This window comes from Rattus norvegicus, chromosome 11 (genome assembly GCF_021556685.1).
Source record: "Rattus norvegicus strain SHRSP/BbbUtx chromosome 11, alternate assembly SHRSP_T2T, whole genome shotgun sequence".
Taxonomy (NCBI): Eukaryota; Metazoa; Chordata; class Mammalia; order Rodentia; family Muridae; genus Rattus; species Rattus norvegicus.
The window spans coordinates 71,852,662-71,917,774 of record NC_141544.1 but is presented as its reverse complement, the minus strand read 5'-3'; the positions used below and the strand labels follow the sequence as shown (position 1 = coordinate 71,917,774).

Genomic DNA, 65,113 nt, shown 5'->3' with positions numbered 1-65,113 from the left:
GAGAATTTAAGGATTCCATGCCTAGAGTTCTTTTTAGTATTGTATTCAAAATTTGAAAGGGTTTGGTGGGTAAAATACCTTAAAGATTAAGAAAGGCATCTAGTAAAACAATATAGAAAGCAGATTTTCATGTTGTGCTTTTATGTATAAATCCTCCCACAGGGACTACTAATTTCACCTCTTTAAACATATATTATTTTGTTTAGTGTGTGTTTGTATGCATATATGAACCTGTGTACAGATGGGAGCACAATTTGTGGAAATTGGTTTTCTCATGTTGCCATGTGAGACCCAAGGAGCAAACTGAGGTCATCAGACCTGGTGGAGAGCATCTTTATCTATTGAGCCGTCGAACAGGCCCTATAATTTCACCTCTTGACATCCATCTTCCTTTCCTTCCCCTTTCCACTTGGTGATGTAACCATTGTGGTATCTTTACTGTTAATGTCAGGGCAGATTCTCATTTTAGCGACCCAGGTATTTACTGAGTATCAGGTACTAGTCCACTGGTTCTCAACCTTCCCAACGTGGCAGCAGTTTAATACAGTTCCTTGTGTTGTGGTAATCCCCAAGCATAAATTATTTTCTTTGCCATTCCACAGCTGCAGTTTTTCTACTGTTGTGAATTGTAATGCAAATATCTATGTTTTCTGATGGTTTTAGGCAACCCCGGTGAAAGGGTCCTTTGACCCTAAAAAGTCGCAACCCACAGGTTGAGACTCGCTGTGCTTGTATGTGCTTCTGGGACGTAAAATGGGCAGGGGAAACATTTATGAATGTTTTTATCCTGCAAGATAGATATTTTTTGCCAACTCTGAGCAACTGTCATTCATTTATTGGAACGACAATCAAGCACTATAAAGGGGTTGACTGAAGGCTTTGGTTGAGATAAAACAACTTCCAAACAAATGTCTCTCAGGACTGATGGATGTAACGAACTTACAGAGACTGTGGCGGCAGGCACAGGGTCTGCCCGGGTCCAACTCAGACAGGGTTCGGCACTGAGATGGGGACTGAGATATGAGCTCCCATCCCAACCAAGAACTTCTCTTAATTTTGACAACTATCGGCAAAGGAAATACTAATTTCTCCAAGGGAGTTTCACTGAGATATAAACCACAGTTAAGGGCAGTCCCCCTGGCCAGTGGTAGCTAGCCAACATAGAAAGAGCTCAAAGAGATTTTCAAGATTTTTGTCTCACGTCCCTTTTTCTGAGCACCTTTTTTTTTCACCTTACTTGTTTGCCTATATATTATGGTTTATGATTTTGTGTTTTCATGGGGTTTATGTGTGGTTTGTATGTGTATGTGTGTGTGTGTGTGTGTGTGTGTGTGTGTGTGTGTGTTTCTCACACTCTTTGTTTCTTTTTCTTTCTTTGTTAGTTTGTTTTGCTTTATTCCTGTTTATCTTTTTTATCTGCCTGTTTATTTCCTCAAGAGAGAGAAGAAGAAGGCATGGTGTTGGAAAAGTGAGGAAATGGGGAGGGTCTGGGAGTAGATGAGGGAAGAAAAAACATAATCAGAAAGTATTGTACAAAATAACTTTATTTCCAATCAAACAAAATCCCTTACCACTGTAATACTGTGGAGGATATTATAATTTGCTTTTCTGTACTCTTTAAAAACAGCACTGGTGCTCTCTGTTCTCTATTGGATGAAAAGACCAGATGAACCATCAAGCCCTGGAACTCAGAAGCCTTGATGTGGAATACTAAATAATTTCAGTATTGTTCTCAGGCCAACCAGAAAATTAGTTCAGAGCTGACAACCCCAATATTACTACTATCCTTGAAGAAAATACTCCTAACATGTGTGTGCACATGTGCTGAGAGGGAGTGTGTTAGGTTACCATTTTTTGCTGGTGTCTGGAAAATTGAAGGGTGACCTATTCTGATCCTTGGCTAAGGTCCCACAGAAGAATGAGCCAGGACATTCATTTCAGACTGGACCTTTAAACTCTTTATGTCCCTGAGCTCTGTGAACATTAAACTCATTGCCTCCTGGGAAAAGAAAAGGACACTTGACATATAAGGATAATCTCGTAACAGAGAAGAGGAATCACAGGATTGCCTTTCTGAGATCATTGCTCAGGGACAAGCCCCAGGTGTGGAGAAACATTGATATTACTAGGTTTACCGAGAAGATTATGACAGATGCAGTCTTGGTGACAAAATGATGAGGTGCTGTAGGCCTGCACCTGGGCTCTGAGGTCAGCCTCAGGGTGAAGAAGACAATGTGCTTGCCTCTGTGGAGGAAGTAGAACATTGGCAGTTGCTTTTCCATGAGAGCTAATGAGCTGTCTCCCTCTCCTGGGTCGGAAGAGCCCCTTGTTTCTTGCTCCTTTTCAGCTCATTTTATCTAAACACTGTTCAAAGAATGGCAAGTGGACAAACAGCCCTGGACATCTCAAATATATAATTCATGTTCAAAATGATGCTGCAGCTACGACCCAGATTGGAAGGAGGACATTTACCTGGTACTATGGGGTGGAAGGATGTGCGAAAAAGGCATGAGTTGGCCAAGGGAGAAGGGGAGGAAGAGAGGTGTGACCTCTGCAGCTACCAACTTGAAAGACTGAACTATTTGCTAAGAATGAAGAGTCCACAATAAAAGAAAAACTGGCTGAATTTAAATGTCAGCAAGCTAGAAAACAATCCTTGATACAAAGGAAGTTGCCACACTGCCCCCTCCTCCTATCAGTTTCTTATCCTACTTTACTTGCAATAGATCTGGACAAATCAAGAAATGCTGTTAGTCGAGATTCCCTCCATCTCAAGAGTCAAGCAATACGGTCTTGTATTATAATAATACAATTATAGTAATTATAATAATTAACTGATCTTCTAGATATTATCAAGTGTTCAAATTTTGAGCTCATCTAAAAATACTCTAATCTGATGGATCTGGACCCAAGAGGTGAATTTTTAGCTAAACAACCCATGTCATGCTAATGTGAGGCCAAAGATCGGTCTTTGAGAAACACTACTGAGCCCAGGCCATTCCTCTTATCTTTAACTGAGCCCTTAGGGGAGTGGGACATAGTTAATAGACAGATGTTTGCATGACTGATTTGAATAAGAAAGTAGACGAACTGTAGAGTAAGAGCAAAAAAGGTATTCTCCTCAAGGGGTTTCTCTAACTAGGAAGCCACAAAGGATGGCCAAAAAAGTTACAAGGAAGTGACAAGAGACTATGAAGTTGACTAAGCATCCCACTGGCTGTTCCCTTAAGTATAAATATCAATTACAGATGATACATAAGGGTCAGCCCCAATACAGTTCATGTAGTTGCCACTCGTGATGTACCTAGGAATTCTTGACTCTTTCAATAGAGGCGGCTAGAGTATCATTCTCTCCAGGTCTTTATGGGGAATCATTTTTAATCTCACAAGGCCCATCTCAGACTTTATTGAACTCTGAGGTAATGCAAACAGGGAGCAAAGAATAGGGAGCCAGCCCACCATGATTTTGAAGCCCGCCTTCTCAATTAGACGAATATTTTAGGTTTCTAATGTCCTTGAAAACCCCAGATTCCTCTGAAGATGTTAAAATTTTTGTATGGATAACCTAAAATTGCATGCTTGGCCCAGCCTGGGAGTGGTGAGTAAATGACCAGTGGAGCAGAGCTGAGAGTCCTTCTGCAGGGAGCTGTTGAGGGAACAGTTCCCCAAAGCAGAGTCGTTAGTGTACACTTACACAATGGAAACATCCATTTGTATTGCAAGCATTACTTCTGTTTCTGATCCTCCTTCCTCCTATTACACAAATCTAAACAATATGGGCATCCCAACCGTGGCCTCTTTCCTGTTGGTGTTGAACACCCACTTAGAATCTTAGGACCATCATTCAGTGGGTACAGGGCCAGCACACTGAGAATTTTATCTCCTTTTTCTGTGGTATATTCTGAAAGGGGGTAGTTCGTATTTGCGTAGTAGTAAAATAGCAGGACAGCAAGGTCAAAAACATTTAATGATCAATACAGTGGGCTTCCATTTTATTTCTCTTAAGCATATTGACTAAGAGCAATGATCATCTATCACTACCATACTTACATTAAAGAAAAGAATCATACTAGCATTTAAAAAAGGGAAGAAAGTAAACACACACACCCCACATACAAATACACAGATATACACCCCATTACTGTCGATATATTTCTTCCATGTTGAAGTAAAAGGAATTTAAGCTGAATAAAAAGTATTTTGTAAGTGAGATGCTTCCTTGAATGTGTATTTTGTCACTGTAAAACGTTTTGTTCCGGATTGGTTTTATCCACAGATCTCTCCACCGCAAAGGACATGCCTGTGTTAGTGACTGAATATAGTCTACTGACGAGCCTCTGCTCTGAAGTTTTTACCCGGAGAGCACACTCCCTTTCCCCTGGCTAGATCTCTTCCTATTCATTTCAACAACGCGATATTGAGCGTCTATTACGTGAAAGGAGGCTGCTCCTGCTGACGAAGCAGATACGGAGAACATTAACACTGACGAATAAACCGTTTGTAGGTGAAGAGCAGTGGAAAGAGTGTGGGCTGAAATGGAAGAATGGCAGAAAGCCAGACCTCACCTAGGTTATTATAAAGTGCGCAATAGCACCCTGGCTCCTCCTTATTCCCTACAGCCCGCTTTCCACTCCTCAGCGGATTGTCCCTCTGAAAGGTAAGTCAGGTTACGCCACCTGGTAAAAGCGCCCTCCTCCCTCCATCAGAGAACATCTACCGGAAGCACTTGGTATGCCCGAAGGGACTCCTTACTGTCTGGCCTGTTGCACAAACCTGCCTTTTTCCACGTTTTCAACTCTTTATAATTTTTATCTTTTTTTTATGTGTATGGGTGTTTTTGCGTGCATGTATGTATGTGTATGCACCATGTGTGTATAGTGGCCATAGTGGGCAGAAGAGGGTGCAGGTCCCATGGGACTGGAGTTACAGCTGGCTGGGAGCGGCTCTGCAGATGCTGAGAATCGTACTGAGAAGCCAGTACTCTTAGCTGATGAACCATTTCTCTATCCCACTTCCTTTCAACTCCTTACTATTCCATAAACAGTGTGGTGAGTTAATGTATGTGCTACTTCAAAATTCATAGATTAGAGCTTAGAATTCCACCTCTTTAAAGTCATAAAGAGGTAGAACCTTTAGAAGTTGAGTAAATCATTCGAGTAGAACCCTTATAAATGATGCTAACTTCTTTAAGAATGGACCTAGAAGATAAATTTAAGCCCTGTGGTGGTTTGAATATGCTTGGCCCCAGGGAGTAACACTATTAGGAGGTGCGGCCTAGTTGGAGTTCGTGTGGCCTTGTTAGTGGACGTTTGTCACTGTGGGGGTGGGCTTCGAGACCCTCCTCCTAGCTGCATGAAAACAGTTGGTCCTTGTAGTCTTCAGATGAAGATGTAGAACTCTCAGCTCCTCCTGCACCATGGATGCTTCCATGCCCCTGCCTTGGTAATAATGGACTAAACCTCTGAACCGATAAGCCAGCCCCGATTAAATGTTGTTCTTAGAAGAGGTGCCTTAGTCATGATGATGTCTGTTCACAGAAGTAAAACCCTAATTAAGTCAAGCCCTTGTGTCCACGTTAGGATGTGACATCCATCTCCTCTGGAGGACTCAAAAGGTTGAGAGCAGAAGCAGACTCCTCAGACCCTGATGCTGCCAATTCTTTAACTTAACTTCTGGTCTCAAAATTAAAAGAAATACATTTCTATGTCTTTAAAGTTCTCAGTATATGGTATTTTACTCTACGCACTAACCAAGGCCTAAGTGGCAATGTCCTTATTTAAGGGGCATTGCAATTGTTCTTCTCTGCCTGGAATGTTCTCCATCAGATAGCCACATGGCTGGCTGGCTTGCTTCCTCTACACTTGATCTTAGCCAAAAGACCGAGAAGTGATGTCATGTTTCCTCTAGATCTCTACTTAGAATCACCTTTTAAAGGCTATTTACTCAAGCTCTCTCACCTCATTGTATTCATTCATTCACTCATTCATTCATTCGTTCTTATAGTACTTGGCTTACAGAGCACGGACTCTAAGAAATAGAACTATTCAATAAATTGAATGAATGAACAATCAAGTAAGTAACATGCATATGGTGATGGCAACAAACTCTGCCAATTGTTCATTAGGAGAACTCCACAAACAGTAGCTACTTGGTGTTGTTTTTTAAACAAAAATAACTTCCCTCCACTATCTCCTACCATACTTTTCCTGGAAGCCTTGCAGATAATGGAGAGGCCACACTTGCTACATATATGACTGATATCAGAGACACCTATACCTGGCTCTGGATGTCTCTGCACCACATCTGTGTGACTTGGCCAGTTAACTACCTCCCTAGAATTGCCCTCTCCCTGGCTTATAGTCAAGTGATTCCTTATAAATAGGAGAACACTTTTTCATCTAATTACATATTCTCCTCTCTAAATTCTTACTCCAACTTTAGATTTGCGTTTTCTCTGGGATGACTGTGGGGGTAAGGAGATGCACTCCATTATTTTGGGGGGAAATCATTCTTTTAACTCTAAGGATAGAATCGAACTTCATTATTTCTCAAAACACACAGAATCAACAATCTAACAATATGTTTCTTGTCTGGGGTTTAGTCTTAGATAAAAATCATAGAGGAAGGAAGCTCCAATAGAATAGGCCTTGATTTAAGTGCAAAGCACAATTTATATTTTCCAGTTTTCAGGTAATAAATCCCTCTAGTCCCCCTGTTCTTCCAAGCAACTGTTCAAGGGAAAGTACATGCAATTCTGTGAGGAAATCTAATAATGTATAGGCATGAGGAAGTCTAAAGTTGGATTTAGAAAAGCAACAGAAAGCATTTTTCCAAAGGAAATCACCCAGAGAATCCACTAAGCATGCTCTACAGGATTCTTAACCACTTCTGTCTGAGGCACGTCTCCAGTCCCATCTTCCCCAGACAAATAAAATGCTTACATTCCCCTAAACAACAGCAGCAGGAACAACAAAACAAGTTAAATGATTAAACAAAAATGATATACTACCTTAAAATTAATTCTCATTTCTACTATATGGGGGTAGGGAACTTGCTGATAATGGATAAAATGTTTTAGACTTTTTTAACCTTCAAAAATATTAAAATTAGTCTATACCTTTTACAGGCATTATATTTACTCCTGGATGGAGACCAATGTCATCAGTTCTTTAAAGTACCTGAAGCAGCATATCCCTGAATAGAAAGAAAGGTAAATGACTTCTCTTCTTCCAAAGCAGTGGTGAATGAAAGTAAAATAGCTGAGTAGCTTCAGCAAGGGTGGCTTGTATTTAATCATTCCTGTTTTCTGCCCTGTTTTTCTACTTGTAGGAAGGTTAGAATAAACTTAGTTTTGCTTTGTCAGTTTGGGTTCTGGGTTTTGTTCGGAAACACGCAGGGAACCTTTGCCCTTTCATTATTCACTAAGGCTGGTTCTGCATTAACAGCCTGTTAAAGACAGCTCAACTGAGAGCTGAATTCTCCACAACCCAGTGCTGCAAGGGTTAAGCAGTGACAGACCAAACTCTCACTACTTAGGACCACACTATTGACACTCAGATCTGAGGCCCCGATGGTGTTTGCAGACAGTCTCATTGTCATCAGAAGACTCGGGCTAAGGCATTCCACTTCATATTCAGAATTGGTCTAAACACCTCCAACCCACTGAGCTAAGACCTTTGGTTGAACCCAAACCCTCTTCCAAAAACTCCATCACTTTTTATCTCCTTCCATAGAAAAGCTTCTTGAAAGAACTGCCTTGGCTTGCTTTCCTCTCTGTGTACTCTCCCACTCACTCAGCCCAGCTCTCTATCTAGCCCACCTCTCTGGTAGAACTGCCCTTACCACAGTCATACTACAGTCACGGCATGCTACACATCTAAATGACCACTGAACTGCGCTCAGTACAGTTTATTTCTCTCTTTTCTGACTGATGGCATGCTGGCTTGCTTCCCCAGTCTATGGATTTACTCGTCAATTTCTAATTTGTCTGATTGCCTCCTCTGCTTTAGTTCCTCTAGATGAGATGATTCTTGGGTCCTTTGAACATCCCCATCTACATTCATAGTCATGATCCCATCTATTTCTACCACTAAAGACCATCATATCCTAAAAGTCGTATCTCCTTCTCGGATCCCTTCCCCATATCACAGTTTAATATGTTGAACACCCCACTCATCACATGTTATATGGTTTTAATCTCCCGAGATGTTATGTATCCAGGTCATCCTTTTACTCGACCTCCATTCGTCCAGTTGTTCAGAAGCCAATTGATAACCTTGAGACTTTTTCCTTTTGCCATTGGCCATATCCAGTCTTTACAGCCCCTACAATCCCTCTTCAGTTCAAGACATCAGCAATTCTCAAGTATACTATGGTACTAATTTCCTTGGAGATTTGCCTCATTGTAACCCAGTCTCCTGGACAGGACTTTTAAGTCAGGTAGTGACCTCTCTTGCGCTGTCCTGTTTCAAGCTTCTGCTCAAAATCTTCAAAGCTCTTTACAGTTTTCTTCTCTCCATACTCATGCCCTTTCTTGACTTCAGTGATATTGGTGTTTTCCAGTTTTCTCTGGAATTTGAAAGTATTGAATTTCATCTTATCATTCTTATCAAAGTTTTCTGTTTCACATAACCCCCACCTTGTCTGTTATCAGGATTAGACCCTAGTCATTTAGATTCTGACTCACTTATCAATTCTAAAAGCCTCCCTTAGCCACCTTAGCTCAGTTGGGCTTTGACCATTTCAGAGACCTTGTATCATATCACTCATTTTTGTTTCTGTTTAGTGAATCTCATTGCCTGAAATCTTATCTATGGTTTATCTACTCCCCATCCCAACTAGTTTACTTAAACTTAACACATTCAATTTCCTAGTGTACATGAAGGTACTGCCTAGTGCTTAGGTATATTCCTGATAAAAATTAAAGACAAGAAAATAGTAAGTTATGACTCTTTAGATGACTATACAAAGCAATCAGCACAGCCAAAGCCATAGAATGTTAACAACAAATGATCCCTCATGTACTAGTCACATTTTGTTGCTGTGATAAAATGACCAAAACAGACTTATAGAAGGGAAAGGTTATTGGCTTCTGGTTCTATAATGAGAGTTGATAGTGGGGCTGGGAGCAGGGGAAGGGGGTACAGAAAACCACAGGGATATATGGCAGCAGGTGACCAGAGCAGGAAGCTGAGCGTTCACAGTTCCATCCACATTCAGGAAGCAGATAGCCACCTGGAAGTGGGACAAGACTATGAACTCTCGAAGCTTGGTCCTGTGACGTACTTCCTCCAGTAAGGTTACAACTCTTAAAAAGTCCATTTCCTCTCCCAATAAGCACCCTCACTGTGGACTAAGGATTTAAATAAACATTCATGGGGGATACTATTCATCTAACCATCATGTGTCTCAGTTTCTAGATCCTGGTTGATTCCTACCTAAAGCTCACATACATTTGTATGGCTCTGGTAAATTTAGGTGTGAACAGCTTCTTGTGTTTGTTCTTCATTTTCATTTGTACCAAGAGGTACTGTTTCTTTTTTCCTCTTTGTGTTTGTTTATATAAATGTGGTATGAATTATGTGTATATATATGTACTGACATGTGTGTATGTATGCACTCAGATCTGTGGATGTACACATAAAGGCCTAAGATTGACACCAAGTGTCTTTCTCTATTATTTTCCACCTTATATTGGGGCAGAGTTTCTCACTTGAAATCTAAAACTCAGTGATTCAGACCCTCGATCTAGCCAGTTCACTCCAGTTCTCTGCTGTTTCTGCCCACTGTGTTCTGGGATTGAAGAAAGACCACCAGACCCACTAGGTATTTATTTGGGTGCTTGGAATCTGAATACTTGTCCTCATGCTTACTCTTCAAGCACTTTGCCCAATGTATCATCTCCCCAACCCAATAGAAGAGATTCTAGAACAATTGGATAAAATATCAGGAGCAGATATGTGGTGGGAAGTAATGATAGAGAAGGCAGACTCTCCCTTGACTAAAGTTCTAGTGCTCAGACCAAGTCTATATAGATCGAAGCTACTAGAAGAAGCAAATGTAGATGAGTGTTGGTTGTTTGGTTGTTTGGTTGGTTGTTTGGTTGGTCGGTTGGTGAGTTGGTGAGTTAATTGGTGAGTTAGTTGGTGGGTTAGTTGGTTGGTTAGTTGGTGAGTTGGTTAATTAGTTAGTTAATGAGTTTTTCAAAAATTTGGTAAAGCAGAAACACAAAAGCAATTTCCAGGTATTAAAATACAACATTGCATGGGGAAAGGAGCATCTCCAAATATCTGTGTACCTATGGCTCCAGTGGAGGGCAGGTGATGAAGTTCTTCCTTATCTGTAAGTTTATTTGTCCCAATTTTTGAGGCTTTGAAGGGGCTTGGGCATAGTCATTAGGGAAAATAGTTCTCCTTTCTCTGCTCTACTTCTTTTGAATTAACTCATCCTTAGGCTACGATGCTCAGAAATGGCTACAAAACAGAAGCAATTACTCCTTTACATCCAGTGGTGAGAAAGTGAGGAAATGAGAAGTTCCTAGCTGGAAATTAGTCCCACCACTTTGATTCAGTTGTAGACTTAACCTTGAATCTATTGCTATTGTGAGGAGATAGAGTTCTGATAATGAAAGGAAACTTTAGGACTGTGAGCTAGGTACCTGTTGCACTAATATTGGAAATAGTAAGGTTACTATTGCCCAGTAAGGTAGAGTAGGTTGTTTTATTTTTCTTCCCCACCCCCATTTATCCATCAACACTTACTGAGCACCCACCATGATCTCAGTGTTCTATGTGTTAAAGACACATGTCATCACAAACAAATACACAGAATCCCTTAAGTTGTTGCAAGTTGTCTCCACTTGGGTGACACATTTGTTTTCTGGAAATATGGGGTGTGCTCATACTGATGGATTCTCTCTCATATCCTTGATGAGAGAAACTGGTCCACAGACCTGCCAGTTCTCATGATGTGTTAGTCTCGCATACTGTGACAAAGCTACCATTGTCCAAAGCAATCATAACCTTTCTCCTGAACTCAGAGGATGTCAGCTGCTTAAACTATTCATCTCTACCCAATATCCAGGCATTTGTATTGATGGGGGGAAAGGAGTATGAGAGCTGAAGTGTGGACGACAGGGTCATGACTCTTCCTCGACACCGGGAAACTCTTCCTGTGCCCTCTGACAGAGGAACGGTCACTGAATTCTAATACCGTGCTAGTCTCTGCAGATATATTATTTTCAGGCTACAGTGGAAAAATGAGGCAATAGAAGAAAGCCCTGACAGAGATTTGAGAACTGATTAAAAATAAGGAAAAGAAACCTAATGAGTATTTCCTTTACAAGGCAGTGTAAAGATAACCACACTAAAGGTAAGTAGCTTACTTGAGAAAACTCAAAATCAAAATGAAGTATGAAATATTGATTTTTAGTAAGCTAGAAATTAGCATTCCACTCCTACTCCCACCCCATGCTAATTTTTACAGCAATACAACAGCCCTGTGTCTGCAAGCCTTCCTTCAGACACCACTTACTGTTCCCATGCCATGGACCTTCCTTTTTCTTTCTTTCAGTACTTCTTATTTTTTGTCCCTTCTCTCAACCCCTTCCATTCTCTTTCTCCCAATCACTCGCTCCCTCTCTTTTCCCTATTTTTTTCTTTTTCATTAGACTGTATCCTAGCAACAGCTGTTTCAATTAAAAGAAGGTGGGAAGGGCTAGAGCACTGTTGCCAAGGTTACCAGTATTTCCTGCTGCCACTGGAAGTAACCTGAGGTGATCATGGTATAATCATGTGCTGAGATAGGCCCTTCCCTAGGCCATTCGGCCTTTCTTACCATCTCAAGATACTAAGTCTTCCAAGCGTCTCAAAGTCTGACAGATGTCACCATCATGTGAAGAGCTATTCTCTAGCCCAGATGTCAAGATAAATTTAGAAGAAAACACAAAATGGCAATGACAAGACTTAAAAATTTGAAATCCGTTCAGAAGGCTATGATTGCATTTCTTTTGATAGCTTATAGGTTTCAAATAACAGTGGGTAACAATAAAGTACCTGGTCATCAGAACCCCTGCCCATAGAGATCCAAAGCCAAACCTATTTGCTTTAAAAAAATTATATAGATATAGATATAGTATCCATAGTAATTTGTACATACTATATCCTCAGTTCAGTACTATATCCAATTTAAAATACAAGAATATTTTTTAATATCTTATCATTGTCACTGTACAAAATTTATAATCAGGATGATTATTTTCTCGTCATCTAGAAAACATATCAAATAGTGCCTAGGAATTGGTTCAGTGTCTGTCATTACAATGTGTCAAAACAGACCCCAAGGAACTAACTTCAACCTCCACGTGTGATCTGGGTTCTGAATTCATTTCCTAGACAAGTCAGATTTAAAATATTGTGGTGTCCCTAGTACTCTAACACCTTAGGTTTGCATGTCACAAATCCTTACCCTTTCTTATTTCTGCTATAGCTCTGTAAGCATGTACTTCCTTCTCTCTTTAGATAACAGAAAACCAGGGAGTCTGAGTGACAGGTATCTGAGGGCTGCCACCATGCTCCTGCCTTCTGCTTACTCCTGGCATGTCCCAGAGCAGGTTTCTCCCACCAGGCATGAGGCATATGCCTCGTTCCCTTCCCTTTCTTCTTTCTCTTATTCCTCAGTTTCTCCAGGAAGCATTTCATGAATTAAATCCCTAGAGTTTAGTTGTGAGGCTAGGAAGGCTACAGCTCCGGTCTGTATCCTGTGGTATCTCTCTTCATCCTATCTGTAGCTCCTAGCTGGGTTCTCTCTTCCTCCTTTCATCTTTCATTGTTTCTTCTGAATCCTCCGTGACCAGAATTGCTTCCCGGCTGCGTTATAGCAGCACCCACAAGTCCTTTAACTCCATGTACATTTGCTCTATAAATAGATCCTCGATTAATTTCTCACAAGATAACGGTCAGTTTCCCTTCTGTGTAGACACCATGACTGATAGTCATTTGCCCAATTTCAACCCTGGCTTTTCTTCAGTCTGTTATTCATATAGTGGTTGGGTTGATATTTAAAATAAATCCACATCATCAGGCCACTCCTTCCTTAAAAATCTTAGTGGTTCCTCACCATTCACAAAGAAGTCCCACATGCTCTACAGCGATACAGAATAGCTTGCCACCTCCCACTGATACCGCCCTCCTCAACTTTGCTCACTTCCTGCAGCAAGGCCAAGTGAGGAAATGACTCCCAGCTCACACTGGTTTCATCTATGCACCTTCCTTAGTTCAGCTCATACTGCTTCCCAAGTGCAGCTCATACTGCTTCCCAAGTGCACATGCACTCTGCCCCCCTCAAATATCATCACCTTGGCTTCCAGCTCCAGAGAGTGTCATCTCTGCAGGGAGCCTGTGAATTCCTGGAGGAGGGGAGTTTCATTTCCATAGCCAGTGTTCTCAGTTTAAACCTGACACAATACACAGAACTTGTTGAATAGACAGCTTTGGAAAGAGTGAACATAGCTATAGTATTGCTAAAGCACTTTGACAAACCCTTTATTGGAAATAGTTAACATCATTACCTAATGATAATAATAACTGCTATCTATTTGTGCCATGACCCTTGGGGTGCCGCATTCTTAGCACTTAATATATGTTATTCCTTAATCATAACAAATATTAGATGTTAATATATAGTTTTTAAGGTAAGAGGATAAGATAGGAAAAATAGAAATGCCTCTAAGGTGCGTTAGAAATTTAGATTTGAATTCTCTGCATCCATCTTTTGCCCAAATGGCCGTGCTCTCTCCCTGACAGAGAAGCAGCCAGGCCCCAGTGAAGTCTGATACTTGTCACCTTATGGAAGCCAAAGCCTTACTCAACTCAAATTCCAACTGGTCAATATGAACAAAGGAATAAGCAGTGATTTGTGATCGCATCACAAGAATCCAGCTGCATAATTCATAGGTTAGGCTTACATTTTCAGCTTTCTGTAGTAAAGGGAATTTAGTTTGGGAGAGCCTCATCCAAATAGATGGTAAAACTAAAGACAGCTAGATGTTTACACAGGACAAATGCATTCTTAATATATACTATACACAGTAAAATACCTCACGGAACATTGCTTCCCTGCAAGAGCTGGTACTATAGCCTGCCTTCCTGTGACTGTGTCTCACCATCTCTCTTTAGGACTCAGCGAGACCCTGATCACATGCTGATCTCACAACACATAGAGCCAGATTCAGACAATTAATGTTGTGATTTGTTTTTCCTACTATTGGAACTTGATAACTCAATGAGAGCAGTAGTTAATGTGGCATTTTATAAGCAACAATGAATGACTCAGGGTTAGTGATTAGCAATAAATTAGTATGGTTAGCCTCATCATGAGGAAAAGGTCTACAACTGCGAGGTCCTGTCACAGCAAGGGAATGAGAAAGCTGCAGCCAGGTCACACACAATCAAGGACTAGTTCACTAAGGAATGCACATCTGCCTCCTCATCACTTCTGCACAGATACGGAGATTAGCCCTAGGGTCTCTCAACACTGCATGATGTGACCTCCATCACAATAATGTCACTCTCCTCTATACCCTGCTCTCCAATTAAGGGATGATCTTGTCCTGGTTTTGGTCCAAGACTTTTTTGCTTTTCATACTGAAAGTCTGTACTGGCTGGTTTTGTGTGTCAATTTGATACAAGCTGGAGTTATCACAGAGAAAGGATCCTCCCTTGAGGAAATGTCTCCATGAGACCCAGCTGAAAGGTATTTTCTCAATTAGTATCAAGAGTAGGAGGGCCCAGCCCATTGTGGGTGGTGCCATCCCTGGGCTGGTAGTCTTGGGTTCTATAAGAAAGCAAGCTGAGCAAGCCAGGGGAAGCCAGCCAGTAAGTAACATCCCTCCATGGCCTCTGCATCACTCCTGCTTCCTGACCTGCTTGAGTTCCAGTCCTCACTACCTTTTGTGATGAACAGCAGTGTGGAAGTGTAAGCTGAATAAACCCTTTCCTCCCCAGCTTCTTGGTCCTGATGTGTGTGCAGGAATAGAAACCCCGACTAAGACAAAGCCCTACACCTCAGTCTTCCATTTATGCTAATGGTGGTAGGTAGAGTAAATGCTTTCCAAGATGTCTGCATCTTAAGTCCTAGGTCCTGGGAATATGGCTCCTTAAATGGCAAAAGAGACTTTGAAAATCAACTAAGTTCGGGATCTATGGTCCTAACAATTGGAGAACCTTCTCTGGCTGTGATCAGAGGGAGATGTGAGTACAGAGGAAAGCTCACCGAGATGTACTGTTACTAGCTTTAAGGGTGAAGTAAAGTAGGCTGTGGACATGGGAAAGCCAAGGAAATCGATTCTCCACAAGTCCCTAGAAAGAAACACGACTGCCCCTTACTTAACACTGATTTTTAGCTCAGTGACATCTATATTAGGGGATGACTTACAAAAGCATAGGATCACAAATTAATTGTTTTAAATTTGTGGGATTTTTTTTAATATAAGCAGTACAAATATATTACAATAGCCGATTCATTATGGTTTACTAAAATTGTTCTATATTTTAAAAACTGTGGACTTAACATTCTGGGAATCCCTTTAGTGCTGCAAGTGATGACAAAAACCATTGGTCATTTGATCCCTAATTTCTCTAAACCAGAGGGCTCTAATTCCCCATGGGTATCCAGTTACCTTTCAGCTGAAACCACTTGGCTATGCAAATATCCAAAAGCTGTGGCCCTCAAGGCCAAGTCTCCTGGAGGCATTGTTAAAACACAAATTGCTGGAGTTGGGGATTTAGCTCAGCGGTAGAGCGCTTGCCTAGCGAGCGCAAGGCCCTGGGTTCGGTCCCCAGCTCCGGAAAAAAAAAAAGAAAAAGAAAAAAAAGAAAAAAAAAAAAAACCACAAATTGCTGAGCCTGCTCCAGACTTTCTAACTTGAAAGAACAGAAAAGGACCATTAAAAATGGCCATTTCTAACAGATTCTCAGGAGATGCTGATATGTTGTTCTGAAGCTATTCTTTTTTTTTTTTTTTTTTTTTTTTTTTTTTGGTTCTTTTTTTTCAGAGCTGGGGACCAAACCCAGGGCCTTGTGCTTGCTAGGCAAGCGCTCTACCACTGAGCTAAATCCCCAACCCGAAGCTATTCTTTTTAAAAGTGTTTTGTTTATTCTTTAAGAGTTTCATACAACGTATTTTTTCTTTTTAAAATATTTTATTTATTTTCATAGATTATGTCCTACCTGCTGTTTTGTCTTCCCTCCTTTCCTCCTAGTTCTCCCTACCAACATCTACTATTCTCTGTTTCTCTTCAGCAAAGGGAAGGCCTCTCAGAGATGTCAGGCAAACATGGTATGTCAAGTTGCAACGAGACTAGGCACCTCCCCTCATATGGGGCAACCCAATAGGAGGAAAGGGTCCCAAAGGCAGGCAAAAGCATCAGAGACAGCCCATTCTCCCACTGTTAGGAATCCAATGAGAAGACCAAGGCACACAACCATAACATATACACAGAGGGCCTAAAGCAGACCCATACAGGCTCCCTGATTGTTGATTCAGTCTCTATGAAGCCCTGTGAGGCCAGGTTAGTTGATTCTGTGTTTTGTCTTGTGGTGTCCTTTACCTATCTGGCTCCTACAATCCTTCTTCCCCTTCTTTTGCCAGATTCTCCAGCTCCTCCTAATATTTGACTGTGGATCTCTGTATCTGTGCTGGGGGTACAGGAGGAGGACGGAGGGGGAGAGTACTGGAAGAGACAACTGGAATTTGAGGGCATTTCCAGGGCAAGATAGAAAACTGGACAATGGTAAGTCCCAGGAATTAAGAATCCTAGTAAAGAGGACAAGGAGCCTGAATAGGCCATCTCCTATAACTGGACAAGACTTCCAGTGGTAGCATTGGGGCACCAACCCACACAAAACCTTTGCCCTACACAATTTGTCCTGACTGTAAGATGTACTGAGGCAAAAGCGGCACAGAAATTGTGGGAGTGGCCAACCAAAGATGGTTCCAGCTTCAGATCCATATCACTAGAGGAAGCCCACCCCCAGCACTGCCTAGACCTGGGGTCCTAGAATAGAGCCAAACATGCCTGACAAAAAGGGAGAGCCTGGAGAGCAAGGCTGATTCCTAATGATAGTCTGCTACATTCCTAGAGAGGAGCCTAGCATAATCATTATCAGAGAGGCTCCATCCAGCAATGGATGGAAACAGATGCAGAGATTCATGCAATGTGTTTTGATCCTGTTCATCTTCTCTACCAACTACTGCCAGACCTTCTAGACCTCTCTACCCACTCATCTCCACAGTATATCTCTGTAAAAATGAATAAATATTTTGATTAGTTAATTAGATTTTAAAAACCATGCAATCTAGTTTATGTTGGCTGACTATTCCTAGCCATTGGTTCTGCTCTGGAGTGTGGTCAGCATACCAGGTGTTACTCTACTGAATACAACTGACTTTCCCTTTACCAGCACCAATCAAAAGCCATTAGGCCTTCAGCTAGGTGCAGGACTTCATGTCCATCTACCCTCCACCATACTGGGATTCTGTATGGATTGAGCTTGTGTGGGTTTTGTGCATGCTGTCACCATCTCTGTGAACTTATATGTTCATGTGCCCCATAGTGTCTAAAAATCCGTTTCTTTGTAGTCACCCATTACCTCTGTCTCTGACATTCCTTTTACTTCCTCTTTTGTATAGATCCCTGAGCATTGAGGGGAGAGATGTGATATAAACATCTCATTTAGAGTCAAGCATCCCAAAGATTCTTATTCTCTGCACATTGACTGGTTGTAGGTTTCTGTGATAATGGCCACCTCTAGCAAGAAGATGCATCTCTGATGAGGGTTTGAGGAATGCATCAATCTGTGGGTATAACAATGTCATGAGGAGTCATTTTCTTGCTGTGTTCCTTTATCAAAATAGTGGTAGGTTTTCTCCCAGGACTCATGATCTAGCCTTTATACTTGACCTTGAGCCTTGGGTTCTTGACCTCACTGACAATGTTGAGTATGTGTTCCATTTTATGGAATGGACCTTGAGTCCAATAAAAAAAAACTATTGGTTACTTCCGTAACCAATCCACACCATCATCATGTTACTGGTTACATCTTGCCAGGCAGGTAGGTCATTATTGTAGTTCTCAGATGCACAGCTGGGTACAGTTGATGATTACTTTTCTCCTTCAGCCGTATTCAGAGCATCTTCTGGTACAAGGAATGCTAGCCAATAGAAATGAAGCTTCCAGTTTAGTACAAGATGAAGTTCTCCATGTTCTATGACACAGGTACATGATGGCTTCCATCAAGTTCTACAAGTACCAATGGCATTGACAATAGCCTGTGAGGTTTTGTGGAGACCTAAGTACCTCCACTGATCCAATAACTCCAAAAGATAGAACAAATTGCTCACTCTAGGATTTTGATTTAGTAGCATATAATGTTTACTAAGGAAATTGAATCCCTTTTATAAGGCAACTCCATTTAAGGTCTCATTCTCTATCTATCTATCTATCTATCTATCTATCTATCTATCTTCCTATGTGCATGTGTGCATGTGCATGTATGTGTGTGTAAACTTCTATAGGAATAGGTTTCCACATGAATTTTTCCAAAAAAAAACCTTTAAGGTTAGTTATTCTTGCCCATATTCCCTCCTCTGTTCTCCCCTTCCATATCCAATTCTGTTTTAATCCTCCAAGAGATGGAATCCATATTTAATATGGCTAAGATGGCCAACAACCTGAGACTAGATAGGCCGTAGGCCTAGGGAAAAACATACTACTGTGGTTCTGGTAAAGGAACATATCAATAAAAAGACTCCTAATAGCACAGTGCTATACCCACAGTTTAGTAGCTTACTTAACCCACATCAGAGAACCTGCTTCTTCCAGAAGATGGCAATTAACCCAGACAACATGCAGAGAATGAGTGACTTTGGAGAACTCAATCCTAAATGGGATTCATCAAACCCCTCTCCTCAAGGCTCAGGGATCTATGCAGAAGAGGAAGCAGAAAGATTGCAAAAGTCAGAGTTGATGGATGACTTCAAGGAAACTGCATATTCCAGACACAACAGGACTGATGCACATATGAACTCACAGAGACAGTGGCAGCAAACACAAGACCTGGACAAGTTGAAGCCAAACAGGGTCCCAGCTGAGAAGGGAAAAGTTGATACCTTCTGGCAAGGAAAAAATGAGTTTTCTCCAATGGAGTGTCACTGGATGTATCAGTCACACTCCAGAGAGGCCACATGCCCAGGAATAGATAAACAACATCCAAAGAGCTCAGTGGTATTTTGTGCACTATTTATTCCATTTTTTTTTTGTTCTATTGGTCTTTTTCTGTTTGTTTGAATTTTCATTTTTGTGGTTTTGGTGTGTGTGTGTGGGGGTAATCTCCGTTTTTTGTTGTTGTTGTTTGGTTGGGTTTTTTTTGCATTGTTTTGTGTGAGGGGCTTTGTTGAGAGAGAGAGAGAGAGAGAGAGAGAGAGAGAGAGAGAGAGAGAGAGAGATTATAAAGTTGGGTGGGGAAGGAGATAGGTAGGGTCAGAAAGGAGTTGGAGAGGAAGAAAACACAATTGAAATATATTATATGAAAACTATTTAAGTTATAAATAAGAGCAAACCTAAAAACAAACAATAAAAAACCAGGAAGGATAGTGTGGATAGACCACAGGAAGCATTAAGGAGAATACAGGTTGAAGGAGTCTTGATTCCATAAAGTAAAAAATCTTGAATTGGCTCACCTTAGACTTTGGCTTAGCAGGAAAACAAACAAAATTAAATGCCCTATTTGAAGGTACATTTTTTAGGCATGGTTTATTTCTTGTTTCTGTTGTTCTGACGACCAAACCAGTTTGTGGCTTGTAATTACTGATGGTTCAACTTTTATCTGTCCTTTTTCCCAGCTGATGAAACAGTTCTCTCTGCACCATTATTTGGTTCATTGGGGTAAGGTTCCCACCAAAGTATTCTTGCACAAAGGCTTAAGACTGAGGATAGCTCCATGTCAGAGTGCTTGCTAAGGTCATGTATTTGATCCCCAGTATTATACCAAAAAATTCAAAGAAGAACAAAATAGGGTAACACTAATCAGTAGTCTTTATAACTGAAATTTATGAAGACCTGTGTGTTTCCTCTTACCAATGGTAAAATTGTGAGATAGCTAATAGTCATGAGGTCAGCCTCTTAGGAAGAGCTGGTCCCCCTAAAGAGAGAGTCAGACGGACAGAGAGAGAGAGAGAGAGAGAGAGAGAGAGAGAGAGAGAGAGAGGAAGAGACACAGAGAGAGACAGAGAAAGAGAGGAGAAAGACTGAGACAGAAACTCAGAGAGAACACCGAAGCTAAATGTCAGGGAAACAGAGATAAATAGTTACCCTGCAGTCTTAGTGTCCTTGACCAAGGCTGCTAGAATATCTACGCTTTCATCATTTCCAGAAATTACTTCCTTGAGCCCCAGAATTTTCTCTGTGGTTTCCAGGAGCTTGTGTTGGGCTTCTGTCATATCACACAGGAGGCAGGCTGACTCACAAACCCCAGCCTCATCTTAAACCTCAGTGCTTCTCCAGCCATCTTCCTTTTCAGTTATTGTCCAGCCTCCTTAGGCATCCAGCCTCCATCTCCAGATAGCTTCCTTAACTTCCAACCTTGTGAAGAACAACAGCATTGCCATTAGTGACAAGAGCTTCAGAAAACAATCTGTGGCTGGACTCCAGCTCCTTACGGCCTCACTCTGCCTGGTTCAAGTCATGACCATGTCCCAAATCCTCTAACTGTAAGGCTTATTGCAGTGATAAAAATGCTACCCAAAAGTAAGTATAGCCTTTCTAGGACAGGAGAGGATCAAATGCAATCATGGAGTAGGATGGGGGAGGGGTGTTTCCAAGTAATCAAATAAAATCAGACAATCAGTACCATTTCTACATAGCCTTCATCATAACGCAGCAGTCTAAATTTACCTTCTGGATTTGTTTGTTTATTTATTTATCTATTTATTTTGCTGCTGACCAAAAAAAAAATCACTTTTTATTTTCTTTCCCACTGCTATCCCAGTGATTGATTTACCAATACATGATCTCTAACAAGAATTGGGGTCTGTGCTCAGAAAGATATAAAGAAAAGTAAGGTATGTGGATCCAGTGCTGGGGCAGTATGCTTTAAATGCTTAATGTGAATTTCAGTGCCTTGTGCCTACTAATGGCATGAGAGAGTCGGGTGAGACAGGTTTCACTGGTTAGGAGCTAGTATGTGTTTAGAATTCAAATATGAAGCTTTTCTGCTATGAGGAGTGTTCACACTGTAATGTATGCAAAGCATTTGGTTCCCTTGGAAGACAGGTATAAGCAAAATACAAAGTAGGATTAATTATTGATTATCTGTGGAAATGAGAGATGGGAAAGCCAGGACGCCTACTTCCCTTTTGGCAGATTCTACACTGTGTCTTTTATCACAGTTACTTCCACAAACAGGCTTATAAGCTCCTCAAGAACAGAACTTGGCCATATGAATTGTTGCATCTCTTGTAATTCCTGGCAAGTAGATGAATGTTGAAAGGATAATTAGAATGAATGCTGAATCGGTAATTAGGATGCATAGTTAATAATAAAACATTTATCTGTGTATGGAATAAAAAGTAAGCAAAAAAGGAGATAGTACATTATTGTGAAACAAAAAGAGGTTTTTCTTTGCAGAAAAGGGAGGACCTTACAGAAATCCACTACTGGTTAAAAGGCAGAGAACAGTGACCATGGGGCGCCCTGACCTAGTTGATAAATATGTACCTACAGATAAGGCTTGGGAGTATCATGGAATTGGGGGTGGGAACCCATTCAGGGACAGAAGACCACAACATCTGATGTGAGCTACATGTCTATATAGGACAGGAAAGCCACACCCATGGACTCTCAATAAAGTTGCCCAAGCAAGACTTGAACAAGAACAACTCCAAATGACTTGCCAGCATGAATGAGGGAAAGTCTTACCCAGCCCCAACCACTGATGAAGAAATGTAGGCAATGCCTGGCTGCTGGGAAAGGGAGAATCAGTTTTCTACAGGGATGAGTTCCTCTGATAGAATCTCTAGTTCCAAAGGCTCGGTCATTTACACATGTGTGTAAGAGCACATGTGTGTAAAGAGAATCAGCAGGCTGTACCTACTATATATTTATATTTGTGTACATGTATCAATAGTAAAGAAAAATAAAAAGTCATGAATTTGGGAGAAGGGAGGGATATCGAAGTTGGAGGAAGAGGAGGAAGGAGAGAAAGAATGTAAATATAATACTCACTCATATATGAAATTTTCACAAACATAAATAAAAAGAATGAAATAACAGAGGAGGAAACAGCTGTACACAGAGTACAGTCTTTTTGTCCTTGAAAACAAATTGAAACTTTATAGTTTATGTCATTTTTTTCTTATTTTACTTCCTTCTTTAAAGCTAAATACATATTTACTTGTGTGTCAGTTTTTACAAAGGAAATAGGCTTTGAGCTCCAATCTGAGCTCTCTTACACGTAAATGTAGGTCAACACTCTATTAAGCATATTTTTAATATAAATAATGAAACCTCCATACATATTTGTTAATAACATGGCAAAAATTAAATATAAGAATATCTATACTTGCTCAATAGGTGCAAGTATAACTTGTTAGGAAAATCCTAATGTTTCCAATTGTGCATTCACAGCTTCTATTTGCTTCTGTCTGGTGGACAAGGTAATATCTTTGAACTCCTAGATTAGATATATTTTTACAACAGCCTTTTCCCTCAACTCCATGTGATGGACCCTGTTGTTAAGCCACTTCCCCTTTTTAAAAATGGAATTAAATCTATATTGTATATCAATAAGAATAATAATAACAGCAACAAGAGAACCTCACACATGCTCCACTACAACTGGGCATTGCTCCTGCTGTGGTCGGGCTGTCCAAGTGATTCCAGCATCACTCTGAGTATTCTTGGTGTTTCTCTTGAAACTGATTGATTATTTTGAATTTTCAAAATTTTTATCCCAATATTTGGGCTACCAAAGATGATGCAACACAGCAGATGTTTCAATTTCCTGTTTCGTTTCATGGATGAATTCATTTGTTTGTGGAGCCAATTCAAGAGGGAACTAGAATCCAGCACAGAAAATTTGCTCAGGAATTATTAACTAGGACCCAAAACTGCAAAGAATCTCGATATGCTTACTTTGACATACAGGGGGGATGATAATTTGTATATAGTTGGCCAGGGAATAGAACTATTAGAAGGTGAGGGTCACTGCGGGTGTAGGCTTTAAGAGCCTCCTCTTCGATGCTAGCAGTATTCTGCTAGCAGCTTCAGATGAAGATGTAGAACTCTCAGCTTCTCCTGCACCATGCCTGCCTGGATGCTCCATGTTCCTGCCTTGATGATGATGGACTCAGCCTTTGAACCTATAAGCCAGCCCCAATTAAATGTTGTCCTTCTAAGAGTTGCTTTGGTCATGGTGTCTTGTTCAGGCAATAAAACCCTAAGACAGGGGAGAAAGAGAGACAACAGGGATTTCTGCAACCCATCTCTAGGATGAATTCCCATCAAATCACAAGCAACTTTACTTAAGGCCATTTCTGAGATGTTCTGATGGTCTTAAGTTTGAATCTTCACAGCATTCTTAGATGAACATATGGGGAACAGAGGACTTCTAGCCACAAGCAATCACGGTACAACTACTAAAAATCAGTCATGTATCAGTAGAGTATCAAGCTTTCCAGTAGGATATCTTTCTTCTAGTATGTCCACTACATTTTCCCATTGCTGGGTCCAAATAACTGGCAACTCCAGGAAAGAAGAGTAGTTCATATTGGTTCATAAATGGAAGACACAGTCTGATATGGTGAAGGCATGATAGGGTAGGGGCAGGGTAGCAATTTTTCACACTGTGTCCATAGTTAGGAAGCAGCAAGAGATGAATGTTTTGTGTTTTCCTTAGTCCAGAACCCTGAACCAGGATTATGACTCTATTATTTGGGGTAATTTTCCCTCGGTTACAGCTATCTGAAAACACATTTACATATGTGCCCAAAAGCATGTCTCCTAGGTGACTCTACATCCTGTCATGTTCACTATCAAGATAGGCCACCACAAAACCAAACCCCCAAGTATTTCACTTTCTTCAGTTTTGACTTCGGATATAAAGGTATTTTAAGGTAATCTTAGCACCCAAGGTGTTCCACAGGCTTCACAGAAGGAGAGAGATCCAGCTGTTCTATAAATAAAACACAGACTATAGTAACTTGATCTGAATGAATCAGGAAAGAGGGATTAGAAGCTGGGATTGGAAGCTCACAATTAAGTCCATCCAAGTCAATCTCCCACAAACAGGCTAATGAGCTAGAAGAATGTATTTATCCCCTGGTTTTGATTTTGTCTGAATAACCTTATTTTATAAAGTGATCAACATGTCTCTAACCTAAGTCCCTTCTGGTGACACTAGAGGCATGAAAAAAGGTGGAAATATTTAAGCACCTCTGTGAACTACTGCAATGATGAAGCTTCACTCCATGACTGGGAGCTCTGAGGCCTGAACTGGATCAGTCTTTGGCACTAAGACTGTGGGCATATCTGATCTAATCTTAGCAACTGATATCTATTTCTGCTGCTGTCTGTGGGTATATCATCCCTTTCAGTGTTTTTCCCTCTTTTTATCAGGCCTCCCCAGCTTGGTTTTAGCAAAATCTAAACCATTCAATTTTATCCATAAAGACTCAGGAGCCAGATGCCTGGGAGAATGTGAGGCAGCAGGCTGTGAAAGGTACCCTGATTCCTGGTCAAGATAGGTCAAATCCCTGGAAACCCTAATAGGGACAGCAGGTGCATTCCCAGTCTCCCAGATCAAGGCCTCACTAGCTGCAGTCCCCCACAGACCCTGTAGAGAGGTTTGAAACAGACAGTCATATAGGGCAATGCCCTAAGCTCCTCCTCCATAGGTGAGGACATGACCACAGAGCATGTAGGCTCAAGACAGCTCAGTCATAGAAACAGGGCCATGCCCCCAAATATGTAGATGAGATCTTCCCAAACTCTCAGGACAAACCAAGAGGAAATACCTGCTATCCAAAAACTGGCTCATCCAAAAACTGTATTTAAGAGTTGTGTTCAGGATTAAAAGTGTGCAGGAATTATTCCATTGTCCGAGAGCTTCTATCATAAGAGCTGTAACACCGCCACCCTGGGGAAAAGATCTGCTCTCCCAAAATCACCACCAGAAGCTCCCCGCAACCCTCACCACTAGTCAGTCTCCTGCTGGCTCAGCCTGGCCTGAGCAACCGAAGGGCAGCACAAGCTGTTCCCCCTCCCTGCCCAGTTTTCTCCTCTTCACCAGAACCCATGCACCTAGCCAGGCGAGAGATCATGGGAGAGTCCCAGATGCCAGAACCCTGCAGGAAAAAGCCTGCTAGAGACAGAGGAAGCACCCAGCTGACCACCTTCTTCAGTAATCATCCCAAAAGGAAGTTCTCTTTTTTGATGCCATCTCAAAACTTCAAATGCAGTGTCCTTCTCTTCCACTTCCTCTGTATCTCTTTATCCGTGTTACTCTCTATGGTTTTTTCTATGTTCACTCTTTGTCAACTGGTTCCTTGCTCCATCTCTTAACCTACGGTTGGCTTTATTTAATCCTGTTTACAATAAGCAAAAAGCTCTTGGATCAAAGGTATGTACTAGGGCCACACCACAGCTAGAAACAGAATTTTTCTACTAATAACAGTCTCCGGGTTCACAGTGTACTCAAATATCCTGCATCCCAGCTGTTTTGCTATGTTTTGTCTACCTGTCTGCAAGTCTTGACCTAGACTGGACCTATCTGCTCTTCCCATCTGTTTCCTAAGTCCTACTCCCCCTAGCTTTCTTCTTTTTTTCCCAGTCCCTGGACCCTAACTTTTGCATGCTAAAAACTGGTTAAGTAGAGAAATGTAGGGCATTGATCTCTTAGGAAAAAGGTATCTTCACATTTTAGTAGGAAATAGCCTCCAAATATATAGTAGGCTAAAGGAATACTTTATTCCCTTAAATTTTGTTATATATCACAAACACACACATGAGGAAATTCAAATATAATCTAGCAGACAGAAAGTTAGTATATGATTCTAGATTTATCTGGTCTGCTCTGTTCTTAATTTAGGAACTTAGACCCCAATAATGACAAACGATAATCACAAGCCACTTTGTTTTTATTTGGGGTTTTTGTTGGTTTTTGTTTGTTTTTTGTTTTGTTTGGATTTTTATTTTTAAATTATTTTATTTATTTCCATTCGAAATGTTGCCCTCCTCCCAGAGTTCTTCCCCCATTCCCCCATGCCCTTTACCTCTGAGAAGGTGTTCTTCCACCCACTACACACACACACACACACACACACACACACACACACACACACACACCTCAGCCCCCTGCCCTCCCCACCCCCCTTCCCCTGCCAGCATCCCATTTCCCTGGCCATCAAATGTCTACAGGACTAGGCACATCCTCTCCCACTGAGGCCAAACAAAGCAGTCTTCTGCACATATGTGCCAGGAACCATGGACCAGCCCATGTCTGCTCTTTGGTATGTGGCTTAGTCTCTGGGAGCTCTAAGGGGTCTAAGTTAGTTGATACTGTTGCTTTTCCAATGGGGTTGCCATCCTTTTCAGCTCCTTCAATACTTCCCTCAACTCTTCCATAAGAATCCCCAACCTCAGTCCAATGAGCTGCTAGTAGAGCTTCTCAGAGACAGCCATGCTAGGCTCCTGTCTGCAAGCACAACACGGCATCAATAATGCTATGGTTTGGTGCCTCTGCATGGGAAGGATCCCAAGTTGGGCCAGTCACTCTCCGACCTTTCCTTCAGTCTCTGCTCCATTTTTGTTCCTGAGTTTCCTTTAGACAGGAACAATTCTCAGTCAAAACTTTTGAAGATGATTGGGTGCCCTCATCTTTCCACTGGGGACCCTGTTTATCTACTAGATGTGATCTCTTCAGATTATATCTCCCCACTGTTGGGCATTTCAGCTTAGGTCATCCCCACTGAGTCCTGGGAGCCTCTTATATCCTAAGTCTCTAGGACTTTCTAGAGGTTACCCCTGCCTCCACCCCCCACAGCTGCATATTTCCCTTTATTCTCCTGGCCCTCTGGGACAAGGCACTTTCAACTGCATATCTCGGGACCTATTTCTGTATGAACTGGCTCTCCACAGCCTTCACACAGCACTCTTCCATTGTCTCCCTTCCCTACCAAAGGATCTAGGTCGATCTTCCAATTAGGAAAACCTTCTTTATCCCACCAAGCATTCAATGCAAGGTCTTCAGGGGTCTTAGAATCTCAATAGTTCAGACATCCTGATCATAGATGCTCTTTGCTTTCTTTAGTTTAGAAATGGGAATCTCAAAAAGAGAGTTTACAAAAGACAAGAGAGCTCTTCAGCAAGATTTTGAGAGATTTCCAATGAAACTAATAATAAAGCCTCCCTGGCCAGTGGTACAATTCATAACCATGACAATGACCAAAGAATGCCCTGAATTCCAGCTTAGTCTACTAAGAAACATAGAAAATAAACTATTAAGAATTTGGACTCAATGAATAATCAGTACAAGAGGAGGAACTGAGAATATCACAACACTGTGTTAAAAAATTTTTAGAATCCAATTTTCAAAGCTGAAAGAAATGAATAAACTATTCAAATCTTTTTATTGTGAATGTAGATTCTTACCTATCTATTAAGTCAATTCATTATAACCAACAGCATGAATGTGAGTGTATTAGCCACTTTTCTGTTGCTGTTGATAAAGTATCACCATGACAAAACCAACTTTTATAAGAAGCTTATTTTGACTTCCAGATCAAGGGATGAGGTACAGCAGCTACTGGCAGACATGAGGACAGGAACAGGAAGTTGAGAGCTCATATTCTTAACTGCAAAAATGAAACAAAAAAGAGAAAGAGAGAACAAATTGATGTAGGACCTTCCATCTCAAACCCTATCCCCTGTTGTAAATGCCACTTTTATTTCCTTAGATGAAGTGATGAGATGAGAGCCATACCCAAGCTATGCAAATACAGAGTTTGGGCTGGGTCAAGAATGTTTCCTTCTCTGTTCTAACTATTCCCAGGCCTAGGCCTGGAAACATCTAGCCTCTGTACAATCTAATCCTCCAAGCTGACTGATTCAATCTGGCTTCTCTCAGCTTCTGCCTGAATTACTCTGCTTGGCCTCATAATAACTTCAGCAGTATGTTCTAATCCTCTGGCTCCTTCTCGTTCTCTGGCTCGGTTTATTCTCACCTTTCTAACTTGTTCTCTCTGCAACCTATCTGTAAAATTGTCCTGGTAAAACTGCCACACACACACACACACACACACACACACACACACACACGTCTTTCCCTGCTCTGCTCTTTAGTAGCCTCTCCTTCCTCTGCTGTTCTTATGTGAGTTTGGCATATCCTATCTATGATTCATTCTGTCAAATGGTTCTTTGGTTCATACTTTGTCTGCCCCTCGATTAGATGTCACTTTCAAATATGGCTGTTTCCTTCTACAAACTAATATTACCTTTATTGTTACAAATTAAAGGTATTTGCTAGGGGCGTGTCTTATTCCAGCCAGATCATGCTATAAGCCAAAAATATGACTGCATCCCAGTCAGATCACACAGAACTAGAAGGTCTTGGGATGTTATCCCTTGTGAAAGCAGCCACACTGCTGGATTAAAACTCCTCTACACAGTGATGTTCTTCCTCCAGCACAGCTGCCCCATCTAAACCTCCCTAAACAGCACTACCAACTGGAGAACAGTGTTCAAGTGTGGAAGACTATGGGGGACATTTGTCATTCAACCACAACAATGAGAGTTAAAAAGGTATAATAGAAAGAGTGTTATCCAGCAAAAGTCTAGGAAAAGAAGAGAATTCTATTCCAAAGGCAAAGGGTTTGAATAAGGACCTCAAAGACCTTGGGCTGGTAAAAGAATGAGTACAAATCCATCTTCTACACACCCGCACACCTTCCTAGCTTATGCTAGGAAAAAAGCACTCAAAGAACACTGTTCTCATGGAAAGTCATACATCTGATAACTGTGATTGGCTTTGAAGAGGCTTACAACAATGGTTCTCAAGCTCTGTAATGCTACAAGCCTTTAATACAGTCCCTCATGTTATGGTGACCTTCAATTATAAAAATTATTTTCGTTTCAACTTCACAACTGTAATTCTGCTACTGTTACATATTGTACTACAAATATTTGATACTCAGTATACCTGATATATGACCTCCGTGAAAAGGTCATTTGACTTCCTAAGAGGTCAGGACTCACAGATTGAGAACTACTGGTGTTATGGTTTGACCATGCTTGGCCCAGTGAGTGACACTAAGTGTAGGTATAGCCTTGTTGGAGTAGGTGTGTCACTGTGGGCATGACTTTAAGATCCTTGTCCTAGATGCCTGGAAGTTGATCTTCCACTAACAGCCTTCAAATGAAGATGTAGAACTCTCAGCCTGCCTGGATACTGCTAGGTTCCCACCTTGATGATAATAGATTGAACCTCTGAATCTGTAAGCCAGCCCCAATTAAATGATGTCATTTTAAGAGTTGCCTTGGGGAAAGCAAGTTGCCAAGAGCACTGACACACCTGAGAGCAGAGGTAAGACCAACTCTTCTGTTCCTAGCAACCCACCTGCAGGCCTCAGGGCACACAAACCCAGGAGCAGTCTGGAACAGGACCCTTCGTGTTTCTGCCTGTGCCTGGAGTTGAACCAGTCTCACAGACTTCTGTACCCAAATCCTGTGGGGGAGAGAGCTGGATTCTCAAAACTGGACATTCCTGAGAGATCAGGTGAGACCTCCAATTCTGCTCACATTCTTGGCCCAAGAGGAACCTGCCTAATATCTTCTGGGTACAGGAAGCTAAGAGCAGTCAGAGGCAGGACTCTTCCAGTTTCTGCCTGTGCCCAGAACTGAAAGCCTGTCACGAGGAGTGCTGAGGCACCTGACAGCAGAGGTAAAAACAACTCTTCTGCTCCCAGTGACCTGACTGGAGACCTCAGGACACAAAAACCCAGGAGCAGTCTGGGACAGGATCCGTTTGGTTTCTGCTGCACCCATTCCCATAGCTCGCTGTACCCAGATCCAGCTGTAAGAAAACAGGTCTACAGGAGTGCTGTCACACAGGCTTACAGGAGGGTCAAGCCACTGTCAGAGACAGCAAGACAAGCTAACACCAGAGACAACCTGATGGTAAGAGGCAAGCACAGGAACCTAAGAAACAGAAACCAAGACTACTTAGCATCATCAGAGCCCAGTTCTCCCACTAAAGCAAATACTGGATATCCAAACATACCAGAAAAGCAAGATGTAGACTTAAAATCACATCTCATGATGATAATAGAGGACTTTAAGAAGGACATAAATGACTCTCATAAAGAAACACAGGACGGGCTGGAGAGATGGCTCACCAGTTTAAAGGCACTAGTTGCTCTTCCAAAGGACCTGGGTTCTGTTCCCAGCATCCTCATGATAGCTCACAGCCATGTAACTCCAGTTTCAGGGGGTCCAATGCCACCTTCTGGCCTCTCTATCTGTACCAGGCACCCAAACGGTACACATACATACATGCAGGCAAAACCACTCATATGCATTAAATAAGAATTAAAAAGAAAGAAAGAAACACAGGACAACACAGGTAAACAGGTAGAAGCCCTTAAAGAGGAAACACAAAAATTCCTTAAAGAGTTACAGAAAAACACAACTAAACAGGTGTAGGAATTGAACAAAACCATACAGGATTTAAAAATGGAAATAGAAACAATAAAGAAAACACAAACGGCCCACACCCGCGGATCCCGGCCCGCAGCAGCTCTCTGCTCCCAGACCCGGTGAGAGAGAGACCCAACCGCCTGGTCAGGTGGGAACTCCTGAGGCTGCAGAGCGGAAGAGACCACCAACTCTGCTCACCCCTGCCCACATCCCTGGCCCAAGAGGAAACTGTATAAGGCCTCTGGGCTCCCGTGGGGAAGGGCCCAGGAGCGGCAGGACCCCTGTCCCTGAGACACCGCCGGAACCTGAAAGAAACAGACCGGATAAACAGTTCTCTGCACCCAAATCCCGTGGGAGGGAGAGCTAAACCTTCAGAGAGGCAGACAAGCCTGGGAAACCAGAAGTGACTGCTCCCTGCACACACATCTCGGACGCCAGAGGAAAAAGCCAAAGACCATCTGGAACCCTGGTGCACTGAAGCTCCCGGAAGGGGCGGCACAGGTCTTCCTGGTTGCTGCCGCTGCAGAGAGCCCGTGGGGAGCACCCCACGAGCGAACCTGAGCCTCGGGACCACAGGTAAGACCAAATTTTCTGCTGCAAGAAAGCTGCCTGGTGAGCTTGGGACACAGGAAAGCAGAATTTCTCTAGGACCGGGCACGTTCTGTGTTTACCGGAAGTCCCACACCCGCGGATCCCGGCCCGCAGCAGCTCTCTGCTCCCAGACCCGGTGAGAGAGAGACCCAACCGCCTGGTCAGGTGGGCACTCCTGAGGCTGCAGAGCGGAAAAGACCACCAACACTGCTCACCCCTGCCCACATCCCTGGCCCAAGAGGAAACTGTATAAGGCCTCTGGGCTCCCGTGGGGAAGGGCCCAGGAGCGGCAGGACCCCTGTGCCTGAGACACCGCCGGAACCTGAAAGAAACAGACCGGATAAACAGTTCTCTGCACCCAAATCCCGTGGGAGGGAGAGCTAAACCTTCAGAGAGGCAGACAAGCCTGGGAAACCAGAAGTGACTGCTCCCTGCACACACATCTCGGACGCCAGAGGAAAAAGCCAAAGACCATCTGGAACCCTGGTGCACTGAAGTTCCCAGAAGGGGCGGCACAGGTCTTCCTGGTTGCTGCCGCTGCAAAGAGCCCGTGGGCAGCACCCCACGAGCGAACCTGAGCCTCGGGACCACAGGTAAGACCAAATTTTCTGCTGCAAGAAAGCTGCCTGGTGAACTCAAGACACAGGCCCACAGGAACAGCTGAAGACCTGTAGAGAGGAAAAACTACACGCCAGAAAGCAGAACACTCTGTCCCCATAACTGACTGAAAGAGAGGAAAACAGGTCTACAGCACTCCTGTCACACAGGCTTATAGGACAGTCTAGCCACTGTCAGAAATAGCAGAACAAAGTAACACTAGAGATAATCTGATGGCGAGAGGCAAGCGCAGGAACCCAAGCAACAGAAACCAAGACTACATGCCATCATCGGAGCCCAATTCTCCCACCAAAACAAACATGGAATATCCAAACACACCAGAAAAGCAAGATCTAGTTACAAAATCATATTTGATCATGATGCTGGAGGACTTCAAGAAAGACATGAACACACTTAGGGAAGCACAGGAAAACATTAATAAACAAGTAAAAGCCTACAGAGAGGAATCGCAAAAATCCCTGAAAGAATTCCAGGAAAACACAATCAAACAGTTGAAGGAATTAAAAATGGAAATAGAAGCAATCAAGAAAGAACACATGGAAACAACCCTGGATATAGAAAACCAAAAGAAGAGACAAGGAGCTGTAGATACAAGCCTCACCAACAGAATTCAAGAGATGGAAGAGAGAATCTCAGGAGCAGAAGATTCCATAGAAATCATTGACTCAACTGTCAAAGATAATGTAAAGCGGAAAAAGCTACTGGTCCAAAACATACAGGAAATCCAGGACTCAATGAGAAGATCAAACCTAAGGATAATAGGTATAGAAGAGAGTGAAGACTCCCAGCTCAAAGGACCAGTAAATATCTTCAACAAAATCATAGAAGAAAACTTCCCTAACCTAAAAAAAGAGATACCCATAGACATACAAGAAGCCTACAGAACTCCAAATAGATTGGACCAGAAAAGAAACACCCCCCGTCACATAATTGTCAAAACACCAAACGCACAAAATAAAGAAAGAATATTAAAAGCAGTAAGGGAAAAAGGTCAAGTAACATATAAAGGGAGACCTATCAGAATCACACCAGACTTCTCGCCAGAAACTATGAAGGCCAGAAGATCCTGGACTGATGTCATACAGACCCTAAGAGAACACAAATGCCAGCCCAGGTTACTGTATCCAGCAAAACTCTCAATTAACATTGATGGAGAAACCAAGATATTCCATGACAAAACCAAATTTACACAATATCTTTCTACAAATCCAGCACTACAAAGGATAATAAATGGTAAAGCCCAACATAAGGAGGCAAGCTATACCCTAGAAGAAGCAAGAAACTAATCGTCTTGGCAACAAAACAAAGAGAATGAAAGCACACAAACATAACCTCACATCCAAATATGAATATAAAGGGAGACAATAATCACTATTCCTTAATATCTCTCAATATCAATGGCCTCAACTCCCCAATAAAAAGACATAGATTAACAAACTGGATACGCAATGAGGACCCAGCATTCTGCTGCCTACAGGAAACACACCTCAGAGACAAAGACAGACACTACCTCAGAGTGAAAGGCTGGAAAACAACTTTCCAAGCAAATGGTCAGAAGAAGCAAGCTGGAGTAGCCATTCTAATATCAAATAAAATCAATTTCCAACTAAAAGTCATCAAAAAAGATAAGGAAGGACACTTCATATTCATCAAAGGAAAAATCCACCAAGATGAACTCTCAATCCTAAATATCTATGCCCCAAATACAAGGGCACCTACATACGTAAAAGAAACCTTACTAAAGCTCAAAACACACATTGCACCTCACACAATAATAGTGGGAGACTTCAACACCCCACTCTCATCAATGGACAGATCATGGAAACAGAAATTAAACAGTGATGTCGACAGACTAAGAGAAGTCATGAGCCAAATGGACTTAACGGATATTTATAGAACATTCTATCCTAAAGCAAAAGGATATACCTTCTTCTCAGCTCCTCATGGTACTTTCTCCAAAATTGACCATATAATTGGTCAAAAAACGGGCCTCAACAGGTACAGAAAGATAGAGATAATCCCATGCATGCTATCGGACCACCACGGCCTAAAACTGGTCTTCAATAACAATAAGGGAAGAATGCCCACATATACGTGGAAATTGAACAATGCTCTACTCAATGATAACCTGGTCAAGGAAGAAATAAAGAAAGAAATTAAAAACTTTTTAGAATTTAATGAAAATGAAGATACAACATACCCAAACTTATGGGACACAATGAAAGCTGTGCTAAGAGGAAAACTCATAGCGCTGAGTGCCTGCAGAAAGAAACAGGAAAGAGCATATGTCAGCAGCTTGACAGCACACCTAAAAGCTCTAGAACAAAAAGAAGCAAATACACCCAGGAGGAGTAGAAGGCAGGAAATAATCAAACTCAGAGCTGAAATCAACCAAGTAGAAACAAAAAGGACCATAGAAAGAATCAACAGAACCAAAAGTTGGTTCTTTGAGAAAATCAACAAGATAGATAAACCCTTAGCCAGACTAACGAGAGGACACAGAGAGTGCGTCCAAATTAAAAAAATTAGAAATGAAAAGGGAGACATAACTACAGATTCAGAGGAAATTCAAAAAATCATCAGATCTTACTATAAAAACCTATATTCAACAAAATTTGAAAATCTTCAGGAAATGGACAATTTCCTAGACAGATACCAGGTATCGAAGTTAAATCAGGAACAGATAAACCAGTTAAACAACCCCATAACTCCTAAGGAAATAGAAGCAGTCATTAAAGGTCTTCCAACCAAAAAGAGCCCAGGTCCAGACGGGTTTAGTGCAGAATTCTATCAAACCTTCATAGAAGACCTCATACCAATATTATCCAAACTATTCCACAAAATTGAAACAGATGGAGCACTACCGAATTCCTTCTACGAAGCCACAATTACTCTTATACCTAAACCACACAAAGACACAACAAAGAAAGAGAACTTCAGACCAATTTCCCTTATGAATATCGACGCAAAAATACTCAATAAAATTCTGGCAAACCGAATTCAAGAGCACATCAAAACAATCATCCACCATGATCAAGTAGGCTTCATCCCAGGCATGCAGGGATGGTTTAATATACGGAAAACCATCAACGTGATCCATCATATAAACAAACTGAAAGAACAAAACCACATGATCATTTCATTAGATGCTGAGAAAGCATTTGACAAAATTCAACACCCCTTCATGATAAAAGTCCTGGAAAGAATAGGAATTCAAGGCCCATACCTAAACATAGTAAAAGCCATATACAGCAAACCAGTTGCTAACATTAAACTAAATGGAGAGAAACTCGAAGCAATCTCACTAAAATCAGGGACTAGACAAGGCTGCCCACTCTCTCCCTACTTATTCAATATAGTTCTTGAAGTTCTAGCCAGAGCAATCAGACAACAAAAGGAGATCAAGGGGATACAGATCGGAAAAGAAGAAGTCAAAATATCACTATTTGCAGATGACATGATAGTATATTTAAGTGATCCCAAAAGTTCCACCAGCGAACTACTAAAGCTGATAAACAACTTCAGCAAAGTGGCTGGGTATAAAATTAACTCAAATAAATCAGTTGCCTTCCTCTATACAAAAGAGAAACAAGCCGAGAAAGAAATTAGGGAAACGACACCCTTCATAATAGACCCAAATAATATAAAGTACCTCGGTGTGATTTTAACCAAGCAAGTAAAAGATCTGTACAATAAGAACTTCAAGACACTGAGGAAAGAAATTGAAGAAGACCTCAGAAGATGGAAAGATCTCCCATGCTCATGGATTGGCAGGATTAATATAGTAAAAATGGCCATTTTACCAAAAGCAATCTACAGATTCAATGCAATCCCCATCAAAATACCAATCCAATTCTTCAAAGAGTTAGACAGAACAATTTGCAAATTCATCTGGAATAACAAAAAACCCAGGATAGCTAAAGCTATCCTCAACAATAAAAGGACTTCAGGGGGAATCACTATCCCTGAACTCAAGCAGTATTACAGAGCAATAGTGATAAAAACTGCATGGTATTGGTACAGAGACAGACAGATAGACCAATGGAATAGAATTGAAGACCCAGAAATGAACCCACACACCTATGGTCACTTGATTTTTGACAAAGGAGCCAAAACCATCCAATGGAAAAAAGATAGCATTTTCAGCAAATGGTGCTGGTTCAACTGGAGGGCAACATGTAGAAGAATGCAGATCGATCCATGCTTATCACCCTGTACAAAGCTTAAGTCCAAGTGGATCAAGGACCTCCACATCAAACCAGACACACTCAAACTAATAGAAGAAAAATTAGGGAAGCATCTGGAACACATGGGCACTGGAAAAAATTTCCTGAACAAAACACCAATGGCTTATGCTCTAAGATCAAGAATCGACAAATGGGATCTCATAAAACTGCAAAGCTTCTGTAAGGCAAAGGACACGGTGGTTAGGACAAAACGGCAACCAACAGATTGGGAAAAGATCTTTACCAATCCTACAACAGATAGAGGCCTTATATCCAAAATATACAAAGAACTCAAGAAGTTAGACCGCAGGGAAACAAATAACCCTATTAAAAAATGGGGTTCAGAGCTAAACAAAGAATTCACAGCTGAGGAATGCCGAATGGCTGAGAAACACCTAAAGAAATGTTCAACATCTTTAGTCATAAGGGAAATGCAAATCAAAACAACCCTGAGATTTCACCTCACACCAGTGAGAATGGCTAAGATCAAAAACTCAGGTGACAGCAGATGCTGGCGAGGATGTGGAGAAAGAGGAACACTCCTCCATTGTTGGTGGGATTGCAGACTGGTAAAACCATTCTGGAAATCAGTCTGGAGGTTCCTCAGAAAATTGGACATTGAACTGCCTGAGGATCCAGCTATACCTCTCTTGGGCATATACCCAAAAGATGCCTCAACATATAAAAGAGACACGTGCTCCACTATGTTCATCGCAGCCTTATTTATAATAGCCAGAAGCTGGAAAGAACCCAGATGCCCTTCAACAGAGGAATGGATACAGAAAATGTGGTACATCTACACAATGGAATATTACTCAGCTATCAAAAACAACGAGTCTATGAAATTCGTAGGCAAATGGTTGGAACTGGAAAATATCATCCTGAGTGAGCTAACCCAATCACAGAAAGACATACATGGTATGCACTCATTGATAAGTGGCTATTAGCCCAAATGCTTGAATTACCCTAGATCCCTAGAACAAACGAAACTCAAGACGGATGATCAAAATGTGAATGCTTCACTCCTTCTTTAAATGAGGAAAAAGAATACCCTTGGCAGGGAAGGGAGAGGCAAAGATTAAAACAGAGACTGAAGGAACACCCATTCAGAGCCTGCCCCACAGGTGGCCCATACATATACAGCCACCCAATTGGACAAGATGGATGAAGCAAAGAAGTGCAGACCGACAGGAGCCGGATGTAGATCGCTCCTGAGAGACACAGCCAGAATACAGCAAATACAGAGGCGAATGCCAGCAGCAAACCACTGAACTGAGAATAGGTCCCCCGTTGAAGGAATCAGAGAAAGAACTGGAAGAGCTTGAAGGGGCTCGAGACCCCAAAAGTACAACAATGTCAAGCAACCAGAGCTTCCAGGGACTAAGCCACTACCTAAAGACTATATATGGACTGACCCTGGACTCTGACCCCATAGGTAGCAATGAATATCCTAGTAAGAGCACCAGTGCAAGGGGAAGCCCTGGGTCCTGCTAAGACTGAACCCCCAGTGAACTAGACTATGGGGGGAGGGCGGCAATGGGGGGAGGGTTGGGAGGGGAACACCCATAAGGAAGGGGAGGGGGGAGGGGGATTTTGCCCGGAAACCGGGAAAGGGAATAACACTTGAAATGTATATAAGAAATACTCAAGTTAATAAAAAAATAAAAAAATAAAATAAAAAAAATAAAAAAAAAAAAAAAGAAAACACAAACGGAGACAAACCTGGAAATAGAAAACCTAGGGAAGAGATCGGGAGTCATAGATGCAAGCATCACCAACAGAATACAAGAGATAGAAGAGAGAATGTCAGGGGCAGCAGATACCACAGAAAACATGGAAACAACCAACAAAGGAAATGTAAAACGCAAAAAGATCCTAGCCCAAAACATCCAGGAAACCCAGGACACAAGAAGAAGGTCAAACATAAGGATAATAGGTATAGAAGAGAGCGAAAACTCCCAACTTAAAGTGCCAGTAAATAACCTCAACAAAAAACATTCCCTAACCTAAAGAAAGAGATGCCCATAAACACACAAGAAGTCTGTAGAACTCCAAATAGATTAGACCAGAAAAGAAATTCCTCCTGTCACGTAATAGTCAAAACACCAAATGCACAAAACAAAGAAAGAATACTAAAAGCAGTAAGGGAAAAAGGTCAAGTAACATATAAAGGCAGACCTATCAGAATCACACCAGACTTCTCACTAGACACTATAAAATCCAGAAAATCCTGGGCAGATTTTAGGTCACAAGAACACAAATGCCTGGCCTAAGAGAACACAAATGCCTGGCCTAAGAGAACACAAATGCCTGGCCTAAGAGAACACAAGTGCCAGCCTAAGAGAACACAAATGCCAGCCTAAGAGAACACAAATGCCAGCCTAAGAGAACACAAGTGCCAGCCTAAGAGAACAGAAATGCCAGCCTAAGAGAACACAAATGGCAGCCCAGGCTACTATATCCAGCAAAACTCTCAGTTAACATAGATGGAGAAACCCAGATATTCCATGACAAACCAAATTTACACAATATCTTTCTACAAATACAGCCCTACAAAAGATAATACATGGAAAAGTCCAACACAAGAAGGGGAACTATACTCTAGAAAAAGCAACAAAGTAATCTTCCTGCAACAAAAGCAAAAGAAGAGAGACACAAAAACATAATTCCACCTCTAACAAAAATAATAGGAAACAGCTATCTTAAAATCTCTTAACATCAGTGGACTGAACTCCCCAATAAAAAGACGTAGACTAACGCACTAGATACATAAAGAGGACCCAGCATTCTGCTGCGTACAGGAAACACACCTCAGAGACAAAGACAGACACTACCTCAGAGTGAAAGGCTGGAAAACAACTTTCCAAGCAAACGGTTCCAAAAGATTAGCTGGAGCAGCCATTCCAATATCGAATATAATCCACTTTCAACCAGAAGTTGCCAGGAGCAAAGCCTCTTATACACCCTCTATCTCAGGAATGTTTCAGAAATGTCAAGCCCACTTACACCCTCTAGGACACCTAGCCAGTTGTCCATTCTTATCACTTTTACAGAATCCATCTCTAGCTGTCTGTTCTTATCAGTCTATACCTGCAACTTATGGTTTAAGGCAATAGGGAGGGTGGTAACAGTAGTGAAATTGGTCCTGGGTCCGGGGTGACCTTTCTGCCTGCTTGTCTTTATAAGCCCCTGTTTTTGTTTTTGTTTTTTTTAGTTAAAGTTTGAGAGCTTGATCAGAACACAGACTTGCTCTCCTTTGTGCCTTCTGTCCCCCATTCTTTCACCCCCTCCCAGGTCTCCGCTAAACCCCCGTAGGCCAGGGGAAATAGTTATCATAAAAGATAAGGAAGAACATTTCATATTCATCAAAGGAAATCTCCACTAAGATGAACTCACAATCCTGAAAATCTATGCTCCAAATGCAAGGGCACCTACATTCATTAGAGAAACCTTACTAAAGCTCAAAGCACACATTGCACCTCCCACAATAATAGTGGGAGACTTCAACACCCCACTCTCATCAATGGACAGATCATGGAAACAGAAACTAACAGAGACACAGAGAAACTAACAAAAGTCATGAACCAAATGGATTTAACAAATATTTATAGACTATTTCATCCTAAAGCAAAAGAATATACCCTCTTCCCAGCACCTCATGGTACCTTCTCTAAAATTGACTACATAATCAGTTACAAAACAGGCCTCAACAGACACAAGATGATAGAACTAATCCTATGCATGCTGTCAGATCACCATGGACTAAGTTGGTCTTTAATTACAACAATAACAACAGAACACCCACATATACATGGAAATTGAACAATGTTCTACTCAATGGCAACGTGCTCAAGGAAGAAATAAAGAAATTAATTAAAGACTTCTTAGAACTTAATGAAAAGGAAGATACAACATACCCAAACTTATGGGACACAATGAAAGCAGTGCTAAGATGAAAACTCATAGCACTGAGTATGAAAAAAGAAACAGGAGTGAGCATACTTCAGCAGCTTGACAGCACACCTAAAAGCTCTAGAACAAAAAGAAACAAATACACCCATGAGGAGTAGAAGGGAGGAAATAATCAAACTCAGGGCTGAAATCAACCAAGTAGAAACAAAAAGGACTATACAAAGAATCAACAAAACCAGGAGCTGGTTCTTTGAGAAAATCAACAAGATAGATAAACCCTTAGCCAGACTAACTAGAGGGTACTGAGAGTGTATCCAAATACACAAACAAAATTAGAAATGAAAAGGGAGACATAACAACAGAATCTGAGGAAATTCAAAAAATTATCAGATCCTACTACAAAAGCCTATATTCAACAAAACTTGAAAATCTGGAGGAAATGGACAACTTTCTAGACAGATACCAGGTACCAAAGTTAAATCAGGATCACGTAAGCTATCTAAATAGTTCCATAACTTCTAAAGAAATAGAAGCAGTTATTAAAAGTCTCCCAAATCAAAAAGAGCCCAGGACCAGATTGATTTAGTACAGAATTCTATCAGACCTTCAGAGAAGACCTACTACCAATACTGTACAAACTATACTACAAAATAGAAACAAAAGGAATACTACGCACTTCCTTCTATGAAGCCACAATTACTCTTATACCTAAACCACACAAAGACCCAACAAAGAAAGAGAACTACAGACCAATTTCCCTTATGAATATCAACACAAAAATACTCAATAAAATTCTTGCAAACTGAACCCAAGAATACATCAAAATGACCATCCATCATGATCAAGTAGACTTCAACCCAAGGAGGGTTCAATATACAGAAATCCATCAACGTAATCCACTATGCAAGCTAACTCAAAGATAAAAACCACATGATCATTTCATTAGATGCTGAGAAGGCATTTGACAAAATTCAACACCCTTCACGATAAAATTCCTAGAAAGATCAGGAATTCAAGGTCCATACCTAAACATAGTAAAAGCAATATACAGCAAGTCAGTAGCCAACATCAAACTAAATGTAGAGAAACTTGAAGCAATCCTACTAAAATCAGGGATTAGACAGGCTGCCCATCTTTTCCTATTTATTCAATATAGTATTCAAAGTCCTAGCCAGAGCAATCAGACAAAAAAAGGAGGTCAAAGGGATACAAACTGGAAGGGAAGTAGTCAAAATATCACTATTTGCAGATGATATGATAGTATACTTAAGTAACTCCAAAAGTTCCACCAGAGAACTACTAAGACTGATAAACAACTTCAGCAAAGTGGCTGGGTATAAAATTAACTCAAACAAATCAGTAGCCTTCCTCTATTCAAAGGATAAACAGGCTGAGAAAGAAATTAGGGAAATGGCACCTTTCACAATAGTCCCAAATAATATAAAATACCTTGGTGTGACTTTAACCAAGCAAGTGAAAGATCTGTGTGACAAGAACTTCAAGCCACTGAAATTGCAGATCTCAGAAGATGGAGAGAACTCCCATGCTCATGCATTGGCAGGATTAATATAGTAAAAATGGCAAGTTTGCCAAAAACAATCTATAGATTCAATGCAATCCTTATCAAAATTCCAACTCAATTCTTCATAGAGACAGAAAAAGCAATTTGCAAATTCATTTGGAATAACAAAAACCCAGGTTAGCGAAACTATACACAATAAAAGAATTTCTGGGGGAATCACCATCCCTGACATCAAGCAGTATTATAGAGCAATAAGGATAAAAACCTTATGGTATTGGTACAGAGACAGGCAGATAGATCAGTGGGATAGAATTGAAGACTCAGAAATGAACCCACTCACCTATAGTCACTTGATCTTTTTTTTTCAAAGGATCTAAAACCATCCAATGGAAAAAAAGAGCATTTCCAACAAATGGTGCTGGTTCAATTGGAGGTCAGCATGTAGAAGAATGCAAATCAATCCATTCTTATAGCCCGGTACAAAGCTTAAGTCCAAGTGGATCAAGAACCTCCACATAAAACCAGATATACTCAAACTAATAGAAGAAAACATGGGGAAGAGTCTCGAACACATGGGCACTGGGGAAAATTTCCTGAACAGAACACCAATGACTTATGCTTAAGATCTAGAATTGACAAACGAGAACTCCTAAAGCTGCAAAGCTTCTGTAAGGCAAAGAACACTGTCATTAGGACAAAATGGCAACCAACAGATGGGGAAAAGATCTTTCCCAATCCTACATCCGATACAGGGCTAATATCCAAAATACACAAAGAATTCAAGAAGTTAGACTCCAAAGAGCCATATAACCCTATTAAAAAATGTGGTACAAAGCTAAACAAAGAATTCTCAGCTAAGGAATATCATATGCCTGAGAAGCACCTAAAGAAATGTTCAACATTCTGAGTTATCAGGGAAATGCAAATCAAAACAACCCTGAGATTCCACCTTACACCAGTCAGAATGGCTAAGATCAAAAACTCAGATGACAACAGATGCTGGCAAGGATGTGGAGAAAGAGGAACAGTCCTCCATTGTTGGTGGGATTGCAAACTGGTACAACCATTCTGGAAATCAGTCTTTAGGTTCCTCAGAAAATTGGACATTTCACTACCTGAGGACCCAGCTATACCTCTCCCGGGCTTACACCCAAAAGATGCTACAATATACAACAAAGACACGTGCTCCACTATGTTCATAGCAGCCTAATTTATAATAGCCAGAAGTTGGAAAGAACCCAGATGCCCTTCAACAGAGGAATGGATTCAGAAAACATGGTAACATCTATACAATGGAGTACTACTCAGCAATCAAAAATAATGACTTCACGAAATTCATAGGGAAATGGAATGAACTATAAAATATCATCCTGAGTGAAGATAAACTCACTCACAGAAAAGCACACATGGTATGCACTCATTGATAAGTGGATATTCCCCAAAAGCTCAAATTACCCAAGATGCAAGCCACAGACCACCTGAAGCTCAAGAAGAAGGATGACCAAATGTGGATGCTTCCACTCCTTCTTAAAAGGGGGAACAAAAATATTCATAGGAGGGAATATGGAGGCAAAGTTTGGAGCAGAGGCTGAAGGAACAGCCATTCCGAACCTGCCCCACATGTGGTCCATATATATATACACCACCAAAACTCAGTAAGATTGATGAAGCTAAGAAGTGCATGTTGATAGCAACCGAATATAGATCTCTCCTGAGAAACACAACCAGAGCATGTCTAATAGAGAGGTGAATGCTAGCAGCAAACCACTGAACTGAGATTGGGATTCCCTTTGGGGAATTAGAGAAAGAACTGAAAGCTGAAGGAGCTTGCAACCCCATAAGAACAACAATGCCAATTAACCACAGCTTCCAGGGACTAAGCCACTACCCAAAGACTATACATGGGCTGACCCAGGGCTGCAACTGCATATGTAGCAGAGAATAGCCTTGTTGGGCACCAGTGGAAGGGGAAGCCCTTGGTCCTTCCAAGGTTGGACCCCCCAGTGCAGGGGAATGTCAGGGGATGGTAAGGAGGGGTTGAGTGGGAGAGAACACCCTTATAGGGGAGGGGATAGGGATAGGGGGGTTTATGGACAGGAAACTGGGAAAGGGAATAATATTTGAAATGTAAATAAAGAAATATATCCAATTTTTAAAAAATGGGGTACTGAGCTAAACAGAATTCTTAATTGAGGAATAGCTAATGGCTGAGAAGTACCTAAAGAAATGTTCAACATCCTTACTTATCAGGTAAGTGCAAATCAAAACAACCCTGACATTCCACCTCACACCAGTCAGAATGGCTAAAATGAAACACTCAGGTGACAACAGATGCTGGCGAGGATGTGGAGAAAGATGAACACTCCTCCATTGTTGGTGGGATTGCAAGATGGTACAACTACTCTGGAAATCAGTCTGGAGATATCTCAGAGTATTAGATATAATACTACCTGAGGACCCAGCTATACCACTCCTGGGCCTATACCAAAATGATGCTCCAACATATAACAAGGACACATGCTCCACTATGTTCATAGTAGCCTTATTTATAATACCCAGAATCTGGAAAGAACCCAGATGCCCTTCAACAGAGGAATGGATACAGAAAATGTGGTACATATACTCAGCTGTCAAAAAACAATGACTATAAGCTTTTTACCCCAAAAGCTCAAATTACTCAAGATACAGTCCACAGACCACATGAAGCTCAAGAAGAAGGATGACCGAAATTCAGATGCTTTAATCCTTAAAAGGGGGAACAAAAATATTCACAAGAGGAGATAAAGTTTGGAGCAGAAACTATTCATTCAGAACCTGCCCCACCTGGGGTTCCAGCCCATATATATACAGCCACCAAACCTAGACAATATTCATAACGCCAAGAAGTGCATGCTGACAAGAGCCTGATATAGCTGTCTCCTGATAGGCTCAGTCAGAGCATGACAAATACAGAGGCGAATGCTAGAGGCAAACCACTGGACTGAGAACATGGTCCCCATCGGAGGAGTTAGAGAAAGGTTTGAAGGAGCTGAAGGGGTCTGTAATCCCATAAGAACAACACCACCAACCAACCATAGCTCCCAGGGACTAAACTACTACCCAAAAAGTACACATGGACAGACCCATGGCTCCAGCTGCATATATAGCAGAAGATGACCTTGTTGGGCACCAATGGGAGGAGAAGCCCTTGGTCCTGCCAAGACTGGACTCCCCAATGTAGGGGAATGTCAGGGTGGGGAGGAGGAATGGTTGGGGAGGGGGAACACCGAATAGAAGGAGGGGGAGAAGGGATGGGATAGGAGGCTTATGGACAGGAAATCGGGAAAAATAACATTTCAAATGTGTAAATAAAAAAAAAATCTTAAAAAAAGAAAAAGGAGTTGCCTTGGTCATGGTATCTGTTCACAGCAGTAAAACCCTAACTAAGACTACTGGTTTATAGTTTGGTGGCATTTTCTAGCTCTATAAAAATTCCAGCCTGGAAATTATAGTTGATTTGCCCTAAAATTTAGACAGTGGGCTAGAAGGGGGATTGAAGCATTTGAGAAAACTTATTAAAGTACGTTTTGAAAAATCTAAGCCTACAGATACCCCACACTTACCTAAAAATCACAGTAGTGTCCCTTTTGTATCCTCTCAGAATGAAATAGGGAAGTTCTGGCCCTTAGTTAACCCAGATAGGATATAGTAGCTAAGTGTATGACCCCAAATTGCAAAGTGAACTGAAGTCTATCTTGTCTTTACTATAGGCAATAGTAAAGTGGGCCCTGAAGATGGTTCAGTTGGCAACAGATCAGTTTTGAAGATCAGTGGAAGACAGAGAAGCAATTTTCATTGAGTCCCAAATCTACAACTTGCTAATTATGTGACCCTGGAATTGTCAGATTCTCTGACTCGGCCTTGAGGTCTTGACATTTATGAAACTGCCATTGCAATGCCTGGCTTAAGGCCTACTGCAGAACTCAATAGAATAACATATGCAAATCAGTAAAAAACTATGCATGTTCTTGCAAAACAGGCTATTCTAAATTTTAGTTATTTCTAGTTCCATGGAGATTTCCTGTAAGTGAGATCACACATCCCTGGTTCTTTCTATCTCCCTGCCTCACGCTGTGCCATTTTTCTCAGAAGGCTTGAATATGATTCTTTGTAATAAATCATTCAAACAAGTAGATTAAAAAAGTTTCATGAGAAAGAACCCACCCAGGCTGCTGGAGTCAACAGCATTTGTGACAGAGTCAGATGGCTCCTTCTCACATGGGGAGTTGTGGGGCTGGGCTGGCAGGTGGACCCCCTGCTCCTTCCTGGTTTTCATCGCTGCAGGCTGGCATTAGGTAAAGTAAACTCCTTCCCCATTTGCCTGAGGGGTGAGATGTCTAATTACCATGCTTCTGATTTCCCTCTGGAAAGCTGGCGCCAGAGGCTGTACTCAGTTCTCCCCTAAAGTCTCCAGAGACATGTGGTCTCAAAAAGGCTCAACCACTGCTCTGCGCGCGCGCGCACACACACACACACACACACACACACACACACACACACACACACAGAGAACTCTCCAGAACACTCTCTCTCTCTCTCTCTCTCTCTCTCTCTCTCTCTCTCTCTCTCTCTCTTTCTCTCAGACAATGGCTGCCAGTATCGACTCTGTCCAACCCAACTCTACCACCTGGAGATCAGAATAGACACAACACAGATAACTAGCAGGGCCACTTCCTCTGAACAGAATTCCTCAGGAGGCTTTGATCCAGCCTATTGAAGGCACTCCTTTTATGTATTCATTCTACCACAGCATTGGCAGCTCTCTAGTGAGCAGGCCCTGGTTTTCATATTTCTTCTCATTGCTTTCAGAGAGCATTCCATGTAGGAAAAAGAACTCCCTCCCTTGCCGTGCCTCCTGTCTCTCTCAAGAACATTTCTGACTAAGGTTGATTTGAGCCTCTGTTCCCCACACCCCTCCTCCTGCTTCTCAGAAAAACTATAAAGTTAAAACTCAGAAGGTATTTCATCCCCCATAGGAGAAAGCAATTTGAATGTTTTAGCAGGGAAATCTCTTCAAAATCATGTTTCCACCTACACCCCCCGCCCCCCAGCTAGCTGGAAAAGCCAAGAAGCAAGCCACGTGCTTCAGTACAGACACCATCAAGAAGAAATGTGTCACCCTAGGGATGGCAGGGAGGGAGGGTACCTCTGCTGTGTAAATACCCTGCCACTGTCCATCAACAGGAGTTGGTTAACAGAATCAGGAAGCTTTCCTCTGGGATTCCATCCCCGGGGGTTTTTCTTTACTCTGGATGATTGTCTGCAGTGTTTTTCCCTCTAACACCTGCAGGTTTCATCCATCTGACTTCCTCTCAGTTACAAAATGGATAATATTGACTTGCGAAAAGTAAGAATGGGTTCCAATCAATGTCCATCATATGTGGCTAGCATCATGCAAACGCACAGCAAGGTCTGCTCTGGCCACATACCTAGCTCTGACTGCATTGCTCACCAGACTTTCTTTCCCTCTCATATTCCTCCTCTCCCTTCTCCTGTTTTGCCACTTCTTCCTTCCTTCCTCATACAGTTTTAGGAAAGGTAGAAGAGGTGAGGAACTGTTACTACATAGTGAATTATTTCTTCCAACTTATTTCTTTCTAATTGTTGGCTCCAACCCTCCTTCAGAGCTAGGACTAAGCTTGGGCTACCTTGGGAAGGATTGTAGATTTCTGTTCCTGGAACAGTGGAAGGCCATTGATGAAAACACAGAATCAGTGTCATTTGGTGACTTACTGAAAATGAAGGCTCTCGGTACCCACCCTAGACCTGCTGAATCCTTTCTCATCTTAAGACTTTCAAGAGATAAAAGTATATCAATTAGGGTTTAAGAATCAGTGGCACTCCGATACATTGCATTCTTTTACCAGAATTTTTGTTTCTTTTTCCCATGAATCTCCATAAAGTCTCTATAGCAAACACTACATATAAAATTCAAATTTTACCCACTAGGTCAGTTGATAGTCCTTATACTGGCTTATGTGAGCAGCACTGATGCTCTGTGAGAGGGGCCTAAGGTGTCCAACCCCAGCAAGTCAATGCTGTCTTTAGCGCTAACAAACCCAACTGCTTGTGTCTAGGTGATTGCCCCTGAGATTTTGCTGGCTTGACACAACAGGACCAATCCTGAGCCAGAAATCTACAGGACTGGATTCAAAGTCTGACAATCATTATTTCATCCTGCTGCCCCTGTGACTTCAGGCAAGAAACTAACCTTCTGGTTCCTCGAATCTGTGTTTAAACTATCGACATCAGCTTAGCTTCCAGAAGCTAGCTGTGATGAGTAAATATTTAAAGATGCTGTAAACTGCAACAATAGACAGTTATTTATTATTGTTATTGGTAAATAATCACTTTAGCAATAATTTCGGATTGGAAAGAGATTGATAAATTCAATCTATTTTAAAGGATTGTTTTTCCTTGTAAGCAAAGTGACAATTCAGTTCTATGACCTTTGAAAAGAAAAAAAACAAGGTACCAAAAGATGGGTAGGTGGGTGTGGGTGCAGATGTGTAGATGGAAGCAATTACTAAAGCATGGACAGGTGTTAGGTGCTTGTACATATACTCCTTAGATACTCACAGTTTGTGAAAGTGCATAGACCCCTGGAGTGGACACTCACATTCCCCCCACAAGACTGACATTCTTACTCTTTCAACTACTAGAGAGTTCTACTAATAGCCCCCATTGTCAGTCCCCTTTAGGTATCACTGCAGCTAAAGAAAGCCACTCATCACAGCCCATGTCTAATGATGGTTGGACAGAAAAGCACCAAGACTCGGTCCACCCTCCCTACTCAGCACAGCTTGGAGAGGTCTACTTCCGGTTGATGCAGATTTACTTGTCTTCTGCTCATCCCTGCTTCTCCTCCTTCCTTTGCTTAGATTCTGATGCCGAGAACATCCCCTTATAAATAATCTGATTGCCGATTTCTCTGCCAGAGGCAGCTGCCCAGAGCAGCTACCCCAAGACACATCCTCACACTTTTTTGGGGGGCCTTGAACCTCTCTTGTCAAGCACTCTACTCCCTTGTGATAAAGTAGAGTCCTAGGGCCATACCTGGGGATGAATGTAGCACTCTCTAACTATGAGAATACAAAGTTGAAAGTTAACCTGGTTTTTTGTCCTGTCTTCAAAAGCAGATGCACATTTAATAGTTTAAATAAATGCTAGTTTCCTTTCCATTAAGCTATACAACCAGACACATTGGTTTGGCTGAGTCTGTCTACACTTTTTGATGAATATTTAGGTTGAAAATTCCTCAAGGCAGATTCAACCGACTCTGATATTCTATTCTACTGTTCTTAAATAGTAAATACTTCAAAGGATTGCTATAGATTGTCAACCTTATAGTTGGAAGAATTATCCTAGTTCAGATCCTTGGTTAAGATACAAAGCAATCTAAGAAGATTAGCAATGAAGACTCAGCTATATAAAGAGAGTAGAGCTATTCATTGTTCTCAACCTGCACACAGAGCATGACAATCTTCTTCCTGAAATAGATCTTCTGGTCTGTATTCTGTAAACCCATAATACTTCGTGTGGATGAATCTTAATTATGTTGTGACCACAGTGGATTAGGAAAAGCCATTATCTTTCCATATGGATGAGTTCCTTGCAGTCAGTCACTGTCCTTACTCACCAGAGTGTCTTCATCTGGTGGGCACTCTTTTAAACCTTTACCAAGAGGCAATACTGTGGTCTTCTCTTCACATTTTCCTCAAAGTGTAGTTAATCCCACCAGTGGAGAATCAGACCACCACACCATGATTTAAAGACGGATTTGAAGCAAGCTATAATTAAATACTAGCCAGATTGACAGTCTTTCTGATAAGGTGCATCTCTAGATTTCCAGAAAATAGCCCCAGGTTACTGTTTGCAGGGCCTTAAAATCCATAGTTTATTGCATTTCCCATCAGATCCAATGGGAGGCAAGCATATATCCTGAGGCATTTTCTGTATACATGCCTCCTGCCCACATGTGATTAAGCATATCAGGTTTATTGGGTCAAACAAACTTGTTTAGGGAAATAAAAACATGTGGCTTGTCTCTCCCATAAACAATAGCCTCAAGCACTCAGGAAGTATAAGGGCTATTGGATAAGGGCTTACCAATCAGAGGCATTTTTTTGTTTGTTTGTTTGTTTAATGGATTTCTTAGGCATAGTAATTAAAACTTTAAATGTAACTTTGACTCTCATTGTATCTTGTCCACAGTATTCTTCCAGGTCCTGAGGATCCCGATGGAGTCCAAACACAGAGCAGCCTTAAGAATCAGCTTGTCTTGGTGCTAGAGGGATAGCACAGAGGTTCAGAGCACTTACTGTTCTTTCAGAAGAGCCAGGTTCAGATCCTAGCAACCATATGTGGGTCACAAGCTTCTGTAACTCCACTTGCCCTCGTCTGGCTTCATTAGGTACCAGGTGTGTATATAGTGCACATACACACATACATGTAGGCAAGTACTCAGACACATGAAATAAAATGAATGAATTCTTTAAAGCATTATTTTGACTTATCTTAACACTTTTCATAACAGTTAAGGAAGCCAGAATTCTTAAGAGATAAAAGAATTAAAATTTTATGCCATCAAAATAAGGCTCTGTTAGGACTAAATGTTTATAAAGGTTTTAAAATCCCTGACTTTGCCATGTCCTATTGTTATGCCCAAGTTGCAGGTACCCCAAAGACCACCGAGGAGTCAATTCCAATGTATATACATAAGGGTCTTTATTACCAGCTCTAGAGTAAGGTCTCTTATAGTCCCAGTCACAGCAAGTCAGAGAGCCTAGGGGTGCAGGATATTTATTGTGGTTTTATAGGAAACCTGAAGAATCTCCATGTGGGTCAGCAAGTTAAATAGTTTTTAAACTGCATTTCTGGTATAGTCTGCAGGAACCAAACACAGGGACAAAACCACCCGTTGAGTTGAACTGGATGGCTAAGTTATCTATTCTCTGCAGGATATCTTAAGTTATGTACATGGACCCTGCTATTGTAACCTGACTGGACCCTGCTATTGTAACCTGAATGGATGTTGCTAAGTGGGTTGCCATAAGATGTTTGCTCAGGAGGACTCTGATATTCTTCCAGGAGTATATAGCCCCTGGTCTCTCACAAAATGGAGTTTCTTCCAAAACAGAGTTGGTTGGACTTTATATTATAGGTAAGAATTCTCAGGTTTCTTCTTAGGTTTTAAGCCTAATGCACCTAAACCTTCAAAGATTCTGTCTGGTCTCAGACGTGGGGAGCCCGAGAAATCTGGACAAACAGGTTCCTAAGTTCCACACATTGTCTCAACTCTTACAAATGAGGACCTTCGGGGTTGGGGATTTAGCTCAGTGGTAGAGCGCTTGCCTAGCAAGCGCAAGGTCCTGGGTTCGGTCCCCAGCTCCGAAAAAAAAAGAAAAGGAAAAAAAAAGACATTGATACAAATGAGGACCTTCAAGACCATTGGTCCTTCACTGAGTGCAGTGGGATGGAGCAGCTGGTGTCTCACCACATGTCTGATTAAACTAGGAGTTAATCTGATCGGAGCTTCAGTCTTGCAGTAGCTGGCTATATTTCCTTAGGGTTTTTGCTGTCCCTGAGGGGGAGGGGAGTGAAGATGCAGATGAGAAATTGAAGTGATCTCACTGAGGCATGCCCAGATTTGCAATTCAATGGCACGTAAGAGGAGGTAGGGGGCTACTCAGCTGAAGCTAAATGCCGCAGGGTCATTGGGGTTCTTTTTTAGCAGCTCGGACTGTTTAAAGGGATGAGGGGTCAGGGATCTAGGGCACGGTAAGAAGCATCAAATGTATTCTCTGTCACTATGGAGAGAGGGGCCTTCTGGGAAAGGCAGAAGATTGCATCACCGATTTGATTAGCAGAATGGCTAAGGAAGGAAGGGCGGGGTAATCCTATGCACTGTGATGCTTTTTTTTTTTTTTTAAACACCTCCACCTTTCACTGTTGTTTTTATTGCTGCTTTTATTAAACAGGATATCAAATGCAAGTCAGAAAGAACTGAGTAATCAGAAAAGTATCATAGACCTTGCTATTTTGATTTTTTTGTGATATTTCTAGGAAATGTGATTTGTATGGAGCTTTGTATGCATTCTGTATTCCTAGATTGATAAGGAAGCTCTGAGGAGCTCAAAAGAAAATGGTGGGAGGGACCTAGCAATGGGTCCTGAAGGTGAAGACTGTAACACATGTGAGTTTAAACTCTGGCAGAGGCCAGGCACCCTAAGGGAATGTATCAACATTAGAAATGAGAAAACCAGAAAATACTAGGTGAGAAAGAAAGAACAGAGAATTATCCAGAAGCCTACTATTAAGGTGAAAAACAATTTAAAGAAAATTTACATTCAATTTATTGTTTGCTAAAGAATTGAAGGGTGCCACTTGATTACTTGATTAAGCTGGAGAGATTAGAGACTTTTTATTTTTATTATTTTTTTACATTAGATCAAATGTATAACTGATTATAGTGAGAATGACCTGTGTTAAAAGCTTTCTCTTCAGGATATCTTCATCCTGTCAGGTACACTGGAATTATTTCTGCCAATTGAGACACATGGCATAAGTGATGGTAATGCCATTTGACCAAGGCATTTTAAAATACCTGTCTATCCACAACATCTATGTAAGTGCTACAGTGAAGGTGTAATAAACTTTAGTATGCCTAACATTTGAGCAGCCCTTTACATTCTTCAGAATTCTCCCACAGACTTTAGAAGACTTCCCATAGGAACTAAAAAAAAAAAAAAATACCATTAGGTCCATCTTTTCCCACTTTATCTGTCACATTCATGAGTAGGAAAAGCACTAAATACATAAACTTAAGACTCATATTTATTAAATAGTTCTATAGCATTAGTTTCCCTTGTAGGAGTAATTCGAAAGTTCTACTGCAGATTTGTGTTTCCAAACCAGCTTCTATGGGTAGTGAAGAGTCTGTCCACCATGACAGCTCGAGCTGAGAATTAGGGGCTCTCAGGACATCTGTCTCTTGTCACCATGGATCTGTTCAAGCAGATCATTGCAACTAAATACACTCATGTGAGCTAAAGAGGACCATCCCTGTTTCCGCCCAAGAGTCACAGTACAGCTACCAGGTAATCCACAGCATGTTGGACTGGTGAAAACAGAACACAGTCTATAATCAACTGACAGATTCTGATGAGAGGACATCGAGCAACAAAGAGGGTAAGCAAAGCTGTCCTCGAGATATTTCAATTTCATGTACTACCAAAAAGAACAGATTTCCAGAAAAAAATCAATTTAAAGGATCATCTGCCTGTGAACCCTCCAGAATGGCTCCTGTTACTTTTAGTGAGATTGTGAAATTCTTCTGTAGGCCAACTCACTTTAGATCCTTAGTATACACACACATTAAAAAAGTACTTAATAAAATCCTATTTGCTAAGTATTTTGAGTCCTGGCTTTATCTATAGAGTACACTTATGAGGCCAATTTACCTTCTTCGTATAGTATTTCAATTTTTGAAGATTACACATAATTCTGTAATTAGAAAATATCATCAATCAACTAAAGAAGGAGTGGAGCTATCTAGATTCTAGGATAATGTTATAATTTTAGAACTAAATGCTCAAAAGGACAGAAGTAATTTGGTTCATTAAATTTTCAGGACCAGTTCTGGCAACACTAGTGTCCGGTTGATCAGAGCCACTACCACTGCTCCTCAGTGTCCATGTGAGAGGCTCGAAATGACTCTAAAGTTTGCTCTCACAGCACAGTTTTAAGAGTTTGAAGGTTATAGTGGTCCCTATAGATTCATGTGTTTGAATACTTGGCCCACAGGGAGTGACACTATTAGGAGATGTGTTTGTTTTAGAATAGGTGTGGCCTCATTGGAGGAAGAATGTCACTGCAGGGGATGGCCTTTGAGGTCCTATGCTCAGGCTCCTCCCAGTGCAGAAGAAACCCTCTAGCTGCCTGTGAGACAGTCTCTCTTGGCTGCAGTTGTATCAAGATGAAGAACTCTCAACTCCTTCTCCAGCACCAGGTCTGCCTGGACACTGCCATGTTTCCTGCCATGATGATAATGGATTGAACCTCTGAAACTATAGTCTAGCCCCAACTAAATGTTGTCCTTTATAAGACTTGCCTTGGTCATGGTGTCTCTTCATAGCAGTGGAAACCCTAAGACAAAGGTATTTTGGAAATATTGTCTTTAGTAAGGTGGTTGTGTCATTTAGTGTCCAAATTAAGACATCTTTGTGAGCAAAAATGGAATGCTACTAATTATTCTGAGACAGATGTATAAGTCAGAACCTCAAGTGGGGTGTGCTTTACATGATGAACTTGTGTTGGTTTAAATGGGAATGGTCCCCATATACTTGGGTATTTGAATGTTTGGTTCCCAGCTGGTAGAACTGTTTGTGAAGGATTAGAAGATGTGTTCTTGTTGGAGAAGGTGTGTCAAGGATCAAGCATTGAGGGTTCAAATGGCCACTCCATTCCCAATCTGACTTTCTCTTCCTCATGCTAATAGACCAAATGTAAGCTCTGAGCTATTTCTCCAGCACCATGACTATCTACCTGCTGCTATGGTCCCCACTACGATAGTCATATACTCACCCTCTAAAACTGTAAGCAAGTCTCCAATTAAATGCTTTCCTTTATAAGTTGCCTTGGTCATGGTATCTTATCAGAGCAATAGAAAAGTAACTAAGACAATATTGTCCTTAAAAGATAATGGATTTTAGACTTTCATCAGAATCCCAAATTGTTATTCTCTGGTTACTAGTATTTCTGAGATGACACAATAGATAACACAAAAGGAGATGAACAGAAGCCTTTGAGCATGGCCAGCCTTCCAACAGTTTATGAGACAGCTCCAAAGGAGTAAGTTTTAACCATTTCAGCACTTCTGTTAATCAGCTAACTGATGCCAGGATTAAAGAATTTAAAGGACTTCAGAATGTCATAAAATGAAACAAAGTATGGGGAAACAAAAACAACGGAAGAGAAAACTTCTGGGTAGAAAAGGGAAGAATTGAGAACTTAACTATAAAGGTGTACTGTCTAGTCACATGACCCCTTTAGAATTAGTATTTAAATGAACAGTGCCGGAAAAAACAGAACACAGACAACAGAAGAGATAAATAGCATCTATTTAATATTAGCAAGCAAACATCATCCTCCTCTGTGGCTAGATTAATGCTAAAATATAAAGACCCTTATCAGATATCACTTTCATTTTCCTGGCTTTGGGTTGGCAAATTCCCAGCCATGAAAATGCATATTTATAGGAGGTTAAAAGCTAAATAAATATAATGTGAGATAGACAGTTCTCTGTGGTATACTTTCTACAGTGAATGAAGAAGCTAACTAGAATAATTAGTCATTGCTGGGATAAGGCTTTCATCATAGAATAAGATTAACTTCTAAATATCTTACACAGTGGCATAGAAGACAAAAAACAAAGATACATCATTTGGTCCTTTTATCAGCTGGAGACAAAGAGATTTTATTATTTTCCCAATTTTAAGAATGAGGTAACTGTGGTCCAGAGGAATTAAATAATTGTTTTATTAGTTCATATTTACTAGAGAAATTAGGCCTAGAACCCACTTCTCTTGATCTCCTACTTGTCTCTTAATTCATTGTTCATTGTACTTGAATACCTAGCTAGAACAGTTGACCTTGAGAAAGCTACAGGGTTAGGTCTTCTGAGCACTCAGTTAGCCAAAGTCCATCTGTTCGGCTTTCGTAATCCCTTCCCAACTCAAGGGCAATCTATCTCACTCATGCCCACCCCATTCAGCAGCTGACCTGCCATGCTCTCTGAAAATTGCTCCTGTGTTTTACCTTTGGAGTAACCAAATTCAATTATAGGTTCTGCCTTTGTGTTTCCTCAGCCTTTCTTCCTACACAAATTGATGGTGACAGCGGAGATACCAATTCAATTACATACCATCCTCTGGTTCCCAGTAATGATGCTGAGTAGGTCAACGAGGACCAACTTGGGACAAGAATGGCCATGAATTAAAAGGAAAGAATAAGCAACAAAAGCCTGAGTTACAAATCCATTTTCACTTCTCTGGAAGTTTTAAGCCATACCATCTCACAGAATGGGCAGGATATATTAGGAAAGGGGTAGGAAAAATAGTAATTCAGTGCATCTGACAGTGAAGATGTATGGACAAGAATAGAGTGCTTTAAAATGATATGGCCGAGATGAGCAAAAACATCTCTAAAATCAATAGGCTACCAAACAACTAGGTTTTATAGCACACATGTCAGAGAAGAATAAAACGCTTTTGCTATTTTAACTCATTTAGCTAATATGTATATATAAGCTATCCTCATAACAACAATGCAGGTGAATTTTGGAAATAAAATGAAGATGAAAAAAGTTAAAGTTTTAGTAATATGACAGGCACAGGTTACTTAGTAGTAAGGGGATAGAAAGACTCTCTGAAGAGATAACATGAAAAATGAATGACAGGCACAGACATTATAAATCATAATGACTATCAAATTTATTAAAGTTGAATGAATAAAATGTGGTTATTCGGTGTGTGTATATGTCTATCAGAGACATTTCTACTTTAATAGTTGTAGCTTATCCAGTGTGATAGTGTTACATGACAACTTAGCAGAATCTAGAATTGTTTAGGAGTCAAGTCTGTAGAGAAGTTTGTGGGGTGCTACCTTGATTATGGTCAACCAAGGTGAAGAAACTTGCCCACTGTGGGTGGCACCATTCCCTAGCTGGAATCCTAGACTATATAAAATGGAGAACAGAAATTGGAGCACCAACATGAATTCATAGCTTTGCTTCTTGACCACAGATGCAAATGGACTACCTGCTTTAAGCTCTAACTCCCTTGACATTTTTATACCTTAAATTTTGAGCCAGACCAAAGCTGCCTTTGCTAGACTACCTTATCACAGTAACAGGAAAAGAAATTAGAACATCTAGGAAATGAGTATAATGCTAAACTTAGTCCCTACTGTCTACCAATTCAAGTCAGGGGATTATTGTTTTTCAGGTGTTGTTTCCATGACAACCCCTGTGGAAAATAAGTCCTAAATATCTCTTCTGCCTGTTGTGTTGTTACTGCTGTCCACTCTCGGTCAGCTGCTTAGTTTTTTGTTAATATAAACTGGTTTTATGACTTCCACATTGAAGGATCTATAATTTTCTCAACTATATTTATACAGAAAAAGTTGAACAAGCAAAAATGTATTCTTTCTTTGCTAAACCAAACATCTTATTTGAATTTAACAAAGGTTTCCAGTACAAATTCAAGCCAATTCAACAAGTATTTGTGGTATAAATTAGAGTGTTAAGCACCAATGGGAGAAAAAGATGAATTATTAACCTCGCTTTCTAAGACAAGCTACAGGGTAGTACAATAGGTAAACATAAGAATAGCTATAATGTGAGGGGTACCGTGTTTCCCCCTTAGAGAGAAGTTTCTTAAAGTTGGGAGAGGTGCAGACAAAGGACTAAATGAGAAGGGGAAATGATGAGATTAGATAAGGCTTGAAACACAGAGTGGGATTTCAAGAAGGAATATATATATATATATATATATATATATATATATCACTTCACTCTAAAGGGACAGCACAATATATTAACAGAAGTAGAAAGATGTAAAGATGCTTTGGGAATCACAAGTATTCCAACCTCGTTGAAATAAAGGTCATTACAAGGAAAGCAGTAACAAATAAAAAGTTGTGATAAATAGGTCAGGACACCCTTAACCTGTAATTAATAACCAGCATTAACTGGTACTGCTCGGAGTCAAAGGGAAGCAACAAGAACTCTTGAGGTGGGGAACCTTGAAGTGTAATTATTGTGAACTGGGAAGTGGGTGGGGGATGGGGAGTCGTCTAGTAATATATTTTTTTAAAGATGTTTTTAGTGGGGGGGGGATATGCTAATGAGTATAGGTCCTGTGGAAACAGAAGAGGAGACCAGATCTCTAAGGCATAGGGAGAATGTATTCAAAATCTGAAGTAAAGTGCTGGTGTTATGAACAACTTCTTGAGAAAAATGCAAAATTGTGATAGTGCAACTAATGGGACATAGCAACTGGTTTGTAAAAGCAGTTAAGAGATTATCTTGAGAAACAAGTGGTGCAAAATGTGGGGTTGGGGATTTAGCTCAGTGGTAGAGCGCTTGCCTAGCAAGCACAAGGCCCTGGGTTCGGTTCCCAGCTCCGGAAAAAAAAAAAAAAAAAGAAAGAAAAAAAGAAATGCAAAATGTATTTTAAAAATATATTAAAATCAGGACATTATTTGGGTTTGTATATTTTTCTCTATTTCATCATTTACTTTTTAAAAATGGGATATTTTATTTATTTACATTTCAAATGTTATCCCCTTTCCTGGTTTCCCTTCCAGAAACCTCCTATTCCACACCCCCCTTCTTTACCCTGCTTCTATGAGGGTGCTTCCCTACCCACCCACCCACTCCTGCCTCACCGTCCTAGCATTCCTCTACACTGCACACTGAAGCATCAAACATTCATAGGACCAAGGCCTCCCCTCCCATTGATGCCAGATAAGACCATTTCAACTCCTCCAGTCCTTCCCCTTACAGGTTCTCCCTCCCCTTTGTGGGGTGTTTCAGCTAATATAATCCTCATGGGGTCCTGGGAGACTGCTTTTCTGGTATCTGGGACTTTCTGGTTGCTATCCCCAGTTCCCCATCCCCCACTGCTACATACTTCTGTTTAATTCCTGACTCTCTGTACATCTCCATTTTCTTTCATACCTAATTCTGCCCCCTCCCCCTCCTGTTTTCCTCCCAACTTCCCATCCTCTTTCCCTTGATTATTTTATTCCCTCTTCTAAGTAGGACTGAAGCATCCACTCTTTATCTTCCTTCCTCCCTTGATCTTAACCAAAAGACTGAGAAGCGATGATCTTCCTTCCTCTTGAGCTTCATGTGGTCCATGACTTGTATTGTGGGTATTCCAAGCTCTTTGCCTACTATCCACTTATCAATGAGTACATATCATGTGTGTTCTTTTGTGACTGAGTTACCTCACTCAGGATATTTTCTAGATCCATCCATTTGCTCCAGTCTAAAAAAATTTACAGGGACAAAGTAGGGCAGAAACTGAAGGAAAGGCCATCCAGAGACTGCCCTACCTGGGAATTCATCCCACATGCAGACTCCAAACCCAGACACTATTGCTGATGCCAAGAAGTGCTTGCTGACAGGAGCCTGATACAGCTGTCTCCTGGCTTCGTATATTTTTAGCCTGTTTTCCACAGGCTTAAGTGTAGAAGGCTTAGTCTCTATCTGATGGTTCCACAGGGATGAGGTTGAATGAGGAACTCTGAGTTCACACTTGATTGGAGAGTTAAAAGGGGGAACTCAGTTCAAGGAAGTAAGTCACAGGGAGCTTGCCTTTAAATGGTATCTTCTGTCCCCATCCATTTCATTCTGTCTCTCTCTGTCTCTCTCTGTCTCTCTCTCACTGTCTCTCTGTCTCTCTCTCACTGTCTCACTGTCTCTCTGTCTCTCTCTGTCTCTCTCTCACTGTCTCTCTGTCTCTCTGTCTCTCTGTCTCTCTCTGTCTCTGTCTCTCTCTCACTGTCTCTCTGTCTCTCTGTCTCTCTCTCACTGTCTCTCTGTCTCCCTGTCTCTGTCTGTCTCTGTCTGTCTCTGTCTCTGTCTCTGTCTCTGTCTCTGTCTCTGTCTCTCTCTCTCTCTCTCTCTCTCTCTCTCTCTCTGGGTCTCTCTCCCCTCCCCTTTCTTTCAAGAAAACCAAGGCATTAGCATCTTCCTCCACCTCATGTTCCCACTGCCATAAAATTCGCCCTCACAAAAGTGCCCATTGCTATGTAGCAATGAGGGACAATGGGCCCATGCTGACCATGCTGACCACAGACTGAGAGTTCTGAACCCATGAACCCGAAGAAGTCTCTCTTCCTTTACACTGATTTTCAGAGGTATTTCATCTCAGAGACACAAAGCTCACATCGAGAATTGGTTCTGACAAGTAGAGTTACTGCTGTACCTTTAAGCAGACCATGTGATTTTAGAAGCTTTTAGGACTAGTTTGCAGTAAGAGTCTAGAAAACAGAAGCTGGCTAGAGAAGAGCAAACAATGACACTGAGCCTCAGTGTTAGCATACAATGCTAACAAAAAGCAGACGATAAAGATTGCACTCGGGATGTTTCAGATGGACCTTAAGATTCTAGTGGAATTTATCTATGGGTTACGTGTATCACATTCTGGCAAGAGTCTTCTGTGCATTATGTCTGGAGACATTGTGTGTGTGTGTGTGGGGGGGGGGGGATCCCAAGAGCCATCCAGGCAGGGAAGCGAAGCTCAAGAAGAGGTAAAATGAACACCTGGTATAGATTGTCTTCATTCATTTGAATCAGACTTCAGAGAATTTAATGTCAGGTAGTTCGTTGTTAGCATATTTGAAACAAGTATAATTTGGGAAAAGGTTTCCAGGCAACAATCAGTCCAATCAGTCCAATTTCAGGTACACAATAAATCTTAAGGTGTGACTACTTAGAAACTCTCTTAGAAAGTCTATGTGGCCATGAGGGTGGGTTCTATAGCAAAAAAGGTCTAGAAGCTACCATGGTCTCTGACAACAGAATTTAGCAGGTCATAAGTATATGTGACAAGTGACATTCTTAGTTCTCTTGATGGTTCTCTTGTGGTTCTCTGTGCTCCCAACAACTTTGTATGTGGTTATATTTAGATGTGACAAACTTATTAATCTCCTAGAGAAACCTTCAAGATATCAAAGCATTCATACCATGGATTAAAAATTGCTGTCTGAGTAGTACTCTGCTCTTGGCCCAGAAGAAAGATACATGTAAAGTTCAGACTCAGGAATCCATGGCTGCTGGAGAGGTCAGCACTACTAAAGAAGTCAAGCACATGGCATGAAGACAACAGGAAAAATGACTTGAGGGCATCTTTAGAATCTACCAGACTCCAAAAATATCAGGCTTTAGAGTACAGAAGAGTAAATTGATTTGAAAAACTTCCCATTGAAACTACTTCCAGATCAGTCTGCTTACAAAGGGTAGTATAGAACTGTTTCTCCATCTTGGCTCCCCAGAGGCACTGAATGTTTAGTCCAAAAGAATCAAGTGATTAATTACTCACTCACACTGCCAGCAGACCTCAGTGTCATCCACATGATGATAGTTTTTCAGGCACACAGAATAGAAAAGTTAGGACATCATGGAGGCAAAGAGTCAGATTTCAAAGGAAGGCTTGAGTGCGGGAGCAATGGGTAGCAGGTGGGAGTCCTTTTGGGGACCACCTGGAACTAGTGATACATGAAGATATGAGAGTGAAGTTGAAGTCCCAGTGGAGGTCCTTGGGAAGTAACAGAACAAGATCATGGGAAATGTGTTCAAGAGAGCTGCAATCAGCAATCGATGCAAGTCAAGAAGAGAAGGCAGGCAGACCAAAGGTGGCAAAGCCATAAGTGGGGCTTTCCCCTACTTATGTATGTGACTACATGTTCTGGATGCCTGGCACAAAGGTACTAGATTTAATGATTTTTCTGCTGGGTTTTAGTCATATTTCGATTCAATTCTCCTTTCTATTTTTCTATTTTTCCTTTCATTAGTCTGTAGTTGTATTTTAGGTAAATAAAATTTGTGTATGTGTGTGTGTGTGTCTGTGTGTATGTGTGTGTGTGCATGTGTGTGTCTGTGTCTGTGTGTGTGTCTGTGTCTGTCTGTGTGTGTGTCTGTGTCTGTGTGTGTGTCTGTGTGTATGTGTGTGTGTGCGTGTGTGTCTGTGTTTATGTGTATGTGTGCGTGTCTGTCTGTGTGTGTTTGTCTGTGTGTGTGTGTCTGTGTGTGTGTGTGTGTGTGTGTGTGTGTGTGTGTGTGTGTGTGTGTGTGTGTGTGTAGAGGCTCATAGCTACAAGTTTTTCTTGAATCTCAGAGGAGACTTTGAACTTGGACTTTTGAGCACTGCTAGACCTGATGAGACTTCAGATTCTTTTGGTCCTAGGCTGAACATAGTTTACATCATAAAACAGACATGAGGTCTGAGGTATAACATTAGAAAATGTCTCCAAAGGGGCATAGGTTGAATGAAGACTTGCTAACAGCTGGTGGCACTAATCGTTCATGATTGAATTGGTTGTGTGCTGACTTCCTGATTCCATCCATTGCTAAGTTCATAGCTAAAGGTGATATCAGAAGATGGACGAAGTATGTATTTGGAGCATGCCTATAAGGATATATTCTCTCCGGACCCTCTCTCTTCTTCTCCCATTGCCTTTCTTTTTGTTACCATGAGGTAATCAGCTTCCTCTACCACCACTCCTGCTGCCATGATATTATATTGCCTTAGGCCCATAGCAATGGAGGACAAAAACCTCTGAAGCCTTGAAGCTAGGACAAGCTTCCTCCTTTGAATTGATTCCTTTGTCTCAAAAAAGATTTTAATTTTACTTTCAACTCTGAAAGTATGAGTATATACATGGGGTGCAGATGAGGCAGTTGGATCCCCAAAGGGATAGAGTTATCAGCAGTTGTGAGCCTCCTGATATGAGTGCTGGGAATTCGACTTGGGTGGTCTGTGGGAGTGCTATGGGATCTTGACCTAGTGCCTACTGAGCCCACTTACATCAATTTCTTATCGATAATTTTTCATAGCAGCCAAAACTCGACTACCACAGGCATGCGAGTCAAGAATAATGCTGGAAACCTGGGAATAGACCCTGGGGAGCACTGAGTCAAAGAAATCATTGAGAGGTGAGAGCAGTGGCCCTGCAGAGAATGAGAAACTGAAAAAAAGAAAGTGTGGAAATAAAAAACTAGCAAGCAACGATCTAATCTAAGGAGGAAACAGTACCCTAACAGGGAAAACACAGGAGTAAGAAGAAGTGGGGTAGCAACTTCCTTATAAAAATCAAGAAAGGTAAAAACTTATAATAAAAGAAAGGAAATTACCGGTATCAAATGCAATCTGGAGATGTGCAAGTCTATGAGACTTACTGCCTGACAGTGAAGGAAAACTCAGTCACAGCTTAGAGCAGAGCTCATGTCAACACATGCATACACAAGGCCAAAGGGGCTGGAGAGCCGACATGAAAGTGTGAAGTAGGTCAAGTATGCTTCACATTGCACTGGGGGAAATATACAACCTAATGTTTCTTTACTGCCTTCTTCGTTCCACCACTATGTAAGATTTGGGATTTTCTTTGCTCTCCTTACCAACACTGTGGGAAGTGCTATTCTTTTCTGTTGACAACAAAAGTCCAAGGTAGAAGGAGCTTAAACAATTGGCTATGGGCCTAGGTAGGAAGCTAACAGTGTAAAAGCTAAGGTGCAGGGAGTGTAAACAAGTTTCATCAAGGCTGAGGATGCGACAGTATTCTGAGTCAGGAGTCTGGGACTTGGTTTTAGCAGACAGGAAGAAAAATACCTTCTATTCAAACATAGAAACAAAGGAAGAGGGGAATGGTAAAATATATATTCAAGGTGAAGATGTCTGCTGAAAGAGGTTGTTTGGTTGGGAAGACAGGGTAAAGATAAATAGATACAGTACAGAGGCAAGAACTCAGATCTATAATGGTGCATACTACATTACTGAGTCCACCATTGTTAGGGTGACAGGACAGAGGCATGTGAGGCTAGACTTCATAGTCAGGAGAAAAGTTGAAGGCCAGGATATGATAGAGACAAAGAACAATGGACGAGAATGAAATCCAAATAAGGCAAGAATCAGAAATGGAACCTGAGTAAAAAGAGTCTGAGTAACACAGCCATGCCATGAGAAAACAAGAGGTCAAGAAATTCAAGTCCAACATTGAAGATCAAGGTACTTATCACATAAACCCTCAATTGCATGGATGGCAAAATCTTGCCAAGGACTGAATTACAAGAAATACAATTAACCCCTACCCCCAAAATCTCAAGGAAAAAAAAATAATTATAAGCCACTTCTGAGTGAATTTTATAGCAATGAAGGGGAAAAAATAGCATAATCAACCTGAACCACTTTCATGAAGATGGCACCCTGGGAGAGTAGACTGCGTGTGATCACAGGAAAGCAAAGAAAAACACAAAGATGGCACCTTTCTCTGCTCCTGAAAGGGAAGGGAGTGAAACCTGGCTTGTTTTCACTGAAAGCTTGGGAGAAAAAAAAAATGGTGTCCTGAAAGAAAATTCCAAAATACTCATGGAGTTTTTGAAGGATGGATTGAAGACAAAAGGAAATTGAGTTCCAGTCAAAGGATGGTTCAGCATCAAGCATAGACAGAACACAGGAGAGATGTTCTGAGGTCAGAGCTGAATCAAATACAGAGGCTGATGCAATTTTAAGAGGAAGATGTGCATGTGGGGTTCAGTTCAACACAGAAATGAGAGGAGCAGGTACAGGAAGCACAGAAGGGGGACGTCTTAAGCAACAGAGTAAGGAAAGTGCCAAGCAAACAGTGATTTATGTAGGCAACTGCAGAACGAAAATAGCCCCTGTGTTCTAATTAAAGAGTAAGGGAACAGGACAAGGAAGGAATGCTGCTTCATTAGCCTGCCCCTCCACAGAGTTTATTGTACTGGTAAGGATTCCAGCTCCTGCTGAGAGAAGAAAGTGTGTGTGTGTGTGTGTGTGTGTGTGTGTGTGTGTGTGTGTGTGCAACCAATGCATGTGTATATGTTTAGGTACATACACATATGCACACTGCTGTTTAATATATCAAAATGTTTATGTTAAGCATAAGACCTCTGTTCAGCACAGCTCTGTTTCAAATTACAGTATTTCAGTATTTTCCTTCTTTGCTGAGTGTAGTGGCTCACTCCTGTGACTCCTTAACCCATGAAGCTAAGGTAGGAGGATTGTCATGACTCATTGTTATTAGAATGGCTCATTCTAATGGGCCAACCTGTTCTACACAGTGAGCTTCAGAGTGTTAAAAGCTACATAGCAAGGGGCTGCCTCAAAACAACACAGAAGTATTGTGATTCACTGAACTTAATCACACCTAAAACTTTACTTACATTTTCTGTTTCTTCATCCTTTGTTTTCCTCCTTGCTACATAAGGTAACTGAAGGCAGGGGCTAAAACAGACATCCAACAAATATGGGTTGACTCAGTGGCTACATTAAAAGTATTCAAACAGTAGGCGGTAGTGATTTTAAAAGAGGCATCAGGTATATACAAAGCTCACAGAGCTTCTTATGAACTAGGAGAGACATGTAACAAAGTGTGCTGCTACAGAGATAGTAATATAGTAAAAGGAGATAGAGATCAATCTTGCTTCAGTTAGGAGCATCAGAGATGAAATTGTGGAGCAGACAACTGGTCCCCCAAGCCTAGTGCTCTTATCCCAGAAGCTCCACCTATGAGAGTAAAACTAAAACTAAACAACTAATTTTTTTCAAAGTAAGTTTTTTAAGTGTAAACATTGATCATATAAAAACCTAAATAGCAAATTAACATAGCTAAACTCGTGTTACATAGTCTTAACTTTTGATCCATCTATTA

At 41.2% G+C, this 65,113-nt stretch overlaps 1 long non-coding RNA gene across 4 annotated transcripts; it reads left to right on the top strand.

The window, feature by feature from the left end:
• The first annotated feature begins 4,491 nt into the window (after positions 1-4,491).
• Positions 4,492-50,816, top strand: LOC148002602 (uncharacterized). 4 transcript variants are annotated; one of them, XR_015633749.1, is made up of 6 exons: positions 4,492-4,657; positions 7,127-7,210; positions 16,648-16,789; positions 47,731-47,851; positions 49,868-50,073; positions 50,614-50,816. It is a non-coding gene; the product is annotated as an uncharacterized LOC148002602 (long non-coding RNA). The 4 variants fall into 4 exon arrangements; XR_015633751.1 differs by lacking the exon at positions 4,492-4,657 and adding an exon at positions 5,211-5,442; XR_015633748.1 differs by lacking the exons at positions 4,492-4,657; positions 50,614-50,816 and adding an exon at positions 5,183-5,442 and having other exon boundaries at positions 49,868-50,158.
• Positions 50,817-65,113: the final 14,297 nt, after the last annotated feature.